The sequence below is a fragment of the Pecten maximus genome, chromosome 4, assembly GCF_902652985.1.
Source record: "Pecten maximus chromosome 4, xPecMax1.1, whole genome shotgun sequence".
Taxonomy (NCBI): domain Eukaryota; kingdom Metazoa; phylum Mollusca; class Bivalvia; order Pectinida; family Pectinidae; genus Pecten; species Pecten maximus.
This window is the reverse complement of record NC_047018.1, coordinates 20977870-21038817: the sequence shown is the minus strand read 5'-3', so window position 1 is coordinate 21038817 and position 60948 is coordinate 20977870. Positions and strand designations below refer to the sequence as shown.

The following is a 60948-nucleotide window of genomic DNA, read 5'->3' as shown; positions in this document are numbered from 1 at the left end:
GATCATGGTGACCTTGAATGTAGGTCAAGGTCATTCATTTGAACTAACTTACTCGTAGTAGCCTTCACCCCAGCATGCTGAATTCCCAATATCAACTCCCTGGGCCTCTTGGTTATTGAGAAGAAGTAGTTCAAATATTTCAGCCTATTTGACCCCTGTGACCTTGAATTGAAGCATTGTTTTGCTGAATAACAAGGTTATAATGTTTAAGAAGTGTAATAACATGTGGCTGGAGGATCTAGTCTCTGTATAAACAGCATTGAGGTCTTGGTTCAGAACCAAATAAGTGGGATGGATTTTACTCCATGGGAGATGCCTCCTCAAACCATCACAGAAGCCCCATCAGATTTACTGCGTTAAAATCATGCATGCGTCGGCTGATATACCATTTTTCTCCCATCTGAACGAAACACAAAGAATCTAGACTTGGTGAACCACCCACCTCCACTGATGCATAAAAATCCTATTTAGGCTGTGTCTGCACATCTAATCAAGATTACCTGCTGCCTATGTAATGTCAACAGTGAAGGACAATTCTCTCCACATGCAGGAGCTTCCTGGCAGTTAAAGCAACAATCAAATTGTCCTGTCTTGTGCGGTTGTTATAAGCAGATGACTTCTTGGACGATAAGAAACTGACCCAGTAGCACGAAAATGTGTATAAAGATGATTAATTGTACACTGGGCAGCAACAAATTACCGGTACAGTGCAAAAGCAATTTGGATGTGACCATTCCTTAAAATTGGCATTGCTCTTCCCCATTGAATTTGTGTTTAAGCATGGCATCTTAGCACAAATGCAAAATGTCCGCCTGGAAAATTAATGAGGCTAACCTAAAGGCTCTGTTGTAATGACTGGTTGAAAACAATCCAGCCTAGCTTTATCAGTTCTTGCGATTTGGATATAATACTGAACCGTGTAATTGTTGGGCTTGATACCAGACATGGGGTTCTTGATAAATATGTAGAGTGTCTTCAAAGTTCATACTGTATTAACAGATTTAAACACTACAATGTATATAAATAGATTTATTTTGTTGGTTGCAATGATTGCAACATTTCTTTCACTCTTGTATTTGATGCATACAATGAAAGCATGTCAATTTCCAAAGGGTGCATGTGACCTGGAATAACCAATGAATGGAGGGGTCCACCAATATCAACAGAGGACATTTCCTGTAGAGTCGTAGTCACGATCTGCTGAGATTCTGCTCCTACCCTCGATAAACCAACACAAAGTGTGTCCTCAGTTATTACTGAAAAGGATGGGTAAAGGTCATTGTCTTACATAGAATTGTAAGCCTGATTCTTAATAATGTACATGAATGGATATCATAGAAGGGGCATAACTCTCTTCTAAATTTCTAAATGAATTACAAATGCACAAGCTTAGGCACAAAGTCACGAACAAACTGCTGGAGAGAGCCACATCCTTATTTGTCTAAATACACCAAGCACACTAATTATTTCCAGGTCCCTGTTTTAAAAATTATTTTGCCTGTCTCAATACCAAAATGTAATTTTATAACTTCAGCAAATGTCATCCATTTAATATTGAGAATGCTATGCAAACTCAACTTAATAGAACAACAGATTTTTGTAGAGTTTATATTGTTGTAGAAAACAAACTTACTATTTATGTTTAAAGTGCTAACTTTAAGTATTTACCTGTTTCACCTGAAGGTGTATCCCCAGATGTCTGCTTGTTCTGTACAACTTCCAGGATCTGCTCTGCAGCCTGGTTCACACTCATGTACCTGGGAGGTTCAAACACCTTTCTACCTCTGAAATAATGTCACCAAATACAATGCTGACATGAACATGATTTTTTCACTGTCTGACTAAAATTATATGTTCCTGGCTCAAAGATTAATTGGATCTCGACGTCTTTGTTCTTGTTATAACACACCTGACTTCACTTACTACAAACTACACCTGAGCATCATTCAAGTGCAGCAGGTAGTATAGTAACTGAAGCCATGAACAAACCATAATTATCAGGGCCCAGTTGTTCTAAAGATTAATTAGCTTAATCACTTGATTAGTGAAAATATCATTTCTCAATAACATGTACTTCAAAACCTGAGTGTGTAAGTGTATTTCTTAAAATATATATGCAGGTATAGGAAGAAACTGATGTTATAGTATCATGAATTTGTGTTATTTTTACTAGAAAGGATGGGGATTTTAAACTTGTTGTTGAACTCTGATTAGCCTAAAACCTGTTGAACAACTAGGCCATGGTGATCAACTTGTGTGGAAATGATGTCTAGTTGCAGGGGTTGGACCAAAGTAAATCGGTGGGTGAGCCATATTTGACTAGACATGCGCATCGTAACTTTCTGTTCCTCTACACATGCTCATTACGTGTTACCAAAGTGACTTAGCCTCTTCTATAGAATGACCAACGTTTCTGATTGAACTGTCTCTGAATTATCCACTAAGTATATTAGAGTTATTTCCCTTCACCATTTTTTCTATTTATAATGTAATACAAATGTACAATCGCCTAATGATAAAGACAATGCTTGTATTCATCATATCAATATACATAGGTGGATAATTATCTCCCTTCATGAACAAAACTTACATACCTCATCATGTTTTCAATGCTTTGCTCTTTCACCTTAATATCTAAAAGAGAAAAGAGAATTGTATATTTCACAACAGCATTACCAACACTAAATATTTTGAAAATTTTGTATTTTACCTTTACAGTTTCATTTCTGTTCAAATTCAACAAGAAAATTCAGTGAATCTCTGTAACAGCTGTCCCCATTGTATATGGATTCGTATGTAAAGAATAGGAGTAGGAACTCATTGTACACACTGAATGTTTGACTGACCCATCATATTCAGTTATTGTAATTTCTAGGTATTAGTGTGAATGAATTCAGGGATACAAAACATATCACTAATTTTAGTATGTGATATCAGAAGTTCTATAAATCAGCCTCAAGTAAGAAGTTTCAGTGACAAGTAGAGGAGGAGATCAGGGCTGAAAAAATCTGATACATGACAAATGGGTGACACAGCCTCATCTTGGTAAACTCATGCCCCAGGTATGAGGTTCAAATGACAAGTAGTGCAGGAGATCAGACACAATAATCTTTTTCTTTTATGTAGATCAAAGGTCAAAATGTAGGTCAAAGTGACTTACTTTTTGTTATATGACAAAGCTGAACCCATGTCCAAAGTATGAAGTTCTACTATCAATTGATGTAGGAGATAGAACCATTTTCTTTGGTGTATGTCAAAACTAAAAATGTAGGTGAGAGTGACCTACTTTTTGGGACTCTCACCTACTTTTAGTACATGACACACTCCCTAACTTAAGTTTTCTTATCATTTTCTTTAACAAGCTTTATATTCCTTCTTTCCAGCATGTTACAGAGTACAGACCATAATAACAAAATACAATATAATGTCATACATTCTGTAAAATATGAGTACATATAACATATAAACAAGATTACATATGATTTGAGACAGTGTATGATATTTGTAGATAAATTATCACAGGATACAAGGATACAGGCCAGAGAGTATGTGATTGGTAATTATATAATTGTTTAGGCATCTTGCTTCATCTACAGAAATTAAAAGATTTTAACACATTTAAACTCTATGACTTCGAATCAAGGTAATTATTTTACAGGCCTAATATTTCAGGTATCTTACCAAGTAAACATAATGTATGCATTCCTGCATCTCTGTTTTTCTGTATTTTATCAAAGAAACTTTCCGGCTTCCACGTGTCTGTCCAGAATACTATAGAAACAGTCTCTCCATAGTTGTATAACTGAAAAGATTTATTGTTAGACATGTAGCATATATTTTCTGATATAGTGAAATACATTGTATACACAAAGTCAAAATAAACTTAATCTGCAGACTTCTCGAGATTACTAATTTGATTCAATTCAACAGACCCAAGGGTCTAATTACAAAATTGATAACAATGATAACAAAAGTATAGTAAATTAATAAATAGAAACTTCCCCTCCTTAACAGAAATCACTAACCCAAGGGGCGAGATTCTTGGTTACCTAACCTTTCCCGAGGGTTAGACTATCAAAAATACCTCCCCAACAGTTTGAGATTTCTCAGACATGTCCTCAAGGTAGGGGATAATTACTTTTCTCCCATCAGATGCGAGTATTTTTTCAACTCGGGGCCAAATCAATTTCTTGACAAAAGAAACTGAGGTTGTTTATAGCTCATGCAATTTATTTTTCAAATACAACTTTTATTACAGACAAACTAAGCAGATTTTTGTATTGATAATGATTATGCAGAATATACTAAGTGCAGAAGTGCAAAGATTGATATTCAAAGTATTTCCAGTCACTAGGATAAATTTTGATGATAATTTGGGTATTTTCCTTTTATTTCATATGTGGCTGTTGAATGAGAAAGTCAGTTCAGTAATTCAACAAGTGAAAGTGGGCAATGACCTTTTTTGCCATTCTAAAAAAATTCCCGACAAATTGATTTAAATCTTAAGTAATATTTTATAAAGATTTAAACTTTATTTTTTAGAATTTTAATCACCAGCTCTTAAAAAACAACATAGATTTAAACAAGAGGCCTCTATGGCCTGTATCAATCAACTGTTTTCATTTATCTGGGATAAAGATTTGAAAATGTTTTAAACAATTCAGAGCATGAAGGCAATAACTGATTACTTGGTAAATAAAACAATTCATTTTGGCTTGTACTCATTTTTGGTTAATCAGCCTTGTAAATGTCTCCAAGGCAACCTTAACTCAGGGTGGCTACAGTAATTTGATTTTGAACTAGAACACTGGCAGGTCAGGCAAGAGCCCTGTGACAATATATCCCCCATATATAATAATCAAAAAGAGATCAGCCAATATATCTGAGGTTGATGTTTGACATTTGGACCTCAAAAACAATCGCAAGAAAGCAACATATACATTTAACCCTTTGTTGTTCAGTTAGGTAGCCACTACAAGGTGACCCCGTCTCAAAATGACCCTAGCTGTTCTGGAGATAAACCCATGAAATATAAAATCCAGTGACCTTAATCTTTGGTCAGTTGACTTATCCTTATATTCAGACCAATTTTGCTTCATAATGTCATTATAAAATGTTCATCAGTAAAAAATACTAAACCTGACCTTGACCTTGAACCTTTGACCCATGATCTTGACCTTTGGTCAGTTGACTCTTTGTTTAGTTTTCACCAACTTTGCTTCATAATAACGTGTGTGCATTTTTGTTAACTGAACATCTTTTTAAGTTAAAGTTTAATGTAAATCGGTCAATAAATATTAAAGTTATAGCCAGGTGTTAATGTGTCGACAGGCCGACAGAGTGATTACTATAGGACACCCGTATCTCCGAACAGGGCCCTGATTACACTCACTGAGTGATCCATATTTAAAAATGATATTGAGAGTTTTGATTTTATGATGTTCTGATATGCTATGAATTTTTTTCACAGTTAATCAATGAACCAAACGATGATTAACTACTGGTTAAATAAAGAAATAAACAGTTTCGAAAAATATTTTACAATCTCTGCACTGATCAAATGAGAGAAAAAAGAAGCTAAAATTTGCTAAAAAAATTCTTTAAATCTACCTGTAATCCACAGCACCCTATGGCATTCATTATAGATGCATTGTGTACAACTCGGAACTGTATTCCCTTTTCTCTTGCTCTTAAAATCAGGTCTGTGTGAGTTGTTGCTCTGTAATTCCGAAAAAATATTGTTATTTGATCACTTACCTTTAGATAACGATAGGAGCAATGTATACCTTCTTTAGAACAGTATTAGCATAAGTTTGAAAAATGTATTGTCTTATAAGATCAATCATTCAAAATAGATTACTAAATCTTTACAAATAATATCCCCATATACCATTTTTAATTAGTCATCAATAATTAAGTGTATGAAATGGTATCTTATTTAGTATTGATTTCCTTTCTTGTTCTTCTTTAGTACAAGGATGTATGTACCAGGTATCAGGATTATTTCACAGGTATTAAATCCAGTAGTATTCGGTTATTACAAATAATGTTGTAAACAACATTAGCTAGAGAAAAAAAATGTATGGATAATAAAAATATCAACTTTATCTGGAAGCTGACATTACACAGAAGGGTTAACCAACTTTCTACCACAATACCCTGTGTTATTCAACTCTCAGACCATCAGTTAATCATTACAGCTGTTGATTAACAATCTGTTTATACCACACGTGGCACGTGGTATAAACTCTGTACGCATTTCGATTGGCTAACACGGTGAACTTTGACCCAAGCTGCAATTGTTATTGACGTCATCAATAATCTAATGACGTCACATCACCGGGTCCCGGACGTCACCGGTACACTTTATTTGCATACGCGAAATTATATTTGGCCACGTTTCCCTTTGATTCAAGCCGATATTATTGTGGTAGAAACAGGTCACACGACTCGAAATTGTTGGATATGGAATGTATTTCACACTCGTAAGTTATTTTTTAAAAGTTGCAAAAAAACACTCGCTAAAGCTCATGTCTTTTGTAACTTTTAAAAAATAACTTACTCGTGTGAAATAAATTCCATATCCAACAACCACTCGTTGTGTAACCTCTATATATGTAACATCGTACAAACCCTAAAGGATCACCGACAACCAGAAACGCTATGTCTTCTCTCTCTGATTCATTCAGTAACTCATCTGTAATTAGAAAATATGAATACCTTGATACCTATTATTTAATCTTTCAACAATATTTGAGTTCCTGATATCATAATTCAGTGTCTTTAGTTACAATGGAATACAAGAGCTTCCAGAGGTATCTTGGCACCCACCACTGGATTACCTTTATCTGTCATATGAAAGATCTTTTCTCTACTTTTCCCTTCTTTCCCTTCTTCTTGATCATGGGGAACCTACATATGAAGCCTAAGAAAGATCTAATAACTAAGAACTGTCTGAAATAAATCTAAAACAATTTTCAACTTTCAAAATCCAACTTCTAAAACGAGAACAAAGTGGGATCTTGGTGCCCACCATTGAATGATCTTTATTTGTTCTATGTATGATTTTTTCTCTATTTTAATGATCTGATAACAAGGAATCCTTCATATGAAATCTAAGAGAGATCTTGGAGAATAACTTTTTTTGTGAAAAAGAAATAGTAGTGCTCAACTTCAACTGTCAGCAGTTTTGCTTTCTGGATCAGACTCAAAATAAAACTAGAACACCTACAGGTCAGCATGGACCCCATCATGTGGCAGGGGAGCAAAATATACATCACACACATCCTGTGATGTCCATATCAGTTGGGCTAACAGAAATGGAGATACCTGTGTAGAACTCTGTTATGAGATTTGATTTGTTTCATTTTACCTACATATGTCTCCCACTAAGAACCAAGGTCAAATTCAGAGATCCACTTTGTCCTTGAACTTTTCAATAAAACATTCTTTACCTTTGACCCCATGACCTGCATCAGTGGATAATTGATTCCTTGTTCCTGAAAAACTTCTATTCACCATGCCTTCTTAAACAAAATATTCCTCAGTGAAGAAACACAAATTGTGACCTTGACTTTTGACCTTGTGGCCTTGACCTTTAGTCAGTTGGTTCCTTGTTTAATTCTGACCAAAATTGTGTCAAAATGACTTAACAAACCATTCATCAGTGACCTTGACCTCGATCAGATTGGGCACATCTATTGAAGAAGGGATACCTACATGTGTAGTTTGAGAAAATCTCAAGAAATAGCGATAACAAACTTCAATTGTCAAAATTCAAATTAGCTGCCTGTCAGCCATTTTGTCTCCCAGTCAGACTCAATATCAAATGGGCACAACTAAGGACCAAGGGTAGCCTACATGTGAATTTTGAGAAATATCCCTCCAGTAGTTTCCAAGAAGAAGAAAAAATGATAATGAGGATAGTTTATAAACAAGCAGATGATGGACTGATGACGGATCACTAAAGAAATAGGGATAACAATGATTGTAAAGGACAGATGACAACGGACCACAGACTGACGATGAACCACAGACCGACAATGGACCACAGACTGACGATGGACTACATACTGGACCACAGACTTTTGATGGACCACAGACTGACGGCGGACCACAGACTGACGATGGACCACAGACCGACAATGAATCACAGACCGACAATGGACCACAGACTGACGATGGACCACAGACTGACTATGGACCACAGACCGACAATGAATCACAGACCGACGATGGACCACAGACTGACGATGGACCACAGACTGACGACGAACCACAGACCGACAATGAATCACAGACCGACGATGGACCACAGACTGACGATGGACCACAGACTGATGATTGACCACAGACTGACGACGGACCACAGACCAAAGATGGAACACACACTGATGACGGACCACAGACTGACGTTGGACCACAGACTGACGACAGACCACAGACCGACGATGGACCACATACTGACGATGGACCACATACTGATGATGGACCACAGACTGACGATGGACCACAGACTGACGATGGACCACAGACCAAGGATGGAACACACACTGATGATGGACCACAGACTGACGATGGATCACAGACTGATGATGGACCACAGACTGACGACGGACCACAGGCTGACGATGGACCACAGACTGATGACAGACCACAGACTGACGACGGACCACAGACTGACGACGGACCACAGACCGATGATGGACCACAGACCCACGATGGACCACAGACTGACGATGAACCACAGAGTGACGACGGACCACAGACTGACAATGGAACACACTGATGAAGGACCACAGACTGACGACAGACCACAGACTGACAACGGACCACAGACTGACAAAGGACCACAGACACCTACATATGTCTCCCACTAAGAACCAAGGTCAAATTCAGAGATCCACTTTGTCCTTGAACTTTTCAATAAAACATTCTTTACCTTTGACCCCATGACCTGCATCAGTGGATAATTGATTCCTTGTTCCTGAAAAACTTCTATTCACCCTGCCTTCTTAAACAAAATGTTCCTCAGTGAAGAAACACAAATTGTGACCTTGACTTTTGACCTTGTGGCCTTGACCTTTAGTCAGTTGGTTCCTTGTTTAATTCTGACCAAAATTGTGTCAAAATGACTTAACAAACCATTCATCAGTGACCTTGACCTCGATCAGATTGGGCACATCTATTGAAGAAGGGATACCTACATGTGTAGTTTGAGAAAATCTCAAGAATTAGCGATAACAAACTTCAATTGTCAAAATTCAAATTAGCTGCCTGTCAGCCATTTTGTCTCCCAGTCAGACTCAATATCAAATGGGCACAACTAAGGACCAAGGGTAGCCTACATGTGAATTTTGAGAAATATCCCTCCAGTAGTTTCCAAGAAGAAGAAAAAATGATAATGAGGGTTGTTTATAAACAAGCAGATGATGGACTGATGACGGATCACTAAAGAAATAGGGATAACAATAATTGTAAAGGACAGATGACAACGGACCACAGACTGACGATGAACCACAGACCGACAATGGACCACAGACTGACGATGGACTACATACTGGACCACAGACTTTTGATGGACCACAGACTGACGGCGGACCACAGACTGACGATGGACCACAGACCGACAATGAATCACAGACCGACAATGGACCACAGACTGACGATGGACCACAGACTGACGATGGACCACAGACCGACAATGAATCACAGACCGACGATGGACCACAGACTGACGATGGACCACAGACTGACGACGAACCACAGACCGACAATGAATCACAGACCGACGATGGACCACAGACTGACGATGGACCACAGACTGACGATTGACCACAGACTGACGACGGACCACAGACCAAAGATGGAACACACACTGATGACGGACCACAGACTGACGTTGGACCACAGACTGACGACAGACCACAGACCGACTATGAACCACAGAGTGACGACGGACCACAGACTGACAATGGAACACACTTATGAAGGACCACAGACTGACGACAGACCACAGACTGACAACGGACCACAGACTGACAATGGACCACAGACACCTACATATGTCTCCCACTAAGAACCGAGGTCAAATTCAGAGATCCACTTTGTCCTTGAACTTTTCCACCTTGACCACAGACTGACGATGGACCACAGACCAAAGATGGAACACACACTGATGACGGACCACAGACTGACGTTGGACCACAGACTGACGACAGACCACAGACCGACGATGGACCACATACTGACGATGGACCACATACTGATGATGGACCACAGACTGACGATGGACCACAGACTGACGATGGACCACAGACCAAGGATGGAACACACACTGATGACGGACCACAGACTGACGATGGATCACAGACTGATGATGGACCACAGACTGACGACGGACCACAGGCTGACGATGGACCACAGACTGATAACAGACCAAAGACTGACGATTGACCACAGACTGACGACGGACCACAGACCGATGATGGACCACAGACCCACGATGGACCACAGACTGACGATGAACCACAGAGTGACGACGGACCACAGACTGACAATGGAACACACTGATGAAGGACCACAGACTGACGACAGACCACAGACTGACAACGGACCACAGACTGACAATGGACCACAGACACCTACATATGTCTCCCACTAAGAACCAAGGTCAAATTCAGAGATCCACTTTGTCCTTGAACTTTTCAATAAAACATTCTTTACCTTTGACCCCATGACCTGCATCAGTGGATAATTGATTCCTTGTTCCTGAAAAACTTCTATTCACCCTGCCTTCTTAAACAAAATGTTCCTCAGTGAAGAAACACAAATTGTGACCTTGACTTTTGACCTTGTGGCCTTGACCTTTAGTCAGTTGGTTCCTTGTTTAATTCTGACCAAAATTGTGTCAAAATGACTTAACAAACCATTCATCAGTGACCTTGACCTCGATCAGATTGGGCACATCTATTGAAGAAGGGATACCTACATGTGTAGTTTGAGAAAATCTCAAGAATTAGCGATAACAAACTTCAATTGTCAAAATTCAAATTAGCCGCCTGTCAGCCATTTTGTCTCCCAGTCAGACTCAATATCAAATGGGCACAACTAAGGACCAAGGGTAGCCTACATGTGAATTTTGAGAAATATCCCTCCAGTAGTTTCCAAGAAGAAGAAAAAATGATAATGAGGATTGTTTATAAACAAGCAGATGATGGACTGATGACGGATCACTAAAGAAATAGGGATAACAATGATTGTAAAGGACAGATGACAACGGACCACAGACTGACGATGAACCACAGACCGACAATGAATCACAGACCGACAATGGACCACAGACTGACGATGGACCACAGACTGACGATGGACCACAGACCGACAATGAATCACAGACCGACGATGGACCACAGACTGACGATGGACCACAGACTGACGACGAACCACAGACCGACAATGAATCACAGACCGACGATGGACCACAGACTGACAATGGACCACAGACTGACGATTGACCACAGACTGACGACGGACCACAGACCAAAGATGGAACACACACTGATGACGGACCACAGACTGACGTTGGACCACAGACTGACGACAGACCACAGACCGACGATGGACCACATACTGACGATGGACCACATACTGATGATGGACCACAGACTGACGATGGACCACAGACTGATGATGGACCACAGACCAAGGATGGAACACACACTGATGACGGACCACAGACTGACGATGGATCACAGACTGATGATGGACCACAGACTGACGACGGACTACATACTGGACCACAGACTTTTGATGGACCACAGACTGACGGCGGACCACAGACTGACGATGGACCACAGACCGACAATGAATCACAGACCGACAATGGACCACAGACTGACGATGGACCACAGACTGACGATGGACCACAGACCGACGATGAATCACAGACCGACGATGGACCACAGACTGACGATGGACCACAGACTGACGACGAACCACAGACCGACAATGAATCACAGACCGACGATGGACCACAGACTGACAATGGACCACAGACTGACGATTGACCACAGACTGACGACGGACCACAGACCAAAGATGGAACACACACTGATGACGGACCACAGACTGACGTTAGACCACAGACTGACGACAGACCACAGACCGACGATGGACCACATACTGACGATGGACCACATACTGATGATGGACCACAGACTGACGATGGACCACAGACTGACGATGGACCACAGACCAAGGATGGAACACACACTGATGACGGACCACAGACTGACGACGGACCACAGACTGACTGATGGACCACAGACTGACGACGGACCACAGGCTGACGATGGACCACAGACTGATGACAGACCACAGACTGACGACGGACCACAGACTGACGACAGACCACAGACCGATGATGGACCACAGACCCACGATGGACCACAGACTGACGATGAACCACAGAGTGACGACGGACCACAGACTGACAATGGAACACACTGATGAAGGACCACAGACTGACGACAGACCACAGACTGACAACGGACCACAGACTGACAATGGACCACAGACACAAGGCAATTTGTACAACCCACCATGTGATGATGGTAGGCTTAAAATAGTTGAAATAACAAAATGGCAGTCTATTGCCCATTTCCATTTTATGATCATTCTCTAAATTAAACATGCACAATTCAGGATCAAGGGAAATTAATCAAGATAAGAAATTAAAAAAAAAAAAAAATTCAATTGTCCAATTTCAAAATGGCCTCCTGTCAGCCATTTTGTTTTCTGATCATTCACCAAACTGAACATGCACAACTAGGGATCAAATGATAATATGAAATCTGAGAAAGATCCATTTATCTGATGATGGTGGGTATCAGATGTTGATACTTTTAAGTTCTCAGAAACAAGGTATAATAACAAACATCTAAGATTAATACCTTTCTAATTTTCAACATTTCCATATGCTTTTCACTCATGAAAAATACCAAAGTATTACCGTAAAACCTCGTGTAATCTGCGCACCAGTGTAATTTGCGCAGGTACTTTTTGGGGCTGAAAATGCTGAAAAAAAACTTCTATCCGTATGTTTTGCGCATGCAAAATTTTGACCAAAAATGATGTCCAGGTCCCGAAAACGATGTATGAAAAGGACACTAACACAGATTAGTACAAAACTTTGCTTAAAATCATTCTATTATATACTTGATGGTAATCATATTGACCTGATACTGGATAAAATACATTAAGCATTAAGATTTTTTTTTAATTTAAAATTTTATTATACATATGTAACTCTATGTTTTTGTTTTTACCTGACATGGATTCTACCATCTCCCTGTCTGCTAGAATAACTTCTCTTCCATAATATTCTTCCTGTAAGATAAATAAATAATGAGTTTTAAAATTCAAATTAATGAGAGGCCCACAGACCTTGATAGTCACCTGAGTTCTGCCATATTTCAGCCAATTTGACCCATTTTGGCCCTTAACCCTTGGACAGTTCACCAAGCAGAAAGACACAAATGCGCCCTTTAACCTTTAATGAACAATGGCTTCGCCCATTTGTTGATGACTCATTGATTAATTCTGACCAACTTTGCTTTATTATGTCATAAAATATCCATCAGTAAAAAGATGCAAAAAAAACCCTCTGCTTCTGACTCCCATGGTTGGATACCCACGGTTGATTGCACTACACTATGTTACACTTATCATCCGTTAGTCAACTCAGTGAAAATCCTGAGTTTCTATGTTCCAACAGAGGCTATTTAATTGGCTTCGTCAAATTATTCTATCAGAAATTCAGCCGATCAGATTGAAGGTAACATCCCCTTTATAGAAGCTGCATATCAACAGTGGCAGCAGTGATCTCAAAAGCCTGTTTCAGATATTAAACATCAACAGGCTTTAATCATTTCAGCAAAATACTTTTACTTCAAAATGTCATTAAGAAAATGTTATCAGGGAAAATATACAAAATTTGACTTAGACGTTTGACACCATGACTTGACCTTTGGTCAGCTGACTCCTTGTTTAATTCTGAACTAGGGGAACCTACCAGTGACTTTTGAGAAAAATTCTCCCAGTAATTCTCAAGAAAATGCGACTTCATGCACTAAAATCAAAGATGGCACCTGTCGGCAATCTTGTTTCCAGATCAGACTCAAAATCAAACGGGAACAACTGAAGACTAAGTTTGACACACATGGAAACAGAATGAAGCAACGCTATTAGATATAAAATTATGAAAATTATCAAGAACATGATCTTCATCAGGAGTCTGTTAATTTATGTAGGGGAGCCTTTTAATAATTCTGATATAACTAGGAAATTCACAAATGTTGTATATGTAGAGCTGCTGCGTTAACAGTATAGTCCTGATAAACAGCTGATAAATGCATGTTTGTATGTCATAAAACTGATTACCAAAACATCTTTTCCAACGGTGAGGATAGACGTATACGCTTCAAGATAAACCCTCTTACATTTCTTCACAATTTCTAGACCTTTTACGGTGATATCTGAAGCATCCCCTAAACCTAGGCCTATCAGGTAAAACATGTCTCGAAATACAGTTATTGACAGATCTCACGTGGCCCGGTCACCGGCTCCCAGCTATAACACCGGAAGTGAATCACAAACGTGATCTTCATGTACTTACACGTCTTATGATTGGCTCTTGCATATTCCTTCGGCCAATCAACACCGATGTAACATTGTATGTAAACAAAAAATCTTGACAGTCATTCTCGTCATTTTGCAGTTTCTAGAAAAACAGAAGCCTCAAAACAGTTAAGAAAGTGAGATGTATAGTTTTGAAGGAGACTTTAGAAGAAAACCTGTTCAATCTTTGCGTGGAGCAAGCAAAAAGGTATTTACTTACATCAAGAAACCATTTGGCGTATCGGTTGGTAATCAGCTGATTTTATATTACTGAAGTTAGGTGAAGACAAAAACTAAGAAGAGCACGTATTTTGAGGCCTATCACAATTTATTGGTGTCTAGACTTCATTATATAAGTTTTCATTTATTCCCACCATTCTTAATATTATTTGAAGATACCATATAGAATGGTTAAATTGTCGGTGGTAAATTTTAAATCATTATCTTCCTTCACTCTTGTTGAATACCCGCATGCAATGCCAATCCTAAATCAGGTTGGGGAACCACCAACTTGCGTATAATAGGTAAACTTACCTATAGCTATTATGTAATATATATATATACGCCAATTTAGGTAGCCTAGTTTCAAAATTGCCAAAACTTAACTATTAAAATGTCTCCAAGTCACATTAATTTAGTCATAAAATATCATAGATGCAAAAATAAAAATTATTCAGTTCCAACAATTGATGCAATACTTCCGGTAGAATAACATCAAGTTTCAAAGCAGACAACGCTTTCTGTTTTGGCTATCTTTAGTAACTGTTGCCGAACTGGACTGGGCTGAACGCTGGTGGCCAAGTAGATTAAATGTTAGAACATCCGTCTAGAGTTGACAGATGTCTGGGTTAAGTTCCGGTCTGGTCATTGCATTTTTCCTCTCCTGTTACATAACAAATCAATACTCCAACTGGCGTATAATATACAAATTTGCGTATTATACGCCAGGGTTTTTTTTGGGGCCAAATTTCGGCCCCATTCCCCACAGCAAAATTGTATATTTTTCCCAATCCGACCAGTTAAAATTCCCAATCGAATGATCTATAAAAAGATTATATCTTTAAAAATCTGGATGGTGCTGTCCCATCTACGTTTTGTTGGTTATTCTGGCCTGAAAAAGGGAGATAATGCTCTAGAGTCTAATTAAATATTAAAAATTTTACCCAATCCCAAAGCCAAAGGCCCCATTCCAAAAGTAGTGAAAAAAAGCCCTGTACGCAAGTAGTTTGCATACCGGTAATGCCAATTGGCGGTTTTCCTATTGAATTAACCTATATATAAATGATTCTAGGATACAACACTTATTTTTAAATAATTTACTTGACATGCATGTGTAAGTACATGTAGTTATAACATACTCTCTACTTCCAGGAAGAAAAACATCAACTATTGATCCGAGCTCAGATTGAAAGACAGCGAAGAGAGGTCAGTAATGTTAATCAGAATATCACTACAGTAAAACATGTTTATAACAAACAGGTGAGTATTTGTTATATACGTACCTGGTGCTCTGTAATAATTAATAGTGTATGGAGTTACTGAACTGTTTTCATCAATAAGAAAATTACGTACTCATCTTGTTGTGTTCATTTCGGAAATGGCTTCTCCGTCACCATCTTATAAGAGAAATGCATTGACACTTGAGACAAAATATCAAAATATTTGTTAATTTGACAACGGATTTGGGGATAAAAAGGACATTGCGACAAACTTTGATATTCCAGCCACACCACTGACTTACAGTAGCACCATTTTGCAATGCAATTTTTAAAACCGAAAAGTCATCCCGAGCAGAAAAGTCATCAAAGTGCTACCCATGAAAATGTTGAAAAGGCTGTTTTAAACGATGTTTCAGAAAATAAAACAAAAGTAAACAGACATTTGTGATTTCTTTAAACAATCCAATGTAAAGACCGAAGAGTATGGCTGTTTATCTTGATAAATATGTACTATCAAATATCATCCAAAAATAAGTCTGTCATTAGTTATTTTGTATTGATTTTTATATTTTATATAAATGAGGCTGGTCTGACCCCTGGGGCCAGAAGGGCGGGGGGGCCAAAAAGGGAACTTAGGTGAATATTGCTATAAAATCCTACTCCTCCTTTACCCTTGGGCGGATTACAACTAAATTTGGTGTGAAACATCATTGGGGGAGGGCGGTCATATTTTATATAAATGAAGTTGGTGTGACCCCTGGGGCCTGAGGGGTGGGGCCCCAAAAGGGGAACTTTGATGAAATTTTGCTATAAAATCCTACTCCTCCTTAACCCTTTGGTGGATTTCAACCAGATATTGTGTGAAACATCATTTGGGGAGGGTGATCATATTTTATATAAATGAGGCTGATGTGACCCCTAGGGCCTGAGGGGCGGGGCCCCAAATGGGGAACTTTGATGAAATTTTGCTTTAAAATCCTACTCCTCCTTAACCCTTTAGTGGATTTCAACCAGATATGTTGTGAAACATCATTTGGGGAGGGCGGTCATATATTTTATATAAATGAGGCTAGTGTGACCCCTGGGGCCTGAGGGGCGGGGCCCCAAATGGGGAACTTTGATGAAATTTTGCTATAAAATCCTACTCCTCCTTAACCCTTTAGTGGATTTCAACCAGATATGTTGTGAAACATCATTTGGGGAGGGCGGTCATATTTTATATAAATGAGGCTAGTGTGACCCCTGGGGCCAGAGGTGCGGGGCCCCAAAAGGGCAACTTTGATGAAATTTTGCTTTAAAATACTACTCCTCCAAAACCCAAAAGTAGATTATTACAAAATTTGGTGTGGAACATCGTTAGAGGAGGACAATCATATTTTATATAGATGAGGCCCCTCTGACCCCTGGGGCCAGAGGGGCCGGGCCCCAAATAGGGAACTTTGGTGGATATTTGCTATAAAATCCTACTCCTCCTTTACCCTTTGGTGGATTACAACTAAATTTGGTGTGAAACATTATTGGGGGAGGGTGGTCATATTTTATATAAATGAGGCTGGTGTGAGCCCTGGGGCCAGAGTGACGGGCCCAAAAAAGGGAACTTTGATGAAATTTTGCTATAAAATCCTACTCGTCCTTAACCCTTTGGTGGATTTCAACCAGATATTGTGTGAAACATCATTGGGGGAGGGTGGTCATATTTTATATAAATGAGGCTGGTGTGGCCCCTGGGGCCAGAGGGGCGGGCCCCAAAAGGGGAACTTTGATGAAATTTTGCTTTAAAATACTACTCCTCCTAACCCCCATAGTGAATTATTACCAAATTTGGTGTGAAACATCATTGGAGGAGGACAATCATATTTTATATAAATGAGGCTGGTTTGACCCCTAGGGCCAGAGGGGCGGGGCCCCAAAAGGTGAACTTTGGTGAATTTTTGCTATAAATCCTACTTCTCTCTAACCCTTGGGTGGATTAATACGAAATATGGTGTAAAACATCCTTTGGGAAGGGTGGTCATATTTCATATAAACGAGGCTAGTGTGACCCCTGGGGCCTGAGGGGCAGGGCCCCAAAAGGGTGGTGAATATTTGCTGTTAAATCCTAATCCTCCCTAACCTTTTGGTGGATTACAACCTAATTTGATGTGAAACATAAGGTGACGGCAATCATATTTTTTAATGAGACAGGTTTGACCCTTGGGGAAAAAAAGATGGGGCAAAAGGAGCGCTTAGGTTAAACATTTCTTAAAAATGCAATTCCTCCTTAATGCCTTAATTGATTACAACCATATTTAGTATGAAACATCATTGGGGAAAGGCAATCCTAATTGATATAAATGAGTCTTTTCTGACCCATTGGGACAGAGGGGCATGCCCCAAAAATGGGAACTTGGCTAAAATTTTGCTTTATGATGCTGCTCTTCCTGGACAAGCTAAATGGATAAAAACCAAATTTGATCCAAAACATAACTGGCTGCGATAAATAATTTATGGTACATTTAATAATGCTGGATTGAGGGGTGTGTCCCTGCTGTAAGTGTAAGTGTTTGTCAGATGACCGTTAAGGCCCATGGGCCTCTTGTTCCTGTAACAGATTATGCATGACTTTTTCCAAATATCGTTATACACGTAAAGCCAACTATGCATATAATGAACTAATTTCTTTGTTCCAGAGATTTGTTATAAACATGTTTTACTGTAGGCCTATATGTTGAATGTTTTATGACGAAAAATTCAAATTTTGCTGCACCTAATGATGTTGCATGTGTTATATAATTCATGAAAGTAAAAGTGCATGTCCGAATTATTGCACTAGTACTATATGACTTCAATTTCAGGGGGTGAGATTGCAGCATGAGAGTGCAACAAAAATACAGGCCTATTTCCGCAGTTATGCTGTCAGAAAACAACAGGTATGACCTTAGACTTATCAAAAAGTCAGCCAATTTAATAATGACCTACAGATTTTTTTCTCAGAGTCCTTTTTGAATATTTTTATTTCCAAAGTACAGAATCAGATTTAGTTGTTTGTTTTAGTACTTTTTGCTTATATGGAAGTGTGTGATTAAAAAAAACAGCTAATTGAAGAGTTGTCCTAAGTAATTATATTATACACAGATTTCCCCCCAAACATTACAGGTTTTTGATGGGAATCAGCAAGATAAATATATGAAAAGAGAGCTCACACATGGCTTTATTCTGAAAATGTCATCACCATTTATAAAAGGATAACATCATCACTTGATGCATGCTTACTATATCAGAATTATTAGAAATTTATCAATCATAGTGCTCTTCATATATATATATATGCAAGTGGCAATGATAGGACATATTTTGTACAAAAAAAAATGTTAAACGAAAGTAGGTGATGAGGAAGAAATATAATTCAATTCTGTCTAATACAGCATTGATGTACCTCATTAATTAAACTGACTTTGTAATGTCCTAATTTGATATAAGTGAAGATTTAGTGTAGACTCTATTTGTATTGCTGCAGAGACATTTAACTTATGTGATCATAGAAAATGCAATGTTGATATACTCTTAAAATACAAAACTTTTTCTTTCTTTAAAACTTACAAAGACAATTGTAAGATTAACTAAGTCAGTAATGTATTTTATATGAACAGAATATGTAAGATTAACTAAGTCAGTAATGTATTTTATATGAACAAAATGTATTCCTTCTTGAGTAAGGAAGAAAAATATGATTATTCTGAAAACTGTACAACTCTGTGTTATAGATGGTTGCTGTGCGGAGTGATTTTGACCAGAGAGTCCAGTCTGTACAAGGACCAGAATCACTGGATATGAAAATGCTTTGCTTTCTTCAGCAGAAGCTTTGTTTTTTCTATACAGAAAAACTTGATCCCCAGAGACTGGTAGAGTTACATTGATTATGAATTTAAAACTTCAACCTCTAGAAAAGGATAAAGTTTAAATAAAAAGATCAATATAATTGCTTTAATATTTCCAAATTTCTTCGTAAAAATGGAATAAAAAAATTATTTTGAAAAGAAATGTATGTAACCATTTTGGTTTTGATGGCAATTTTCATTAACATCTGTATAGGCATCTCCAAAATCAAAGGGTTTCTGTTCTCGATATATATTACAAACCCGTACCCCATTTTGAAAATGTCATGGTGAAATTGACAGCTATATCAGCACTACCTCGTAAATAAGTCATGTCTTCTAGAATCATTTACACCTGTGGTCACTTTGATTTCAATAGTAGAGTAGCATGACAGTATAAAGACTGGTATGGCACATTTGTTCCTTTATGATGGTAAGACATTAGGTTAGTAATGGACCTTTCATTTTGTGTGGAACCTATGAAATTACTAAAAAATAAGTCATCAGTTTTGCCATGACACTCTCCAAAGATGCAGAGAAAACCAGGATGTTTTCCAGGTCAGAACCCTTAGATTTTGAAATTTTGAAAATACAGTTCAGGCTCCAAATATTTTACTCAAGTCAGAAATATTTTTACTTTTTACCTGCCTACCTATATTTCAACCACATAACAACAAAAACATTTTTAGCTTGGCCTTAGCCCTTAGCAATATAGCTGAATAGGCTATAAAAGAGCAACCTAACCACATTGTGTGACATTAACTTGATTATGTTTTAACACTTTCAGATATGGGTATGTCAGAATGTGATAAAGAAAAAGGAGGATTATTTGGCCTACCTGTGTACTAGTATCCCAGGTGGTCTGTACCACTTACAAAGGCTGCTGCTGCTGTGTCTAAGGTCGGTCTACCACTAGGCTACTTACAGTGATACCTCTTTTTGTAGTGTATTTTGTATATATATCGTGTATTGTTTTTTTTTGTATTTAATAGACTTTGAACATTTAATTTGTATATTTGTTATGTATTTGATAAAATTTGGATAATTGTTGTGTTTTTTATAGAATCTGTATAGTTTTTTTTTTAATTTATAGACACTTAGTGGATGTCATTAAAACCGCTGCTCCTATAGCAATCCCTATGAGAATGCTGGAGATGTTCACATCCTCCGACCTCTACAGGTCACACAGCTTTACACAGAATCCAAATGGACCAGTTCATCACACATGGCTCTACTTAATCAACCATGGTATGTTTGTATCTGAAATGTGTAACCCTAATAACCATCCCATCCCTCCCTGTAGGAATCCTGCTACTAGAAGGAGTACAATTTTGCACCGAATGTGAAAACATAATTATATGAATATATAAAATTATGAAGGTAAACAGATGGGAAGTAAAATTTTGTACTTAATGTGAAAATGTATATATGAATATATTAAAATTAACAAATATTCTCCCACTATTCAAACAAACAAAAGAGTACCAATAGCCAAATATGAAATTTGTAATAGTCCTGTTGATGATGTAGGTTACTTTGACTATCTGAGAGTGATTCTTGAGGCCAAAGTACCGTCAGACCTTGAGAGGACAGCTGTAGCCCCTACACCACTTGCTGATAGTATTCTTGGACTCATCATGGGACCAGTCAGTTTTGCCATACAGCACAAAAATCAGCCATTCAGGTAATATTCAAAATCATCACATAAGTTTCTGTGAATTGTTATTAGATACCTGTAATATTTGTCACTGATGATAAGGGCTATAACACAGATCTGTAAAGTGCCCTTTGACTCCAGTTGTATCATGGACTGAATGCAGAATGTTTGATACAGGGCTTTCAGTTGACCCTGGACAATAAGCAATTTCAGAAGTCAAATTATGCAGGGTAAAACATACCTTGTATGTCAATTAAACTTGTACTCACAAACACAGGTGTCAAAACAAATTCTGACGAGTCAAAGGTGTGCTCTCTAGCATTGCAAGCACACAAACTATTCGCTGTTTTAAGAATGTTCTGAACCGTTTTCAAATCTTATAATATTATGATATAATTTTCTAATATAAATGACCGTAAATGTGTGCGTATAGTGCATGCTTGTGTATAGTGCGCAGGGTTGTTTTTGAGGTTCATTTTCAGAAAAGACACTAGTCGCCATTTTGTATGTACAGAAACAATTCTGCTGTCAATATCAAAGAAAGATAAAAAAAATTAAACATGTCGATAGGATAAATTTTACAGTGCAGATGATGAATAAGAGCAGTTTTCACAGTCGGGTCGTGATTTATAGGGGCTAGTTGGTCAGTGACTGCCGCACGAAATAAAGGCATTATTGCTATCTTTGCCAGATTGCGCATGCATGCTGTTACAGCTTACGTAATTAAACAAGTTGAACATTATCAGATTCTGGTAAAGCTCTGGATTTATAAGGCGATTTATTTAGAATTATGAATTAACTAAGTACTGATATATCATTTCAAGTTTGGTTTGATGTTAATTGAGCCATTATACATCTTGTTGCACCTGAATACGTCAACTTGCTCAAGTAAGATCGTATGTGTGTGGGGAACATATGTAGTATGATATGTATGTATAAAGATAAATTCATTTAATTGCTGGTAAAAAAATGTAGGCTACAATTTCAAGGAATTAAATATCAAAGTTAATATTTATTTCTTTGATTATTTGTTCACTATTTACTTAGTACATGTACATGTATATGCTTTATAGATTTAAGTATTAAGTCATAATCCTGCTGTTGAAGGAAACATCTAAGTGTTACAAATTTCAAATCACATTAATCTGACTGAAAAAGGCTAGCTTGTTATTGTATATAGTGCACAGCAGATTTTTAGCCCACCATCATCAGATGGTGGGCTATTCAAATCGCCCTGCGTCCGTGGTCCGTCGTCCGTCCGTCCCTCCGTCCGTCCGTCCGGCCGTCCCTCCCTCCGTCCGTCCGTAAACAATTCTTGTTATCGCTAATCCTCAGAAAGTACTGAAGGGATCTTTCTCAAATTTCATATGTGGGTTCCCCTTGGTGCCTAGTTATGCATATTGCATTTTGAGACCAATCGGAAAACAACATGGCCGACAGGCAGCCATCTTGGATTTTGACAATTGAAGTTTGTTATCGCTATTTCTGAGAAAGTACTGAAGGGATCTTTCTCAAATTTCATATGTAGGCTCCCCTTGGTGCCTAGTTATGCATATTGCATTTTGAGACCAATCGGAAAACAACATGGCCGACAGGGAGCCATCTTGGATTTTGATAATTGAAGTTTGTTATCGCTATTTCTGAGAAAGTGCTGAAGGGATCTTTCTCAAATTTCATATGTAGGCTCCCCTTGGTGCCTAGTTATGCATATTGCATTTTGAGACCAATTTGAAAACTACATGACCGACAGGCAGCCATCTTGGATTTTGATAATTGAAGTTTGTTATCGCTATTTCTGAGAAAGTACTGAAGGGATCTTTCTCAAATTTCATATGTAGGTTCCCCTTGGTGCCTAGTTATGCATATTGCATTTTGAGACCAATCGGAAAACAACATGGCCGACAGGCAGCCATCTTGGATTTTGACAATTAAAGTTTGTTATCGCTATTTCTGAGAAGGTACTGAAGGGATCTTTCTCAAATTTCATATGTATGTTTCCCTTGGTGCCTAGTTATGCATATTGCATTTTGAGACCTACCGGAAAACAACATGGCCGACAGGCAGCCATCTTGGATTTTGACAATTGAAGTTTGTTATCGCTATTTCTGAGAAAGTACTGAAGGAATCTTTCTCAAATTTCATATTTAGATTCCCCTTGGTGCCTAGTTATGCATATTGCATTTTGAGACCAATCGGAAAACAACATGGCCGACAGGCAGCCATCTTGGATTTTGACAATTGAAGTTTGTTATCGCTATTTCTGAGAAGGTACTGAAGGGATCTTTCTCAAATTTCATATGTAGGATTCCCTTGGTGCCTAGTTATGCATATTGCATTTTGAGACCTATCGGAAAACAACATGGCCGACAGGCAGCCATCTTGGATTTTGACAATTGAAGTTTGTTATCGCTATTTCTGAGAAAGTACTGAAGGGATCTTTCTCAAATTTCATATGTAGGCTCCCCTTGGTGCCTATTTATGCATATTGCATTTTGAGACCAATCGGAAAACAACATGGCCGACAGGCAGTCATCTTGGATTTTGATAATTGAAGTTTGTTATCGCTATTTCTGAGAAAGCACTGAAGGGATCTTTCTCAAATTTCATATGTAGGTTCCCCTTGGTCCCTAGTTATGCATATTGCATTTTGAGACCAATTTGAAAACTACATGACCGACAGGCAGCCATCTTGGATTTTGACAATTGAAGTTTGTTATCGCTATTTCTGAGAAAGTACTGAAGGGATCTTTCTCAAATTTCATATGTAGATTCCCCTTGGTGCCTAGTTATGCATATTGCATTTTGAGACCTATCAGAAAACAGGCAGCCATCTTGGATTTTGACAATTGAAGTTTGTTATCGCTATTTCTGAGAAAGTACTGAAAGGAACTTTCTCAAATTTCATATATAGGTTCCCCTTGGTGCCTAGTTATGTATATTACATTTTGAGACCTATCAGAAAACAACATGGCCGACAGGCAGCCATCTTAGATTTTGACAATTGAAGTTTGTTATCGCTATTTCTCAGAAAGTACTGAAGGGATCTTTCTCAAATTTCATATGTAGGTTCCCCTTGGTCTGTAGTTCTGCATATTGCATCTTGGGACCAATAGGAAAACAACATGGCCGACAGGCAGCCATCTTGGATTTTGACAATTGAAGTTTGTTATCGCTATTTTACAGAAGGTACTGAAGGGATCTTTCTCAAATTTCATATGTAGGTTCCCCTTGGTCCCTGGTGTTGCATTTTGGGACCAATCCGAAAACAACAGACAGCCGTTATCGCTAAATCTTAAATTTTATATATAGGTTCCCCTTGTTTGAAAAGTACTAGAGGGCTGTTTCTGAATTTACACAGATTAGTAAGACTTAGAGGAAGGGAAAAGTAGAGAAAAGATCAATCTGACATGGAACCTATAAAGATCATTCAATGGTGGGCGCCAAGATCCCTCTGGGATCTCTTGTTTCACTTATCAATTTTTGAAAAATGTGTGCACTATACGCTAATATTTACTGTACCAATACTTGAAACTAGGTAATAGAATTATATCACATAATTTTATGAGTATGGGCTATCAATATCTGCCTGTGCAGACTATTTGTTGATGTTTTTGATTAAATTGGTGATTTGTTTTAAAAAGTATGTATAAAATTAAAATTCAAGGTACAGTCAAACCTCGATGATTCGAACTTCGTTGATTCGAATTTCTCGCTGTATCGAACTTTTTGCTTGGTCCCGAATTTTCTCACTATATAACACTACTAACGAAACTATGTATGATTCGAATTTTTATAAATCGAAGTTTTCGATGTATCGAACTTTTTTCATGACCCGTTAGCTATGATATTATAGGTAATTGACATTTCATGATTCGAACAAAAAATTTACCTGTACTGACCACTGGACAGGTGTTTGTCGTGACCCCTGCGGCAAGATTTCACACCTCTCCCCCAAATGCCCTGACTGACAATAGCGATAACGATAGCGTGTGTTGTCACTCCCGGTCATGAGGTTTATTAATAATCAGACCAAATTGATAGATAAAAAGTGTATTTAGAAGCCATGACATTTAATCACTCCGGTAAAACATTTCGGAAGTCGTCTCTGATAATCTCCGCCGCCATTGAAATCAGCGGTCGGTGAGTAAATTTTACGGAACTGTAAAACAACCGGACCAATTTTAAACACAAACAATTAGCGATGGCTTCACTCATATTCAAAGTGTCACGTTTCAAACTTATACATAAATATCCAAGTAAATCGATTATTTGTCATTCAATCATGCATTCTCCAACCGATCGGCATTCCGTATTTTATATGCACATAACGTAAACGCACGTGTCTTTAGCAGAAAAGCCTAACGACTTACGTAAGTGTGCATTGTACTTCTTTTGTTTTATCTGTTAAACACGATATAAGTGTTTTGTAACCGATACATATTTTGTTTAGTTAATAAAATGCTTAGGTATAATTAATGAAAAGAATTTTTATTTTGTTGTGTTTGAGCAGAGACCTATATAGTATATAGGTCTCTGGTTTGAGGTATAAATTAACTAAACTTTTCGATGTGAGCCTGACAGGCGACGATCAACACGAAGACACTGAGGACATGTAACGTTAACAGATATGGTCATTATCAAGAAAACATCGATCTATTGTCAACCATGAATAATTCGAAGTCCCGCTGTATCGAAGTTTTTCTGTTAGTCCCTTGAACTTCGAAACATCGAAGTTTGACTGTATATAAAATATTGTGAAAAGAATTTTAGAATTCAAAGTAAATTTAACATTCAAAAATCATTTGCATTGTTTACAGAATATGTTTTTAGTTATATTCTTTGTAATCATGTGCACACCTAGCATAACCTGATTTATTCATCAAAACATATGATAGTAAAGTTTTCCATATACCTTTGGTGTTACATTCATATTAGTTTCAATGTATAAGCCATGGGTTATCTGTCAGTGTGTCAATCTGTTAATAGGTTTTACAAAGAGTCGTATTTGCCTTGTGTAGGCATATATATGGTGCAGCAGGCAATTTACAGGAAATGACAGCAGTAAGAGTGACTGATGAAATATCTTTATTAATGTATATCTAGTTTTTGTGTAGAAGTGTTGTTTTTTTTGTTTTGTAGTCATTCAGTTTTGAAGGCTGTATGTCAGTCGTTGCTATGCCCAGCCTACAGTGAACAGATTGAACACTTTCTCCTCCCTGCCATGGCCTATGGAAGGTTTCCATTTCCATTTGTTGATCTCATCCAAGCTCTAATATCTGACACAGCTATCAACAGTAAACAGGGGTCACAGGGTTAATGGAAGGTCACAAAGGTCAAGTACATCTATAGAGATGACACCCTGGCTGCTTGGTGCACTTGTGACCTTAGCTGATAAATATATAGGTGAGATAACTTTTTATTGTGATAATCAAAATAAGGTCTAGAAGTTTTATTAATGCGTAGTTTAATTTCAAAATTTCAAAGTAAATAACTAAAAAAGTAGCTTATAGTGTAGAAAAAAAGAACAATGTTTCCATTTGGGAATAATCCTTAAAATCAGAAAACTGTCATTGAAAATGGACATGTGTTCTATCTACTATGGGACTGTGTAACATGCTGATGTATATTGTACCCAGAACCAGTGGTGCTATTTCTAAACTATTACAATATGGTGTTACCAAAAGATGAGAAAGTCAATTGTATGCTTTAATAACAAACTTTAAACTTCTGATAACTTAGATCTTTAGGAAGTGAATCAGATATGTCATCAGACAAAAACATAAACAAATATTGATATGGATAGAATATCCTGATTTGAGGATTAATGTCAGAATGAACATTGTTCCAAATCACATATTATTCTCAATCTACAGAAGTTCTGAACACCAAACAGACAGTAGATTTCCTATCTGTGCTGAAGAAGTTATTGTCCAGCTTACCAACTCAGGAGGTCCATGATGACGATGATTCAGACGATGAAATGGATGTCGACCAGTTGGTATGGTACCAGATAATTAATAGATGTTTTGCATTTAACCATAGAGATATATTGTTGGAATTGAGCATCCAAAGCTGTTATACTCAATGATTTTAGACAAGGCCAGTGGGGGAAAGTCTCTTTAAAACAATCAGAAAGTGACAATAGAGCATAAAGAAATAGATAGACCTATTGAAGCACGTGTATTGCATTCATTTCATATAATTTAGTTTATTAGTCCCCTACTGATGGAAATGGGGGAACTATAGCTTTCCTCTTCGTCCATCCTGTACGTATGTACATACCTACGTACATATGTATCACAAGAGAAAACTCGGGCTAGGTCTAGGTTGCTGTAACTTTTTTAGAAAATCATTGTGGGTGCTTGAGCGGCTTCATGCCTTGAGGGATTTTGATCAAACTTGACTCAAAGGAGCATTATATCCTGGACAAGTTCAAGTTTAGGGTTTGCAGGTCAAGTTCAAGATCCCCATTATTATTTTTAGAAAATCCATTGTAGCATTCTGGCATTTTGATCAAACTTCACAAAAATACAAGGGGTCAAAATATCTTTGGACTAGTTCAATTTTCATGGTTTTTGGGTCAAGATCATGGTCACTGTTATCATTTTTTTTTTTGAGGGGGGGGGGGGGGGGGGGGGGAGCTAGGGGACTTATAGTAATATCTAATACCAAGTATGCTTATTTTTAGCCCACCATCATCAGATAGTGGGCTATTCAAATCGCCCTGCGTCCGTCGTCCGTCGTCCGTCCCTCCGTCCGTCCGGCCGTCCGTCCCTCCGTCCGTAAACAATTCTTGTTATCGCTATTTCTGAGAAAGTACTGATGGGATCTTTCTCAAATTTCATATGTAGGTTTCCCTTGGTGCCTAGTTGTGCATATTGCATTTTGGGACCGATCGGAAAACAACATGGCCGACAGGCAGCCATCTTGGATTTTGACAATTGAAGTTTGTTATCTCTATTTCTGAGAAAGTATTGAAGAGATCTTTCTCAAATTTCATATGTAGGTTCCCCTTGGTGCCTAGTTATGCATATTGCATTTTGGGACCGATCAGAAAACAACATGGCCGACAGGCAGCCATCTTGGATTTTGACAATTGGAGTTTGTTATCGCTATTTCTGAGGAAGTACTGAAGGGATCTTTCTCAAATTTCATATGTAGGTTCCCTTTGGTGCCTAGTTATGCATATTGCATTTTGGGACCAATCGGAAAACAACATGGCTGACAGGCAGCCATCTTGGATTTTGACAATTTGAGTTTGTTATCGCTATTTCTGAGGAAGTACTGAAGGGATCTTTCTCAAATTTCATATAAAGGTTCCCTTTGGTGCCTAGTTATGCATATTGCATTTTGGGACCAATCGGAAAACAAAATGGCCGACAGGCAGCCATCTTGGATTTTGACAATTGAAGTTTGTTATCACTATTTCTGTGAAAGTACTGAAGGGATCTTTCTCAAATTTCATATGTAGGTTCCCTTTGGTGCCTAGTTATGCATATTGCATTTTGGGACCAATCGGAAAACAACATGGCTGACAGGCAGCCATCTTGGATTTTGACAATTTGAGTTTGTTATCGCTATTTCTCAGAAAGTAATGAAGGGATCTTTCTGAAATTACATATGCAGGTTCCCCTCAGTGCCTAGCTATGCATATTGCATTTTGAGACTAATCAGAAAACAACATGGCTGACAGGCAGCTATCTTGGATTTTGACAATTGAAGTTTGTTATCGCTATTTCTGTGAAAGTACTGAAGGGATCTTTTTCAAATTTCATATGTAGGTTCCCCTCAGTGCCTAGTTTTGCATACTGGGACCAATACAAAAACAACATGGCCGACAGACAGCCATTATAGCTAAATCTTAAATTCTATATATAGGTTCCCCTTGTTTGAATAGTACTAGAGGGCTGTTTCTGAATTTACACAGATAAGTAAGACTTAAAGGAAGGGAAAAGTGGGGAAAAGATCAATCTGACATGGAACCTATAAAGATCATTCAATGGTGGGCGCCAAGATCCCTCTGGGATTTCTTGTTGATAAATGACATGACATATAAGAGGAGGTTATCTAATTAGTTCAAAAAACAAAATAATTAAACTGAGGTCTTTCACCTTATAGAATTAATAACTGTAGTAACTTTTTCCTTACAGTTTCCAACAGATGGTTTACAGAAGATACAGCAAGATTGCATGACATTTTTAAATTCTCCAAACTTTGTACATCGGGTCATTGATTGTCTTGGAAACAAGATGTCACATGACATTGTCTCAGCCATCTGTGTCATCTGTCATGCTCTGATGTCACATCATCACTTAGAAATACACAAAGTCAGGTAAAGTTGGTACAAGACTGTTAATTAGAATATCTATTTGCATAAGTTATTAGTCTCACATCACCTAGCAATTAGTTTGTTATGATTCCTTTAAAAAGGTATACTTTGCATTGAACTGGAAAAAATATCTATTGATTACAAGGAGTGCAAATATGGCCTTTTTTATTTGCATACTAATAGATCAATGAAAGGAGAGAGAAGTAAATTGACAGACAGGTCTCATTGGTCTAGCAGTTGAATACGCCACTGTCCTGTTAACTGTCCTACCATAACTGTCACCATAGATCCAGTCATCCCAAACTGTCTAGCCCTCAGTCATCCATCAATAATATGGCAGCCCTAATATAGCTATCAAGCCACAAAAATTGGGTTTTCCCACTCTCCACTAATTATTTTATTACACTATCCAGCCACCACTAATACGATTATTATACTATCCAGCCACCGCTGATACGATTATTATACTATCCAGCCACCGCTGATACGATAATAACACTATCCAGCCACCACTAATACGATTATTATACTATCCAGCCACCACTAATACGTTTATTACACTATCCAGCCACCACTAATACGTTTATTACACTATCCAGCCACCACTAATACGTTTATTACACTATCCAGCCACCACTAATACGATTATTATACTATCCAGCCACCACTAATACGTTTATTACACTATCCAGCCACCACTAATATGATTATCACATTATCCATCCACCACTAATATGATTATCACACTATCCATCCACCACTAATATGATTATCACACTATCCATCCACCACTAATATGATTATCACACTATCCAGCCATCACCAATTACCTGATTATCACACTATCCAGCCATCAATTATCTTGTCAGAGCATTTTCCATCTCTAATCCTGCATGAACACAGTTACTCCAATTAACTCCCATATTAAAACTCCTTGTGTAATTTTAACAAATAAGCCATTAATACCAGATGAAACTTTGTAACAAAATTGTTGTAAAATATAGTTTGTATTTATGGACTATTCTTACACTACTAATTCTGGATTACAGGTTGCTGTACAGCTTAGCATTCAGCAAGTCGTTCATCCGGGGTCTGTGGTCAGTCTGCACGACTACCTGTAACTGGACAGTCATGGGGTAGGCAATATTTTTTGTGTAAACTATTATTAATGTAAAATCTGAAGTTCTGATGGATACTTTGCCTTTCATTGCAGACATAACCTTAAATAAAAAGAATGATGGGACCATAATGATGGTGCTGGCCAGATTTCACTATAAGAAGTTTTTTATTCTCACTAGGTCTGTTTCTATAAGTTACTGTGAAGAATACTCTGGAAAGAACACATTAATTGAAGCGTGACAGCTAATGCTAAGAGAAACATTGTTAAAAACAATTTTTTAAAAATGTTGCCCTGCCATTCGGGGGTATAGTGTTGCCCATTGTTTCCCATCCAGTTCTGAATTGAATCCATGTTGATCTTGAGAACTCTTCAGCAGATGTGATTTATATTTAAACCAAAGTATTATGACATCAAGCTATACACCTGACCCTATACTTGTGGTCATTCATCAAGGTTAATGGGTCAAAGGTAGTTTTTGATCTGCACTGGATGCATTCTTGAAGACGTTTTTTAGTTAAATGAAATATTCTACAAAGAGGCTTAAATGTAAATTTAGAACATTTTTATTTCAAAATCCTACTTCTTTTAAATGCCTGAACAAGCAGTAACCATATTTGATTAAAATATTACTAGTGCATGTGATCATATGTTGTATAAATTAAGTTGATATGTTCCAGGGAATTGAGGGATAGGGCTGTAGATTGAACCACATATAGTGGAAATAAGGACAAATACATCCCATCATAATTTGCCCCTTGCCATTAATAGGCAAAAACACTCTACCAGAATTATTCCTTTGGATCAAATCTCTGTGTCATAATGATGTAAATGGTTGATATCCCGCCCACGAACCATATAAAGAGTGGATAGTATTAAGTTTGCCTTACAGTTCAATTTGAATCAAAGGACAACATTTCATATGATATTATAACTGTTAATGTTGTCAGTACGGAGGCCTCCCTCATTCAGATGTTGGCTTGTGGTGTGGATCTGTCTAACGAGGATATCCAGAGAATTGTGCCATTGTTAGCAATCTTCTGCTCAATGTTTAACCACTTTCTATACACCATACATGACGCTGACTTCTACGGAGATACCAAAGGTAAGGCTCATTTTCCTAACATTTGGCAAAACTATCTAATTGACATTTTTAAGCCTGCTTTTGAGCGTTGGAGAAGGTTGTTCGGTAGAAATCCTCATAAGTGGCCTTTGATAACAACTTCTGAGTAAGCAGTGATAATCACTAATAATCTAATAACAAGGGTCTCCATACAAATCTCTATTTTTTGTTCATATTTTGCTCTTGTTTTAACCATTTTTAGTTATATTACAGTTTTGTTATTGTGTCAGTATTCTCTGTTGTTTTAATTCGGAAGTGTTTTCCTTTGGCAATTCGATATTTTAATATCTTTCTAAAAAAAGTTTTTTAATCATTTGGACAAATAGCCAGCAGTATGCCATTCAGCTTGGAGGAACTTATCCCGATGACCCTTGTTTTACGTGACACCTGTCTTGGTGTAATCGAACTGGCCAACCCAGATACACGTTTGTCAATCTCCGAGGATTACCACCAGGCACTCATACAGGCTGGCATGAAAGACAAACCGAGACAGAAGGAAGAGGAGGATCGTAACAATCATATGTGGGCCTACCTGTTTAAGGTTAATCATGTTTTAAATGTTCATCTCCTCCTGACCAGTACTGTAATATGAATTTATGTTGTTGTTTGCATATCCTACAAGTTTTTTTGTTCGTTTTAAGCCCACCTCTATCAGGAGGTGAGAGGTTTAGACACCCAAGATATTCTTGTTTTATTACATAATCACTAAACAAACTCAGAATCACTGAAATATTTACTTTCCTGTAGGCCTAGAAGTCGCCATGGCTTTTGTCTAGCAGTGTTGACATCTGAGTGACTTAGACGCTTGAAAGTGTAGGACTAAATTCTGAAACATCACAGGTGTTCAATAATTCGCATGTGACCAAATTCCAAAACATGACTAAATTCCGAAATGTCACAGGTGTTAAATAGTTCGCACGTGTCAAAATTCCGAAATGTCACAGGTGTTCAATAGTTGGCACATGACCGAATTCCGAAATGTCACACGTGTTCAATTGTTCACACGTGACTGTGCAATAGTCATTTTAGCTGTGAAATAGTTCAAAATAAAGCTTATGCATATAGTTAAGGAAAATCAAACTCATTATGTAATAAAAGATTATAGTGTAGATGTAAAGACCTGTCACTTCGATTACATTCTGGTACATCTCACACCTCAGTGTAAATGCAATTCACTGATCATTTGTCTGATGAAGGTGACAGTGTTTATTCACTAAAACAAAAAATCCAATACTGGTTGTGATATTGGAGGGTCTTTTTACATACATGCTAATCTGAAATGTTTTATAATTATTATATATTATATATATATAATAATACAGATTTATACTTTGACCTATATATACTCAATGTTGAATATTGTTTTGCCTACAGGTGACCTCCTCACTGGTCCGACAACTCTACTCCAGAGACACACGGCGAATGTTCTGTCCCCACAATTTCTGGCTGTCTGACAGAGTATCTATCCAAGCTGATAAGGTAAGTAGGCCTTGTATGATAATTTGAGTTATCTGTTGCATCTTTTAAACCATGTGATCTTGGTAAAGTCATAACATTTCAGGATGACCAAAAGCCATTGTGCCTCATCTGCCCTAAAACTTTTCACATTTGAAACTTCTTATGCTCCACCAGTGAGATTCAGCTCAAACTTGCCTTATATGATACTGAGATAGTCCTGACCAAGTGATGTTATTATTTGGGTTGGTCCAAAATCCAAGATGACCACAATCTTGAAAAACACATTTTAAACATATTTTCCAATACCACTGGCATTGGCCATGTGTTGTTAGTATTCTGGTTGGCCAAAAATCCATGATGGCCGCCATGTTTTGATTTTTTTTCTCAAGTTCACCACTGAAATTCAACTCAATTTGGCCTGGAATGATTCCGAGATGGTTTATTTTTTAACGTTGCTCTGTTATACAGTATTGCATAATTCCCAATTGTTGTCAGTACCACTATACTTCTACTTAGTATATATTCTATGATAGTTCTAGGGTCTTTTAAAGTAAGATGACCGTTAAGGTCCATAGGCCTCTTGTTACAATCTTGCACCCAAATATGGGGAAATATTGATTTCTTTTTCCCAAACCTAAAGGATACAAAACATACACTGTTGAATAATACTGATAATTTACAGATTTTTTTCCTCAAACTAGATTACTGTAATTATGTATTCTATTTCAGCCATCTCAGATCTATAGAGCTCAAGGTTCTGTGTTCACCAGGAGGCCATTCGGAGCAATGAAATCTCTGACAAAAACAGCCCTGGGTAAGTATCATATTCATAAAACAGTTAAGTTATTGTCAATAAGACAGCATAAGCATTCACCAATCAACATATTCAATTATCACTCCTTGGGCTATCAAGTCATCACCCCCTTAACATATCCAATCATAACTCCCTTAACATATCCAATCATAGCTCCCTTAACATACCCAGTCATCACTCCCTTTAACATATCCAATCATAGCTCCCTTAACATATCCAATCATAGCTCCCTTAACATACCCAGTCATCACTCCCTTTAACATATCCAATCATAACTCCCTTAACATATCCAATCATAACTCCCTTAACATATCCAATCATAGCTCCCTTAACATATCCAATCATAACTCCCTTAACATATCCAATCATAGCTCCCTTAACATATCCAATCATAGCTCCCTTAACATATCCAATCATAGCTCCCTTAACATATCCAATCATAACTCCCTTAACATATCCAATCATAGCTCCCTTAACATATCCAATCATAGCTCCCTTAACATATCCAATCATCACACCCTTAACATATCCAATCATAGCTCCCTTAACATATCCAATCATAGCTCCCTTAACATATCCAGTCATCACTCCCTTTAACATATCCAATCATAACTCCCTTAACATATCCAATCATAAATCTCTTAACATATCCAATCATCACACCCTTAACATATCCAATCATAAATCTCTTAACATATCCAATCATCACACCCTTAACATATCCAATCATAACTCCCTTAACATATCCAATCATCACACCTTCTGAAATCTAATTACATGTACCGCTCAGTGAGACAACAAATCCATTACATGTATAATTATTTTGATCTTCAGATGAAGATGGGCCACCTTTATCTAATACAGATGTTAAGAATCTGGTTATTCTTACTGAGCTTCCATTTGTTGTCACATTTGAAGAACGTTTCAAGGTCAGTAAATAGTAAATATGGTTTGAAAAGGTCAGAATTGGGTTGAGTATCTGTTCAGACCGTTGGGTACCGGAGAATGTTTGTCCCTGAAATAATAAAGCATGAGTCTAATAATCTAAAGGTAATCTTTGATATTTTAATAATACACATAATTTGAAATGTCCATTTACTTAAAACATGGTTGAAAAGTATTCAGTTTGAAAATGATTTTTTACGTATTTTTACTTCAATTAAATGTATTACTATACCTAAGGTAAAGCTGTATCCTGTTCTATATTTTCATTATTGTCCAAATGTTGACCACTTTCAAATTGATAGTTTGACCAAACAATGAACTAGATATATTGTATTGCCAATTTCAGTTGCCTTCATGATTAGTCTTCACCATAGACACCTAGGACTGTAGTATACATCATAAACATTCATTATGTGATTCACTCTCCATTTCACAGATTCTTCAGAAGTTGATTCAGACTGACCGACAGGAACACCAAGGGGAAATGACTCACTTCCTTTCAGGACCTTCCATTTCAGTAATGATTCGGAGGAACTACATCTATGAGGATGCATTTGATAAACTTTCACCAGAAAATGGTAAACCGAAGGCTTTAAGAATTTGTTAACCAAAGGCTATTAGAATTTGTTAACCAAAGGCTTTAAGATTATTATAAACCAAAGGCTTTAGTAATATGGTAAACCAAAGGCTTAAGAATGTGTTAACCAAAGGCTTTAGTAATATGGTAAACCAAAGGCTTTAAAATGTGTTAACCAAAAGCTTTAAGAATTTGTTAACCAAAGGCTTTAGTAATATGGTAAACCAAAGCCTGAAAGGCTTTAGTAATATGGTAAACCAAAGGCTTAAGAATGTGTTAACCAAAAGCTTTAAGAATTTGTTAACTGAAGGCTTTAAGAATGTGTAAACCAAAGGCTTAAGAATGTACATGTGTTAACCAAAGGCTTTAGTAATATGGTAAACCAAAGGCTTAAGAATGTGTTAACCAAAAGCTTTAAGATTATGATAAACCAAAGGCTTTAATAATATGGTAAACCAAACGATTTGAGAATGTGTTAACCAAAGGCTTTAGTAATATGGTAAGCCAAAGGCTTTAATAGTATGGTAAACCAAAGGCTTTAATAATATGGTAAACCAAAGGCTTTAAGAACGTGGTAAACCAAAGGCTTGAAGAATGTGGTAGACCAGAGGATATAAGAATGTATACCATCATTTATCAGATATCTGATTTGTTCTGAAATTGTGGGTTTGTAATGTTTTAAAGGAGTTGACTTAAATTACTCATAGTTGGAAAGAAGGGGGCATGGGCTGCTTCTTAAAGTAACTGAATTTGAAGGAAGGAAAGCTATTGAATGATGATACAAAAGATAAATGTTTTGTTGAATACAATTGTTTTATTTGCCCACCATCATCAGATGACCCTTCAAATCACCTTTTGTCCATGGTCTGCTGTCAGTCCATCCATAAACAATCCTTGTTATCTCTTTTTCGTGAGAAGTACAAGAAGTATCTCCCTCACACTTCATCTGTTGGTTTCCCTTGGTCTCTTGTACAAAAAAAGTACATAACATATATTTTATACTTAAGTAACATAAAACCGATGAAAACTGTACACTGGTGGGCACTAAGTATGTTTCTGGTGACTTTTATAGAAATGCCTAAAAGACCTACACAGATGACATGTATCTTAAGTTCTCCCTAGTATATAAATCACGGTTGATTTAGGACCTCTTTTATTGTTTGATCACCTCTCAACAATGTTTAAATGTTGGTTCATCATTCTTCCTAGAGCCGAACTTAAAACTGAAGATGCGTGTACAACTGATCAATGCTGCTGGTTTGGATGAAGCAGGAATTGATGGAGGAGGCATCTTCCGAGAGTTCCTATCCGAGTTGCTGAAGACTGGGTTTGATCCTAACCGGGGAATGTTCTGCCATACAACAGACCAGCTTCTCTACCCCAACCCCAAGTCTTCTGTTTTGATGGAGAATTATACCAAGCATTACTACTTTCTAGGCAGGATGCTTGGCAAGGTAAGTACATTTAGACAAACAAACCCTGTGAATTCAGGATTACAAGTTAGTAGCATTGTTAGAAACCCACAATTTCCTGGTACCGTATTTTACCGGGTTTAAGCCCAGGGGACTAGTGCACTGAAAATGGGCAAAAGTCGGGGGTGGGCTTATCCCTGCAGGTAAAAATCGGCCGCCATCTTAGATTATAATACGAAAGGGGATAGCCCGATTTACATCAATGATCTTTGACTGAAATATTTTTTTTAAATAATGCAATACATCGTTTATTTAATAAAATACAGGTGTAATCAATGCAATCAGTTAAGATTCCTTAGAGTAATTCCAGTCTTCCCTTTTGTTAGTATTAATATGTTATAATTTTGCAGTAGGTGAGTGTTTCAAAGCTGAAATACAAAAGTAAATTTGTTTACTTTAGGTAGCTCCGTCTAAAATAAGCTGCCTTCCATTGAATATGTTCATGTGATCTATGGAACAGCTCTAAATAGCAGCATTTTGCTGTTGAAACAAATCAATTTTTAACATGCTTGTAAGATAACTGGAGCTATGTTATGTTACAGGCTATTTATGAAAACATGCTGGTGGAACTTCCATTTGCAAGTTTCTTCCTCTCAAAGATACTCAGTCGCCATGGCGGCAATCTTGACATCCATCATTTGGCTTCTCTGGACCCAGAGTTGTACAGGTAAATACAGCTATCTAAACCCAAACACAGGGTAATACCTCTCTTGGCCCAAAGACATACAGGTAAACAACACAGCCTCTCTAGACCAATAGGTATACAGGTACATACACAGCCTCTCTACACCAACAGACATACAGGTAAACACAGCCTCTCTAGACCAATAGGTATACAGGTACATATACAGCCTCTCTACACCAACAGACATACAGGTAAATATATCCTATCTAGACCAAGAGCTGCTAGAGCAACATAAACAGTTGCATAATATGCCCATCTGACCCTATCTAAATATTTTGTTGTCCTTGATGTTTATAATATTCTTCAAAATTAAAAAAAATATATATTTTCCCAAATTAAATCCATATTGTTGTTAGGCCCCAAATGAACATCCATGCCGAAAATGAAAACAACACATGATCTGACTTTCAAATGAACTTTAACCAGACAGACACATATGCTGTACCATAATATGCCCATCAAAATTTGATTGGCGTATAATAGTTAAGGTACATAGAGACTGTCTTGACCCAGATAAATACAGGTAAATACAGCCTCTTTTGATTCAAAGATACCCAGAGATACACAGATCAATACAAACTATCTAGACTCACAGATAACTAGACCAATACAACATCTCTAGACCAACAGATAAACAGATCAATACAACCCCTCTAGACCAACAGATAAACAGATCAATACAACCTCTCTAGACCAACAGATAAACAGATCAATACAACCTCTCTAGACCAACAGATAAACAGATCAATACAACCTCTCTAGACCAACAGATAAACAGATCAACATAACCTCTCTAGACCCACAGATAAATAGATCAATGCATCCTCTCTAGACCAACAGATAAACAGATCAATATAACCTCTCAAGACCCACAGATAAATAGATCAATACATCCTCTCTAGACCCACAGATAAATAGATCAATACAATCTCTCTAGACCAACAGATAAATACAACCTCTCTAGACCAACAGATCAATACAACCTCTCTAGACCAACAGATCAATACAACCTCTCTATACCAACAGATAAACATATCAATATAACCTCTCTAGACCCACAGATAAATAGATCAATGCATCCTCTCTAGACCAACAGATAAACAGATCAATATAACCTCTCTAGACCCAAAGATAAATAGATCAATACATCCTCTCTAGACATAAACAGGTCAACAGCCTCTATAGACATACAGATAAACAGGTATATACAGCCTCTCTAGACAAAGATCTACAGGTAAATACAGCCTCTCTAAACATACAGATAAATGGGTAAATACACTCTCTCTAGACAAAGATCTACAGGTAACTACAGCCTCTTTAGACAAAAGATCTACAGGTAAATACAGCCTGTCTAGACAAAGATCTACATGTAAATACAGCTCTCTAGACAAAGATCTACAGGTAAATACAGCCTCTTTAGACAAAAGATCTACAAGTAAATACAGCCTCTCTAGTCAAAGATCTACAGGTAAATACAGCCTCTCTAGACAAAGATCTACAGGTAAATACAGCCTCTCTAGACAAAGATCTACAGGTGAATACAGCCTCTCTAGTCAAAGATCTACAGGTAAATACAGCCTCTCTAGACAAAGATCTACAGGTAAATACAGCCTCTCTAGACAAAGATCTACAGGTAAATACAGCCTCTCCAGACAAAGATCTACAGGTAAATGCAGCCTCTCTAGACAAAGATCTACAGGTAAATACAGCCTCTCTAGTCAAAGATCTACAGGTAAATACAGCTTCTCTAGGCATACAGATAAACAGGTAAATACAGCCTCTCTTGTCACAGAGAGACATACAGGTACATACAGAGGGATATACATATACAGTTTAACATGAAATAATTTGAATTACATAGAAAATGTATTTTGAAATGAACTAACTATGAATAAAGCTTGTAATAATAGAATTATCATTCTTTGTAGGAATCTTTTGTCACTGAAAACATACGAGGGTGATGTTGTGGACTTGGGATTGGACTTCACAACTGTTAATGATGACTTTGGTCAGACAAAAGTATGTTTAAAATCATGCTACATCATCACAAATTCAATATACCTGGTATCCAAAATCAAAGTAGCTGTGTAGCATAACTCCTGTATACATTGCCATGTCTCTAGACAAGACAGTGTTTGATTTATTGAAAAACAACATTGATTGATGCCTTGTGCAGCTCATTTACCTTCCAATTTGAAGGCCAGTCTTAAGCATTTCAAGCAGATATGCAAGACAAGTTTTAAACTAGAAGCTTTTAAATCATCAATCTAACCAAAATTGACAAACCTTGAGAAAATGTGTTGATATGATTTCATGAACAGGGACGAGGTGGGTTGGGCCAGCTTATCTACTTAACCATACGACCATGTGTGGTCATATAAATGTTGTACTGTGGTCATATAAATGTTGTACTGTGGTCATATAAATGTTGTACTGTGGTCATATAAATGTTGTACTGTGGTCATATAAATGTTGTTCAATTTTTCCTTTGTCAGATTATAGAGTTAAAACCGGGGGGACCCCAGATTGCAGTGGACAACCACAACAGAATAGAGTATATACATCTAATGGCTGATCACAAACTAAACAAGCAGGTGAGTTCTCTTGTTAGATGGGCGGAATATGAACGATTTAGTCAAGAACATTTCATGGTCATAGAATAGGGGCCAACATGGCTTTAAGCTAGATATGTGTGTATACCAGAAATGTATTGTTTTTTCTTTGTCTGAACAGTATTAAATAATTAAACAAAGGATATGTTTCAAAAATTTTCAGTAGAATGTAAAAACAAGCTTACAGCTTATATTACAGGTAATTTTTTTCTGATTTGATTGGAGTACATAGGCCATTTAGACAAGGTGAGTGGTTGTTAGAATAAAGAATTCACCATTCAGATTTATATAGTTATACGAGAGTGTGTCCTTTATTGACAGATACGTGTACAGTGCACAGCTTTCCGACAGGGTATGTCAGATGTCCTGAACCTTGATTGGCTTCGCATGTTTGATCACCATGAACTTCAGGTTCTGATATCAGGGGCAATAACTCCTGTGAACATTGAAGATTTGCAACGCCACACCAACTATTCTGGTAAAGATGTACATTTTGCATAGAAATTGATCTAGTGTTTAATATAATTAATTCCTATTTTCTATTTTTACCAACGATGATGAAAAATGTATTTGCAAGCTTTCGAAAACATGTTTCCTTTTTTGTCATATTAACCCAGACTGACCCTAGGGGCTGATGGGTGGGGCCAAAAAAGGTCAAATTAGCAAAATTAGAAAAATCTTCTTCTCAGTACCCTGATATGATATGATAGAATCAAAAACAAATACTCTTGATAGATGAAAGGGTCTTTCAGTTGGTTTATCAAATTTGTGAATTTCATAACCCTAGGGTCTCATGTTGTCCCTGGGAAACTTGACAATAGTTTATATAGGGAAACCATAGGGGTAACCATTTAATTTCCTGCTAAAATTGATGCTATTTGTGTAAATCATATGATCCAATCAAATCACAAAATGAAATGATGATCTTATTACAATGTGTGTTAACAGGGGGTTATACGGACAGTCATCCCATCATCCAGATGTTTTGGAAAGTGGTCGAACAATTTACCAATCGTCAGAAACGACAGCTGCTCAAGTTTGTGACAAGTTGTTCTAGGCCACCTCTGCTTGGCTTCAAGGTTTGTTCCTATAATCATAATTTATAGTGATGTCAAACTCTACTGTACTAAAAGATGTTTTACAAAAGGTTTCTTGTTTTCATTTTGTAATAATTCAGCTTCAGTGATATTAATGCCAACACACCATGATGTCATGAATCTTCTTCATATAATTTATAAAATCATGTCATGATATGCATTTTTAACGTCAGGATGCCTTTGGCACCTGCCGTTATAGTCGTGGTAGGAAAATGTTGTTAGTGACACTATGTTTCCGGCTAACAACTTCCGGTTTCTGTCATACAAATGATATACATCCGCAGCCTAATATAGTTCCAATTTTTATAGCAATTATTGACACGATTTAACTGATGTAAATCGTGTTCACTGCAATTATTTAAAATGAAATATGAATGATCAGTGTTCTAGACTATTTTAGAGTATAAATATAAACATTTTCCTCGTCAGTATATGCAATTTTGTTGGCGTAGGAGTACGTAGTTCTGTCTTGATCTTGCCTTGAAAACGAAAGTAAATCAAAGGGCCAAAGGCCCTGAGAAACGTCAGGGTCTGAGGTCATATTATAAGAAATTTAAAATTGGATTTTATAGTCAGACAGTTACATTTGCATCAGATGAAATGTCTTCATCTGGCCCTGGTATTTCTATTCTATATATATTCAAGAAAACATGTATAACATATATATCAGCTGACAAAAGCTGAGTATAGTTCTTTTCTGATTTCTTTATTGCTGGTGGAAGATTATTGATATACTCCTGAATCAGTAAAGCTGCTTGTAAACTTTGAAAAAAGAATCAACTGAGCGACAAATCGGTCTATTAACAGAACATGTTGTCAAGTAACTACAACTAAAGATAAAATCCAAGATGTACACAGCCGAAGTTTTTAAAATTTTATTTATCAAACATCTATTTTATGACCCCTTAGGTAACACATTTTAACTCTGATAGAAAATTGCGGTCGCGTTGTCCGACGAGACATATCTAGTTTTGACACCGCCAGTACATCAGTCACGGATCATAATCATTAGATTCTTTTCAAACAACAAATAATAACCTTATTTAATAAAATCCTCACAAAAAACGGCAATGTAGTTTGTTACAACTTGCCCTCAATTCCTGGTCATATTTCATGCGTATTCTAGCGACTTACAAATGAATTTGAAACTGCGAACGGTCGTTGGTTTAGTTACAGTCTGGCTGACTAGTGTCGTGAAGAGTCACGTGACAGCTGAAGTTATCTCGTGGAATGCTCGGGTGCATTTGACTACGTAAATAGGATTGGTTTTAAGCTATAAAATGTTCCTGCATATTAACTCAGGATGAACAGATGTGGATAGTTTCTCTGTGAATGCATGTAAATTTCTACGACGATCAAACTGATTTTGCTACTTTCGTTTTCAAGGCAGGTATCGAGACGGAACTACGTAATCCTACGCCAACAAAATTGTATATACTGACGAGGGAAAAGGTTAATAATTATACTTTAAAATAATCTAGAACACCAAACATTAACATTTCATTTTAAATAATTGCACTAAACACGGTTTACATCACTTAAATTGTGTCAATAATTGCTATCAAAATAGGAACTATATTAGGCTGCGGATGTATATCATTTGTATGACAGAAATGAGGAATAGTTAGCCGGAACAGATCTATCAGTAACAACATTTTCCCACCATGCCTATAACGGCAGGTGCCAAAGGCACCCTGACGTTAAAAAATCAGTTTGAGCGTCGTGGAAATTTACATGCATTCACAGAGAAACTATCCACATGTCTTAGACTCATATGTTCATCCTGAGTTCATATGAAGTAACATTTCATATAAGCCTAAAACCAACCCTATTTACGTAGTCAAATGCACCCGAGCATTCCACGAGATAACTTCAGCTGTCACGTGACTCATCACTAATCGGCCAAAATGGCGGTTATGTCTACTGTAACTAAACCAACGACCGTTCGCAGTTTCATATTCATTTGTATGTCCCTAGAATACGCAAGAAATATCACCAGGAATTGAAGGCAAGTTGTAACAAACTACATTGCCATTTTTCGTGAGGATTTTATCAAATAAGGTTATTATTTGTTTATTTGAAAAGAATCTAATGATTATGATCCGTGACTGATGTACTGGCGTCGATGTCAAAACTAGATATGTCTCGTCGGACAATGCGACCGCAATTTTCTATCGGAGTTAAAATATGTTACTAGGGGTCATAAAATAGATGTTTGCTAGGCCTAATTATGGTATAAATAAAATTAAAAAAACTTAGGGTGTACATCTTGGATTTTATCTTTGGTTGTACAACATGTTCTGTTAATAGACAAATTTGTCGTTCAGTTGATTTATTTCAAAGTTTACAAGCAGCTTTACTGAATCAGGAGTATATCAATAATCTTCCACAAGCATTAAAGAAATAGGGAAAGAACTATATATACTCAGCTATTGGAAAGTTGTCAGTAGATAATTATGTTATACACGTTTTCTTGAATATATATAGAATAGGAATAACCAGATTGAGACATTTTATCTGATACAAATGTAAATGACTATAAAATCTAATTTTAAATTTCTTATTATATGACCTCAGACCCTGACGTTTCTCAGGGCCTTTGGCCCTTTGATTATTTCCCTACCATTTTATGTTGAATCCCATTATTCTGAATTAATGTAATATTTTGAGAACCAATCAACATATTTGTTTCGTTTTATTTACACCCTAGTATCATAACATCAAGTTCTATACCTGGTCAAAGTTCTGGTGGTCATTGGTCAAGGTTAAAGGATTGACATTTGACCCCTTCTGTACAGGACACTGAGGAGTGGGACAAATTTATGTCTTAGATGTTTTCTATTCATTTATTTTTCTTCATGTAATTAAGTATATGTTGTGGCTACCATAATAAGTCTATTTACAGTATTGCATGGGTATATGGTCTTGAACATTTCTGTCAGTATCTCTATCTCTTCTATCTAATACTGGTTAGATACATTTTCAAATATTTTTGGCAGATTTTCACAATTCAATCAGAAATATTTCATTACTAACTGATATGTGGATATATGATAATATATACATTTCAGGACCTGTACCCAGCATTCTGTGTACATTATGGCGGGAATGAACCAGATCGACTCCCTACAGCAAGCACTTGTATGAACCTTTTACGACTTCCAGAGTTTAGTGATGAAAAGACAATGAAAACGAAGTTGTTATATGCAGTGGAATCAGAATCAGGATTTGAACTTAGCTAACATCTTACAATCAGCTTTGTTGGTGAAGATGACATCTTACAATCAGCGTAATTAATGTAGCTAACATCATACATAAAGCGTTATTGATGTAGATGACATAGTACATTCAGCAGTGTTGATGTAGCTAGCATCATACATTCAGCGTTGTTGATGTAGATGATATCATACATTCAGCGTTGTTGATGTAGCTAGCATCATACATTCAGCGTTGTTAATGTAGATGACATCATACATTCAGCGTTGTTAATGGAGCTAACATCATACAATGATGTATCATTCTGTGAATTGTTCATCATCATGAGACTTTTATCCAGAAACAGTTTTAAAAACTTATTTCAAAAAGCATGAATGAGATAATTCAATAGTTTTGTAAAATTCTGATGTGATATAATTTACTTGGTGGTAATAAGTGCTGGATACTAGGAATTCCAACTTTGCAGGGTTTTGTTCCTAGAACTGCATTGTACATTTCACTGTATAGTGAAAAGTTTAACTCTCCATCATAACCACTACAAATTCTATTATTTTTTGGCATGCCCGAAACATAAATGAAAATAAAACAGAAAGATGGTTTACACTTTAAAACATAGTTATTACACATAATTATTTCTTAGGATTCTCCTTCGGATGAAAGCTTGATTTAGTTAGAGTAGATAATGTGAAATCCTTGTTAAGGTAGTCCTACATAATGGAGTGAGCGGATCTCCTTCGGGTGAAACCTTGATTTAGTTGAACTATAACGATCTTTTGTGTTGACCTCCAATTGTAGTATAATATGGATTATCATTACAGGCGAGTTTAACCCAGTATTTCTATAGGGAACAAAGATCAATTGTCCAGCGTTATAACCAAGTTATTACCACTAATGTCTAGATATTTTATACTGGACACAATACACCTGAACATGTGGACATACCTAATATTACATGTAATGGTTCTGATCTTCAAATAATTGGTCATCCTGGTCTCCCTCTTCATAAAAGAGAAGCGAATGTTTCTGTATAGATAGTATTTCTCATTCCTACCATAACATGCCAAAATCTGAAGGTTTTACCTTTGACCTTATTCAGCAGTAGGACATCAAGCACAAATGGTTTAAAGTCATAAAGAACATGTAACATGTAACAACATCTCCTTCACAGGTCAAAGTTACGTTCTACTTATGATAATAGATTTAACTCAACGATCTTCACAAGACCTGTAATATCACTGCTAACCTAATATGGAGATGAGACTTTAAAGCAACATTAAATCATTGGTGTTTTTTTTTTGTTTTTTTTTTTCTTTCCTTTTTAATAATTGATATTTTTTATTGAGATTGCATTATATTTTGATTGTCAAATACATATTTTAAGGCTAGCTGCTTGAAGGCAAGTGGCGAAATCAGTTTCTTGTAGAAACATTCTCTCCAAATTTCCAGTTTCTTATACATTTGAAAACTTAATTTTTCATAGTACACGATGTTTGTATCTCTTTTGCCATTATAGAATTTGTGATAACAATCAAATGATATTTCCTCTGCATATACATGAACATGATTTGATCAAACATACACCCAGTACGGTCATGTTTTCACTATAGAGGCATTTGATGTACAGTTTAAGAGAGGAAATATTGATTCTTATGTGTTGAATATAGTTAGAGATGGTATGTTATGTTTCAACAAAAATTGTTGTTGTTTTTAAAATGTAAGTTATGCCACATGATTAGATGTTATATCTTATACAGACAGTGGGTCTGGAATAGAATATTGGCATAAGGATTTTTTTATACACTGTTTGTCAAAATTTCAAATCCAATTTAAATTTTTGTTTATGGAAAATAAGCTGCAACAAGTTGCATCATAAATTTTAGCATGTGATTGATAAAGATGGAATATAAAACATATTAATTCCATGCATTAAAAAACATCTTCAAAGAGTGAAAAATAAAATCATTTAATTAGAAAATTTCAATAAAATATTACAAAAGAAAACGAGTCAGAAGGATATGAACTTTTTTAGTCATTGTTACTTTGCTTAAATTAGCAGTTTATATTTGGCATGATATACATTTTATAAAAATTCCTGGTTGTGCACACTTTATAACAACTAGGAGAGTTTTATTTTGCAGTTTCTTATTGTTTTACAAAACGTGTGAAGTTCCCATTGAGCTGGTTTTTGAAAATGGGAACAAATATTTTTTGTGAAATTGGGATGTAAGATTCCATTTACACTTAGTTCATAAAAAATGTCTGAGTAATTTTAATAAAAAACACAAGCTGATTGATCTACTTCAATAATCTAAGATTATATATACACAATTAGTATTTTATAGTGAATTGTAACTCTTACACCAAGCATAAAATAAACATTTACTAGTGTATGTAGAGTTAAGATTGTTAGCTGTATTGATTTTATCGTCCTTCACATAACCAGTATGTGTTTATAATTATCAACAATTATTCTTACATTAAATATTATCTATATTCTGCTACTGCAGGTAAGTATAATGTACAAGTTCCAAGTTGAAGTATTGTTCATTGAATGCATTTTATGTCATCTCATTATTAATTTATTTGTTTTGGAAATAAATTATTTCTAGAAATGTTTTGTTGCTTGATACATTTGCAATATAGTAATCACCGATCTCTCTGCCCGGTAACTTTTTGAATCGGTAATTATTAGCTCACCGTCCATCAGGCATCAACTTCTCCATTTAAACAACTTCTTCTATGAGTCTAAATGTCAACCTTAGAAATATGGGCAAATGGCTTCTTTATGATTATGAGTAACACATAGCTATACGATGGAAACAATGTCTGAAGGCAGTCCAAAAGCAGAAATAAATATATTGTACAGTATAGACGATTTCAACTGAGTTATGAAGTATCAATGAGCAAAGCTGTGGGTCAGATGTGACTGGTAAAATCACATTCAGTCTGTGGCTCGGATCTTTTCCACCACAGTCAGCATGAAGACTTCTCGGCTGCATCTACACACATGTAATACATTGTATACTAAAATGTTTGTCTTGACTTATGGTTTCTCAAACTCAGCAATGATCTGCTGCAGATGACAACAGTTTCTTCCATAGAGTCACTTTGTGGCAAGATGTAGCAGGGCATATTTTTAAGTCGCACAAATAATTAAATCTGAAACCTGCCATATTTGTGTGCTATTGTTCACAACAGCCATTTGCATTTCAAGGTCAAAATAGAATCCGTGTTTATTAAAGCATTGAACTGCTTTCATTTGGAAGTTATGGTCTGATGAATGCCAACTGGATAAAGGCAAATTTAATGAAGCGCACTAGCAAAAAAAAGTTTGTTTCTGTTGTTTCTATGCAAGAACCGCCACAGATATTATTGAAATAACTCCCAAAAATACTATCGGATTATCATCAAACTCAATTACAGAATTATCATCCCTTGATTTAAATAACGCAAATATTTTCAAAAAGTCTTCAAACTTAGGAACAGGATTTAATTATTAATGGTATTGCCAAAATTTGTGATAGGGTTTGGTAATGGCAGATAAGAAGAGAAGTCTTGCAATGGTGAATCATGTCTGGAAAGAAGGGGATGTTAATTTCACATTTGCTTGTTTTCTCTGATGTAGATCAAAGGTCAAAATGTAAGTCACAGTGAGATTTTGACAAACGGCAAATCCCTTCATGATGGTGAACCCAAGTAACTGTATGAAGTGCCAGTAAAGTTATTAAGGATAAAAAGTACATTTTTTAAAGTAAATGAAGGTCAGAGGGACCCAATTTTAACACACTGCCACACCTCAGTGAACCCATGCCCCAAGTATGAAGTGTTGGTGTCAAGTAGTGAAGTTGGAACTAATTCTACACAGATTGTTTGACAGACCCATCATTTGGTGGTAAAGTATTAATGTGAATGAATTCTTTCCTGAAGTAACTGATATCGGAAGCTCAATGCAAGTGAACCCCTAATCTGATTAACAAGAGGCCCATGGGGTCTGTATCGCTCACCTGGTTGGATTTGACCAAATGTCAAAATAATGTTCATGTTCAATTCCTTTTGTTTGTTAACCTCAAACAATGCTATATATGGTTATAGTGTGGGGATCCCAACTGCTTTAATGAAATAATGAAGTCCAGACTCTCTGAGTTTACAACATGCATTTATAACTTTATGACTAGTAGCGATTTAAAGGAATTACCTCTATTTCCCCTATGGGGCCCCACCCCTTTGGCCCCTTTGGCCCCTTTGGCCCCTCTGGGGTCAGATTCATCATTTATGCAAAATCTGTTCCCCTTCCCACAAGAATGTTTCTGACCAAATTGGGTTCAAATCCATTCATAACTTTATGAGTAGTAGTGATTTGAAGGAATTACCTCTATTTCCCCATTAGGCCCCGCCCCTTTGGCCCCTTGAGGGTCAGAGTCACCATTTATGCAAAATCTGTTCCCCTTCCCACAAGAATGTTTCTGACCAAATTGGGTTCAAATCCATTCATAACTTTATGACTAGTAGCGATTTGAAGGAATTACCTCTATTTCCCCATTAGGCCCCGCCCCTTTGGCCCCCTGGGGGTCAGAGTCACCATTTATGCAAAATCGTTCCCCTTCCCCCAATGATGTTTCGGACCAAATTGGGTTCAAATCCTTTCATAACTTTATGACTAGTAGCGATTTAAAGGAATTACCTCTATTTCCCCTATGGGGTCCCGTGTTATATTTATGCTAATACTGGTCGGTGAGATCTCTATCTATTTCATGTACGGTCAAAGGGTAGATAACTCTTTTTCCGGATATTTTAGTTCTATTTCATTATTATTTTATTAGTTTGTACTTGATTCCGGAATTAGTCCGTCCGGCCTATTTTTTGTTATTTAGAATAGAGATGAAGAAAATAAAAGATGGTCGACACATGTTCGTGGAAGCTGGCCTTATGTTTTTCCCCCATATTAGGCCCAAATTCACCCCTCTCACAGCGTGACAACATGGTGGAGAATCTAAATTGAGGACAGCGAGACGGAAAGTGGTAACTTTACGGTGCTTTGGATTCTCTTTCAATTTAATTTGTGTGTTAGCTGATCCATTTTCATTTTTTTTTTCGCGCCATGTAATGCCATGTGACATTTTTTTTTCTCGTTATGACTACAGTCATTTTGGGAGACTCGCGTTTTCGTGGACTAAATAAAACTGTTGTTAAACCGAACGTTTTTTTGCAATATTGTACCAGGATCCAAGATTTCTTCTCATTTGACTTATATTACAAATCATACCAGCCAGTTTTCAGTTAAATTATGTATTATATGCCTTGGAATCAATGATGTACCTGACAATATTTTCGATCTTCCCCCACATGTTTTAGATCGACTGTATATAAAAATTACAAATGATTTTCATAGATTGATTTCTGCAGTGTCTCCATCTGCTCGCATTGTTATTGGAACAATTGCCCCTAAACATCTGTATGAATGTGCGAGCACCTTTCCTCATAAATCAGATTTACACATAAACAATATAACTTTTGATCATCAGAAAGCCTTTGAAAAATTTGTTATGCGAATCAACAATGACTTCATTCACAATTTCAATGAAACCCACACAGGCCAGCATCTTCCTTTACACACAGACATGCGGGTACATAGGTCTAGAGGCAGGACATCTCGTTTCTTCTATGGTGCGATGGGAGATGGAATTCATCCAGACCAAAGCTTGAAGATGGCCTGGTTCACAAAAATACAAATATTGTTGTAAAGCCCCCCGGCCGACATATTTGTAAATTTTGTCATATAACTCTGTCATGAGCTTAACATGTGTATTATAAACATTAATTGTGATATGTGAATACAAATAATGTTGTAAAGCCCTCCCGGCCGACTTATTTGTATCTTATCATCTTACAGTGTCATTAACTTATGTTATGAGAATTATAATATGTGGGATGTTGGCAACTTATGAACAATGTGTGATGTATGTTTATATATATGTATACAAATAATGTTGTAAAGCCCCCCGGCCGACATATTTGTATTTCATTATACAGGATGTATACAAACTCTGCAAGTCATATTAACAGGTCATACATGTACAATTTATGTTGTAAAGCCCCCCGGCCAACATATGTATGAAATGTCCTGTCTAGCTACTAATTCGATAATGCTGATCCACCCGGCCAACATATGTCAACTCGTCAAATTAGTACCAGTACTTCTATAGACATTCTGAGTGAAATTATTGATAACAGCCTAAGTTCTGATGACAATGATGATTTACACATTTTTGATGAACACTTTTTGGCAACGAATGCTTTACATGAATTCAGTTTTGTACCAGATAAAAACTCTAGGTCTATTCCAGTATCTTTTACAGACTTTCCAGACAATATAACTCTGCCTGATGTCCCAAGTATTTTTTCCAGTACTGGTATTTCTGATTATGAACCATTAACAGATTCAGCCACTGATAATCTTCACACCATGGCAAAATTAACATGTAAAAAGTTTTCTGGATACCCTCATGAAGATGGACACAAGTTTTTGTCAGAATTTGAATCTTATGCAATTTTACTGAAAGCTGACAATGATAACAGAAAAATAGCAGCTTTTCATTTACATCTTCAAGGACCGGCATTAACATGGTTCAACAGTATATCAGACACTGGTGCCAAAACAAGCTGGGAGTGCCTGAAGAAATTATTTTGCGAACGATTTGTCTCCCTTGACTGGCATAGCCCACAAATGATGCTAGAGAATGAGAACTTTCAGAAAATATCTCTTCAGCAAAACCAGCCAATTGAGGATTATCATTGCCAGCTTGTTGAAAAGGGACAACTCATACATAAAGCGGAACATGAAGTCTTGGCAAGGTTTTTAGCAGGATTACCTCGTGGCTTATCATTTTTTGTACGTGCTGGTTTACCACGAGATCTCGATACAGCACTTACAGCTGCTAAAATTGGAGAAGCAAATGGTTTTCGGACTGACAATGTTCCCTTCTCAACTCAACAGTCCTCTGAGATGTGTGCTAGTGCCACTAGTACTCTACACCCACAAACACAAAAATCTGAACTTACTGACATCAAACAACAGATACAACAACTAACAGATGTTGTTTCTAGGTTATCTGTTAACCATAACAGCTCGGATTCACAGCAAAATCCCCAGGCGAGGAAAAGACAACAACAGTCGCCAAGGCAACCTCAGTACCAAGCACAGCCTCCTTTCCAGAAGCAAGTTCAAAATAATAACATCATCTGTCACTCCTGTCGAGCAGAAGGACACATGCGTAGAGATTGTAATTGGAATGGAGTTGGCGAATCCCTATCCTTTCTAAAATGCCAGCTTTGTTTTCAATTTGGGCACCCTGCACTTTCATGTTGTTTATTGGCACAACACCCACCACCAAACCAGGGAAACGCTTTTCACCTGAGGAGCCAAGGACCCTTCCCCTCAGGACACCAGTAACTTCAATCAACACGGGGTCTGCTTCAAATAGTAACATAGAGAGCAAAGCCATTGAACAGAGTAAACAACAATTTCTATTCCTACCGGTACAGATTCATTCAACCAAATTATCAGCTCTCATTGACAAAGGCAGTTCATTGAACATCATAAGTGAGGAATTTTATTCAAATGTCCCAAATTTTGCAAAATTTTCATTTCAAAGCTTGACAGATGAAAAAGTGGTCCTGGCAAATAATCAAACTATTTCTATTATTGGTACTTCTGTTGTTAAGATAACTGTTTGTGGAAATACGCATAGAGTTCCAGTCCATATTTTACCTAACACTTCACATCCCTTGATTTTAGGAACTCAATACCTGAAAGAAAATGGAGTGATTCTGAATTTTTCTGATCTTTCATATACTTTTGGATCAATTGGAGTGAAATGTACACACCGAACTGTCATTCAGGCCAATTCAGAACAGATTGTTTGGGGCAAACTCCCAAAACATGTTTTATATGGATCACAAGGTATTTGTTCTGGTAGTAGTTACACCTTACATCAACATCTTCTTGTCGCCAAGAGTCTTGTAACTGTCTCGCGCGAGAACACTGTACCACTGAAATTACTGAACCCTACTAATGCTGCAATTACCATCCTTCCAGGGAGAAACATAGCCCAGTTTGAATACACATCTGTGGACCATGAAGCTACTGATGTTTCAGACTATTTCATACAAAATGTGGAACTCAAATCGGACATCAACAAACAATCCTGAGTCAGCGGATTCTAGTTCTAACAAGTCTCTCTTTGAAAACATAAGTATCCCAAACCATTTGACTGAGGAGGAACAAGGTTCGCTTAAATCTTTGCTACTTCAACATGCAAATTTATTTGTGACAAAAGATAATCCTGATCTTGGTTTTACAGATCTAGTACAGCACAAGATCTTGCTGAAGCATGATGCTAAGCCCAAGTATCAACGCCCATACCGCATGCCACCGGATAAACGTGAGGTACTACGTCACCAACTTGATGAGTTGCTTCGTCAAGGCATTATTGCGCCCGTTAGTGAAGCAGAAGAAATTCTGATTACTAGCCCTGTGGTACTTGTAACAAAGCGGTCACAAAGTAGTACACCTAGCCAGCCTATAACCAAGGAGTCCAGTTTATCACAATTCCGTTTCTGCGTTGATTTCAGATACCTCAACACGCAGACACAACATTTCCAATATGAGATTCCAAATTTACAGGAACTTACAGAATCATTTTCGGAATCTTCTCCAAAATACTTTACATCTATTGATTTGAGCTCAGGATTTTTTCAAATGAAAATTGACCCAGAATCAGCAAGACATACAGCATTTAACACCTGTTTTGGGACTTACAAATTTCATCGACTACCTATGGGTTTGAGTAGTTCACCCAGCACATTCCAGCTCCTGATGGACAAGATACTCCACGGCCTCACATTTGCATCATGTTTGTGTTACCTTGATGACATTCTAGTCTTTTCAAGTAGTTTTCAGCAACATATGACAGATCTTGCAGAGGTACTACAACGACTCGAGAAAGCCAGTCTGAAACTTTGCCCAAAGAAGTGTGCATTTGCCCAAACTTCCTGCATTTTCTTAGGCCATCACATATCCAAAGATGGGATCGCCCCACCTCCTGACAGAGTTCAAGCTATTGAGGAAATGTCTGCTCCTATAGATCTCAAATCACTGAGACGGACACTTGGAATGTTTAATTGGTTCAGGAAATTTATTCCAATGTTCAGCACGGTTGCCGAACCGTTAATAAGACTAACACGGAAAGGTGAACGTTTTCATTGGACCAAACATCAGGAAGATTCTTTCCAAAAAACTTAAACATCTCTTGGTGCATTCAGATGTACTGGCATTCCCGAACTATCAACAAACATTTTATTTGGCTGTTGATACATCATCTCATGGGATCGGATATATGTTATATCAGAAACATCAAACTGACAACAGCAACATGGACGCTGTTGCACGAGTTGTCCGGTTCGGGTCCAAATCACTCAGCAGATACCAGAGGTCCTATGGACCAACAAAACTTGAGCTTTTAGGTATGGTAACAGCCATTTTAGATTGCAAGACATACCTACAAGGACGACCATTTTTAGTTGAGTGTGATCACCAATCCGGCCGCTCTTTCAAAAGCAACTTAAGGGTGCCATTTATGAACGATGGATCGCAATTTTGCAACAATTTAATTTTGAACTGCGTTACAAACCAGCAACACAAATGGTAGTACCAGATGCTTTGTCGAGATGTAACCTTGACAACTCCAAGACAACCTTCCACAGTCCAGATGAAGACGACATTTACTTCCCTTACACAAAGGAGGAACCTGTCACTATAAAACTTCCAGATGGACAAACATTACAAGATGTGTTTGCAGACTCTTCATCTGACTGTGTTCCCCTTAAGGAAGTCAATCATGTCCAGTTTCAACGTCCTGCTAATTCTTTGTTGCCTGATCTATCTCAAAATTCTATGTTACGTTTGGATAATCATGATGACGGATATGATGGTGATTCCGAAGACATGTTTGGAACACTACCAAAGCTAGTGCGAAAAAGACGCTCACATTCAAGACACCAACATTGTTCCTGTTTCAATGAGGACAACAAATTGAAAGCTGATCAGACACCGTTTAAGAACCAAACTGTGGATTTAACAATTAAACCACCACCAATTTTGAGCTCTGACCAGAACAATTATGAGGAATCTGATATGTTGCTGTCATCACCAAAACTTGGTTCAACAGATATTTCTTCAGAAACCATTTCACAACCAGTTGATTTCGCAACTGATGAATTTTCTGTTGGGGATGCCAAAAATGGAAAGGACACGGTGCTGACTATTTTGACTGTTTTAAACACCGAAATTAATGATTCTACTTCAAGCTCTGTTGAAATTGATTCGGCAAAAGCCAACATAAAATCTATTGATTTGTTTTCCCGGGGACATTTTGATCCAGAAACCATTTCTGCTCTTCAGCATTCAGATATATTCGGTGTAAATCAATGGTTGACTATCTGGAGCACGGATTACTGCCAAAATCTCAAAAAGACTCGAGAAGGATTTTGATAGAAAGTGCTGATTTCCTAATAATTGACTGGCTATTGTTTCACTCGTGCAAAGCGAATTCTACAAGAACCAAGTCCTTGAACAACTACCAACTTGTTCTACCAGACATAATGATCAAAACGGTCATTGAGCTGTATCATGACACACCCATGGGAGGTCATGGAGGCATTCAACATACGGTCGACTCAATAAAGGATCATTATTACTTTCCTCGGTTGGCCACTGTAGTTGCGGATTATGTTCGATCTTGCCCTCAATGCCAGGAAAGAAAAACAACACGAGCTCATACTAAATCCAGTATTGTGGCATACCCTACACCGTCCAAACCTTTCGATGTTTGGCAAGTAGATCTATATGGACCGATACCCATCACAAAGAAGGGTAACAGATATATTTTCACTGCAGTAGATCAATTCAGCAAATTGTTGTTTGCATTACCAATTCCGAACAAAGATGCAATAACTGTATCACATGCCCTATATACACTGTTTACAACATATGGAGTGTGCATAACCCTAATATCGGACCAAGGTTCGGAATTCATTTCGCGATGTACTCAGGAAGTTTGTCGACAGCTTGACATCAAACAACAATACACCCCAAGTTTTGTCCACCACTGTTTAGGATCAGTGGAGAGAACACATAGCACATTGGCAGAACGTATGACACCATTCGTACAGAAAGGATCATACTGGGATGATGTCCTACCATCTGTGATCTTCTCGATGAACAATACTGTGAACGGAACCCTACGGTATTCCCCGTATGAAATTGTGTATGGTTACAGACCTCGGTTCCCACTCTCGAACCACGTTGAAGACACCGACTATCCAAGACTTCCTACATGTATTCACCAATATATCAAGGACTTCAGCAAACGTCTTGATGTGATTCGCCAGGAGGTGACCAAAAATGCAGAACATGCAAAACGTTCTATGCTGGAACGGATGAACACCAATTTGAACCCACTGGACGTTGGACCAGGTGACTATGTTTACTTACAAACTGAACCTACCGGCAAGGGTCAGAAATTGCAAAATCAATACACTGGTCCATTTGTTATTGATAGTTGCCCTACGCCACACACAGTTATCCTTAGGAACAAAGTTTCAGGTAAGACATTACATCGCCCGGTACATTTGAATCACCATAAGCTGGCATACATTCGTGTACCTGAACCTACAGATTATTTCATGGGTCCAGTTACTACAAATGGCAATCATCCAGTCGGAGATCCTAACCTTTTTGACGTTACTACAGAGATGGACACAGGTCAAGAGGAGTCCGTTTTTGCAAACTTCACTGTCCTGGATACTGAAACACCCTCTGACCAGGCACCAACAGACCATTCTGCAGAAGATCAATTATCGGTCTTTGATAAAACCACAGAGGTTGATGGCACAGACAACGATGAGACTACGGATGAACACACTAACTCAATTCCCAAATCCAACCATGAGCCCCCAGGCCATAGCCGGATTCAGAATTTTTTCCCAACTTTACCATCCAACCTTGACCGTCCACATCGTGTTATCCAGCGACCTGTTCGTTTTCGGGACAACGACCATATTACTCCTTTGCTGTCTTCAACAGACTCGAGTTGTCAGAAAGTAAAGCGGGTGTTGGCTAAACGTAACCAGGACAACAAATGTGAATATTTGGTTCATCTTGTTGGGGAACCTGCCCAAAATGCACTGTGGCTTCCACTTTCGAAAATAGATGCGAAGACCAAGTTGGTTATCAAACGCAAGCCGCCACCTTTCATCTCATAATATGTATTCAAATATATAACTTGTTCTACCATAGGGGTTAAAGACTTGCCATGCCTTCATTTGATCAATAACTTCATTTATGTTTTTCTATGATGGTACTTTTAAAATAACTCAGCATTATCATGAATGTTTGTGTCTACAATTTTATATCATTGTGGAATTGAACTGTTTTCCATAAGGAATATTTTGGCATAATCTTTGTATTGAGGTTGACTATTGTATATTTTATGCACTTTGTTTATAATCCTCCAGTTATGTTTTTGGTTAACTATACTTGTTACATTGCAAAACATAAAGTGTTTTCCTAATCTTAAGAAGGTTTTTCAGAGTAATATGTCAGAAATACACTAATAATAAAGAGCGCAATCTCTGCTGATGTTTCTGTTGATGAGCAAGTAATGGAAATTGAATAGTGTTGCCAAATGGATCAAGGGTTATGTTTGTATGATGTCATAATTGATTTGTAATTTTGTAGTGAATAATTTCATTTTTTTTTGTCTTACAATGAAGATTTATTTTTGGAGATCCAAATGCAGTAAATTTTTGCATTGTAAAGCTATATCTAAGTTTAGTGAAGGTTTAATACTCAACATATATAAATTGCAATCACATGGTCATATTGACACAGCATGATGATACTGTTCATTTTATAAGCACTATAAGTTGAGTATTACCTAAACACATTTACCATTGTTGTTTATTGACATGTATTATATCCGGAACTTGATAAGATGTTACCATATATAACTAATCTCTGATATTCTGAGCTGGTAACAAATTGTAATTTAATGAGGTTCATATTTTATTGATATTATAATGCCTTATTATGGGAAGTGTGTGTGTGCGCGAGTGTTAGATATTTTACTAATTAAAATAGCATTGTATGAAAGGATTCAATACATTATTTTACATTTTTCGAATCCTATCAAATTTTTCTTGAATGTTCATTTACTGATTTTGATCAAATTGTATTTGCAATGAATCAAGGGAAAGCAATTTTTCTTTGCTTCATCATCATGTATTGCCAATTTATAGTTATCATGTACATTTATCAGAACATTTCCAGGTTCTAAATTTTGATTTGTCATTGTATGAACATTGTCTTCTTTATAGTCTACAGTTATGATTGATGACATGTAATGGTTAGATTTCTCACGACCAGTTTAAATTTCACTGGGTTCAATTTTTTAAAGGGGGGGGGCATGTTATATTTATGCTAATACTGGTCGGTGAGATATCTATCTATTTCATGTACGGTCAAAGGGTAGATAACTCTTTTTCCGGATATTTTAGTTTCATTTCATTATTATTTTATTAGTTTGTACTTGATTCCGGAATTAGTCCGTCCGGCCTATTTTTTGTTTTTTAGAATAGAGATGAAGAAAATAAAAGATGGTCGACACATGTTCGTGGAAGCTGGCCTTATGTTTTTCCCCCATAGGCCCAAATTCACCCCTCTCACAGCGTGACAACACCCGCCCCTTTGGCCCCCTGGGGGTCAGAGTCACCATTTATGCAAAATCTGTTCCCCTTCCCCCAATGATGTTTCTGACCAAATTGGGTTCAAATCCTTTCATAACTTTATGACTAGTAGCGATTTAAAGGAATTACCTCTATTTCCCCATTAGGCCCCGCCCCTTTGGCCCCCTGGGGGTCAGTCACCATTTATGCAAAATCTGTTCCCCTTCCCCCAATGATGTTTCGGACCAAATTGGGTTCAAATCCTTTCATAACTTTATGACTAGTAGCGATTTAAAGGAATTACCTCTATTTCCCCATTAGGCCCCGCCCCTTTGGCCCCCTGGGGGTCAGTCACCATTTATGCAAAATCTGTTCCCCTTCCCCGAATGATGTTTCTGACCAAATTGGGTTCAAATCCTTTCATACCTTTATGACTAGTAGCGATTTAAAGGAATTACCTCTATTTCACCATTAGGCCCCGCCCCTTTGGTCCCTCGGGGGTCAGAGTCAACATTTATGCAAAATCTGTTCCCCTTCCCCCAATGATGTTTCTGACCAAATTGGGTTCAAATCCTTTCATAACTTTATGACTAGTAGCGATTTAAAGGAATTACCTCTATTTCCCCATTAGGCCCCGCCCCTTTGGCCCCCTGGGGGTCAGTCACCATTTATGCAAAATCTGTTCCCCTTCCCCCAATGATGTTTCGGACCAAATTGGGTTCAAATCCTTTCATAACTTTATGACTAGTAGCGATTTAAAGGAATTACCTCTACTTCCCCATTAGGCCCCGCCCCTTTGGCCCCCTGGGGGTCAGTCACCATTTATGCAAAATCTGTTCCCCTTCCCCGAATGATGTTTCTGACCAAATTGGGTTCAAATCCTTTCATACCTTTATGACTAGTAGCGATTTAAAGGAATTACCTCTATTTCACCATTAGGCCCCGCCCCTTTGGTCCCTCGGGGGTCAGAGTCAACATTTATGCAAAATCTGTTCCCCTTCCCCCAATGATGTTTCTGACCAAATTGGGTTCAAATCCTTTCATAACTTTATGACTAGTGGCGATTTAAAGGAATTACCTCTATTTCCCCATTAGGCCCCGCCCCTTTGGCCCCCTGGGGGTCAGAGTCACCATTTATGCAAAACCTGTTCCCCTTCACATAAGAATGTTTCTGACCAAATTGAGTTCAAATCCATTCATAACTGTATGATTAGTAGCGATTTGAAGGAATTACCTCTATTTCCCTATTAGGCCCCGCCCCTTTGGCTCCTTGAGGGTCAGAGTCACCATTTATGCAAAATCTGTTCCCCTTCCCCCAATGATGTTTCTGACCAAATTGGGTTCAAATCCTTTCATAACTTTATGACTAGTAGCAATTTAAAGGAATTGCCTCTATTTCCCCATTAGGCACTGCCCCTTTGGCCCCTTGGGGGTCAGAGTCACCATTTATGCAAAATCTGTTCCCCTTCCCCAAAGGATGTTTCTGACCAAAGTGGGTTCAAATCCATTCATAACTTTATGACTAGTAGCGATTTAAAGGAATTGCCTCAATTTCCCCTATTGGGCCCCGCCCCTCAGGCCCCTTGGGGGTCAGAGTCACCATTTATGCAAAATCTGATCCCCTTCTGCCAAGGATGTTTCTGACTAAATTTGGTCAAAATCCAATAAGAACTTTTTGACTAGTAGCGATTTGAAGCAAATGTTGACGGACGACAGACGACAGACGACGGACGCCGCACCATGACATAAGCTCACCGGACCTTCGGTCCAGGTGAGCTAAAAATTCTGATCATTATTAGTATAAACTATGTTACTGGCCATCGCCAGATCTTCATTACATGGTGTATAACGATGATTTGTATTTTAGTCAGACTGCAAGTGAAACCAGAGGCCCAAGGGTCTTAACGGTCATTTGTACTTTTGTAGAATATATAATAAGTAGCTAGTACAGTAGCTCTGTTGGCCTTGGTGGCTATGTTGGATTTTGTCAAAAGTTTTAATGAGGCCGAAAAATAACAAAACTTTGTTGGCTCCCCTTTATGTTTTTAGGTGACCTAATCATCTTGCTTCATCCATTGCCATCCACTATGTG

The 60948-nt window shown here is 37.3% G+C and overlaps 2 protein-coding genes across 2 annotated transcripts; one reads left to right on the top strand and one right to left on the bottom strand.

Moving 5' to 3' along the window:
* Positions 1 to 1014: 1014 nt before the first annotated feature.
* On the bottom strand, positions 1015 to 14644 carry LOC117325476 (diphthine methyl ester synthase-like). Its single transcript, XM_033881697.1, has 8 exons — positions 14443 to 14644; positions 13329 to 13389; positions 6634 to 6697; positions 5611 to 5719; positions 3682 to 3802; positions 2595 to 2634; positions 1669 to 1784; positions 1015 to 1256 (listed from the first exon to the last, which is right to left on the bottom strand). Exons 1-8 carry the CDS (start codon positions 14575 to 14577, stop codon positions 1030 to 1032), a joined length of 873 nt encoding a protein of 290 aa, XP_033737588.1. The 5' UTR covers positions 14578 to 14644; the 3' UTR covers positions 1015 to 1029.
* A 98-nt stretch (positions 14645 to 14742) lies between these two features.
* On the top strand, positions 14743 to 47686 carry LOC117326433 (ubiquitin-protein ligase E3C-like). Its single transcript, XM_033883182.1, has 25 exons — positions 14743 to 14887; positions 16051 to 16104; positions 18953 to 19027; positions 19862 to 19999; positions 20760 to 20872; positions 21066 to 21220; positions 21503 to 21656; positions 26769 to 26945; positions 27093 to 27112; positions 27503 to 27627; positions 29780 to 29961; positions 31008 to 31094; positions 32026 to 32180; positions 32525 to 32739; positions 33573 to 33677; positions 34386 to 34470; positions 35305 to 35399; positions 35852 to 35993; positions 37202 to 37446; positions 38007 to 38131; positions 40078 to 40168; positions 40645 to 40743; positions 41083 to 41239; positions 41710 to 41840; positions 44930 to 47686. The coding sequence occupies exons 1-25, from the start codon at positions 14822 to 14824 to the stop codon at positions 45098 to 45100; spliced, it is 3162 nt and encodes a 1053-aa protein (XP_033739073.1). The 5' UTR covers positions 14743 to 14821; the 3' UTR covers positions 45101 to 47686.
* The last annotated feature ends 13262 nt before the right edge of the window (positions 47687 to 60948 follow it).

Coding starts and splice junctions, on each gene's coding strand:
- LOC117325476 (XM_033881697.1), bottom strand. CDS start 14,577: ATGTTTTACCTGATAGGCCTAGGTTTAGGGGATGCTTCAGATATCACC. Junction 13,390..14,442: donor CCGTTGGAAAAGATGTTTTG/GTAATCAGTTTT, acceptor TTTATCTTACAG/GAAGAATATTATGGAAGAGA. Junction 5,720..6,633: donor GTTGTCGGTGATCCTTTAGG/GTTTGTACGATG, acceptor TCGGAATTACAG/AGCAACAACTCACACAGACC.
- LOC117326433 (XM_033883182.1), top strand. CDS start 14,822: ATGTATAGTTTTGAAGGAGACTTTAGAAGAAAACCTGTTCAATCTTTG. Junction 29,962..31,007: donor TTAGAAATACACAAAGTCAG/GTAAAGTTGGTA, acceptor TCTGGATTACAG/GTTGCTGTACAGCTTAGCAT. Junction 40,169..40,644: donor ATGACTTTGGTCAGACAAAA/GTATGTTTAAAA, acceptor TTCCTTTGTCAG/ATTATAGAGTTAAAACCGGG.